Source organism: Aegilops tauschii, chromosome 6, assembly GCF_002575655.3.
Source record: "Aegilops tauschii subsp. strangulata cultivar AL8/78 chromosome 6, Aet v6.0, whole genome shotgun sequence".
In the NCBI taxonomy this organism is placed as follows: Eukaryota; Viridiplantae; Streptophyta; class Magnoliopsida; order Poales; family Poaceae; genus Aegilops; species Aegilops tauschii.
This window is the reverse complement of record NC_053040.3, coordinates 149,413,832-149,485,920: the sequence shown is the minus strand read 5'-3', so window position 1 is coordinate 149,485,920 and position 72,089 is coordinate 149,413,832. Positions and strand designations below refer to the sequence as shown.

General features: G+C 46.0%; 2 protein-coding genes and 1 non-coding gene across 3 annotated transcripts; all 3 read right to left on the bottom strand.

Moving 5' to 3' along the window:
- Nucleotides 1-4,715: 4,715 nt before the first annotated feature.
- LOC120967629 (small nucleolar RNA Z247) lies at nucleotides 4,716-4,854 on the bottom strand. The gene has a single exon (XR_005761355.1). It is a non-coding gene; the product is annotated as a small nucleolar RNA Z247 (small nucleolar RNA).
- A 50,687-nt stretch (nucleotides 4,855-55,541) lies between these two features.
- LOC109735192 (uncharacterized) lies at nucleotides 55,542-58,011 on the bottom strand. Its single transcript, XM_020294403.4, has 3 exons — nucleotides 57,279-58,011; nucleotides 57,020-57,166; nucleotides 55,542-56,476 (listed from the first exon to the last, which is right to left on the bottom strand). The coding sequence occupies exons 1-3, from the start codon at nucleotides 57,360-57,362 to the stop codon at nucleotides 55,796-55,798; spliced, it is 912 nt and encodes a 303-aa protein (XP_020149992.1). The 5' UTR covers nucleotides 57,363-58,011; the 3' UTR covers nucleotides 55,542-55,795.
- LOC109735191 (subtilisin-like protease SBT5.3) lies at nucleotides 58,003-63,413 on the bottom strand. The gene is made up of 8 exons (XM_020294402.3): nucleotides 63,022-63,413; nucleotides 62,812-62,909; nucleotides 62,523-62,687; nucleotides 61,145-61,253; nucleotides 59,734-60,274; nucleotides 59,552-59,649; nucleotides 59,201-59,446; nucleotides 58,003-59,085 (listed from the first exon to the last, which is right to left on the bottom strand). Exons 1-8 carry the CDS (start codon nucleotides 63,249-63,251, stop codon nucleotides 58,212-58,214), a joined length of 2,361 nt encoding a protein of 786 aa, XP_020149991.1. The 5' UTR covers nucleotides 63,252-63,413; the 3' UTR covers nucleotides 58,003-58,211.
- Nucleotides 63,414-72,089: the final 8,676 nt, after the last annotated feature.

The window sequence follows — 72,089 nt, the reverse complement described above, 5'->3', positions numbered from 1 at the left end:
GGGCACCCGCGCGTGGGTTTTAACCAGCGCGTTGGACGACACGCGCGATACCGCTTTTTCCCATGCACGCGCCGATTTTTTTCGCGCGCGAAATGGCCTCTTGCACGCCAAATTGACGATTTATCCAGCACGAATTCCGCATGCTTGTTGGAGATGCTATAAGGAGATATCGCATGGGAGGCGACCGGCCAGGACCGACGCCTAACAGGCCCCTTTCTCTTCTACAAAAATGCTGGTCCAAGACTGCAGAACAACAATGTATAAGAATAGATAAAGCAACAAAAAAAACATGAATGGACAAAATGAACCACGTTTGCTCATCCCTGCTATTTCTCTACTAGTAAGCTTGCACGTGCGTTAATCTTTGGATTTTGTTAAGTAAAATTTGTTTTCTGAATCCTTAACACCTAATCCTCTAAATCATGACAAGAAACTCACTAATTTCTGTGAAGATTGGCTTAAGCGTCTTGCTTCGTTGGAGGGACGCGTTGCGTGTTTATATAACAGGGGCGCACCTCCCTGGATAGCGCATACAATTGGTTGGGATTACAACTTGTGAACCAAGAAAAGAGAGGAAGAGATAAGGCTACGGTTACATGAGAATAGAGATCGATCCTAACAACCTAGCCGACCCTACATGTGCTACGTTACAATGTATGTCACGTTACAATATGTTTAACACCCTCCCTTAATCACAACTTGGTCAAGTTGAGATTACGCTTGAATTCTTCAAAATTCCTTGTTGGTAATGCCTTGGTGAATCCATCTGCAACTTGATCTCTGGAATGAACAAAACGGATCTCCAATCTTTTGTTAGCAACTCTTTCTCGAACAAAGTGGAAATCTATCTCAATATGTTTTGTTCTTGCATGAAAAACAGGATTAGCAGCCAAATACGTGGCACCAAGATTGTCACACCAAAGACAAGGAGTTTGACTCTGTCTTATACCAAGTTCCTTGAGTATGGACTGTACCCAGATTATCTCAGCTGTAGCATTTGCTAATGCTTTATATTCTGCTTCTGTGCTTGATCTTGAGACAGTGGCTGTTTCTTTGCACACCAAGATATGAGATTAGGCCCAAAAATATTGCAAAGCCACCACTTGAGCGTCTATCATCAATATCTCCTGCCCAATCAGAATCTGAGAAGGCACTAACAAGGGTAGATGAAGACTTGTTAAAGCTAAGACCAACATTCACAGTGGCTTTCACATATCTGACTATACACTTTGCAGCAGTCCAATGACTTGTAGTGGGTGCATGAAGAAACTGGCAGACTTTGTTAACAGTAAAGGAAATATCTGGCCTAGTAATTGTCGAGTACTGAAGTGCACCTACTAGACTTCTGTATTTAGTGCTATCTTCCTGATTCAGGAGTTCTCCTTCTGTAATAGACAATTTTTCTGTACTAGACAAAGGGGTTGGTGATGGCTTACATCCTTGCAGTCCAACTCTTTTTTAAAATATCATTGGCATATTTCTCCTGAGAGAGAGATGCAGTCCATCTCCAAGTTTCTTGACTTCAATACCTAGGAAGAAGTGCAGATCTCCTAGGTCTTTGAGTGCAAATTCTGCACCCAAGTCCTTTAACAATCCTGTCACTGCATCATTAGATGAGCTGGTAACAATAATGTCATCGACATAGATAAGCACAAATATAGCTGTGTTTGACTTATTGTAGATGAACAAAGATGTATCAGACTTGGATGGAATAAAACCAAGTGACAACATTTTCTGACTAAGTCGTGAATACCAGGCCCTGGGGGCTTGCTTGAGCCCATATAGTGCTTTGTCAAGTTTGCAGACATGAAAGGGAGTGTTCTTGTTTTCAAACCTAGGAGGTTGCTTCATATATACTTCCTCTTCCAGAACACCATGGAGAAACGCGTTCTGAACATCTAGCTGCCTGAGAGTCCATCCCCTGGATACAACAATAGACAGAACCAAGCATATAGTTGCAACTTTGAGAACAGGACTAAAGGTGTCCTTGTAATCTAAACCATACCGTTGCTTGAAGCCTTTTGCAACAAGTCGAGCTTTGTAGCGATCAATAGTTCCATCAGACCTTTTTTTTATCCTGAAGACCCACTTACAATCAATGAGATTTTTACCTTGCTGTGGGGGAACTAAGTGCCAGGTGTTGTTTTTCAGAAGTGCCTTGTATTCTTCATTCATAGCTTGTTTCCAACGTGTGCCACCAAGTGCCTCATGCAAAGACTGTGGTTCACCTGTGGAACATGCCAGACCATACTTGAGAATTTTCTTATAATTAACAGGTTGTGTTACCCCTCTTTGGAGACGTGTCCGAGGTGGTGTAGCAGGCGCTGTAGCAGCAGTAGTCGCAGAAGATCCTAGAGAATCAGCAGGAGATCCCCCTGGTGATCCCGAGGCAGGTGATGGAGCAGGCGCCTCTGGATCAGGATTGTCTGCGGCTGAAGAGCGTGACGAAGCAACGCGGTGCAGCACAGAAGATCCGGGCGTCGTGGCATCCCGAGGAGCAGATGGGGCGGCGCCAGATTCCGGACCAGGTGGGTGCGTCAGAGCCGCAGCGCCTGCGACGGTCGGCTCACGGGGGCCCGCGCCGGTCGGTTGGTGCAGACGCCGCGCATAGCAGCGGATGGAGTCGGGGAAGCGACTTGGAGACCGCCACGTGGCGGCCGGTGATTGGTGCGGGTCGGAGGAGGGCTCCGGGTTGGTGGAGGCGCGCCGCGTGGCCGTGCTAGAGCGGCTGGGGCGGTCGCTGTCACCCGCGGCCCGCACGCGTGCAGACGGGGTGGATCCCGAAGGAGATAGCCTGTCGTCCTGACGGGGAGCCGATCCCGATGTAGATCTGTCCCCCAAGTCCCTGCACATAAAATATCGTCCTGTTTGGGCTGTTTCTTCATCATTTTCAAATCTGTTTGCTGCATCGCCTTCGTTGTTCTGGTCTGCATCATCACACAATTCAGCCAAGGTATTAGGAGGATTAGTCATGTGATCATTACAGCTGTGTTCCCCATGATTGCCGACTAGACTTGGAGGTAGAAGAAGAATTTCTTTGCGAAGGAGTGCACTGGCATTGGGGTGTAGATCAGCGAAAGGAAATTTGGTTTCATCAAAAACAACGTCACGAGATATGTAGACGCGTCCAGTGGGAACATCTAGGCATTTTACGCCCTTGTGTTGGGGACTATAGCCTAGGAAAACACATTGTGTTGATCGAAACATAAGTTTGCGCTGATTGTATGGCCTAAGATTTGGCCAGCATGCACAACTAAAGACACGAAGCGATGTATAGTCTGGTTTGGTATGGTATGGAGGAGTCTTTCAACTGGAGTTTCATTGTTGATGACTTTACTAGGCAACATGTTAATGATGTGAACGGCGGCTAGAAAAGCTTCGTCCCAAAATTTAAGGGGCATGGATGCGCCAGCTAAAAGGGCAAGGCCAACCTCAACAATGTGTCTGTGTTTGCGTTCAGCAGACCCATTCTATTGATGGGCATGAGGGCATGACACTTGGTGAGAGACACCGAGAGTTTGGAAAAAGGAGTTTAATTTTTCGTACTCCCCTCCCCAATCAGATTGGACAACAATAATTTTGCTGTCAAACTTTCGTTCAACGAGAGCTTGGAAGTTTTGAAACACTTGAAAGACATCAGATCGTTTCTTAAGAAGATAGATCCAGGAGTACTTGCTATAGTCATCGATGAAACTAACATAGTATGTGTGTCTACCAACTGAACTGGGGGCAGGCCCCCACACATCAGAAAAAATGAGTTGTAAAGGTTTGGTAGAAATACTAGTAGAGATTGGATAGGGTACCTGATGACTTTTAGCTCTTTGACAAGAATCACAAATGGTTTCAATATCACACTCTCCAACATATGGGAGCTTATTCTTCCTAAGCAATCGTTCAACTAAGGAAAAAGATGCATGCCCTAGTCTATCGTGCCACCTCGTCGTTGAGAGTTTGGTGACACCATATGCTTGCTTATTGAATCTTCTAAACTCCGGAATCAACGGGTAAAGCCCTCGAACGCATCTACCTCGGTAGAGAACCTTCTTCGTTGCCTGATCCTTGATCAAAAAAGAAAAAGTGGTGAAACTCGAGAAACACATGATTGTCAATAGCAATACGATGGACGGAAAGAAGATTCTTAGATGCACTAGGGACATGTAGTATTTTTCTGAGGTGAATTGGACGATAAGGGGTTTTAACAACTGAATGACCAACATGTTTGATCCTCATACCTGCTCCACTGGCGGTGTGGATCTGGTCTTGACCACGGTACTTCTCCCGCATAGTTACTTTCTCCAACTCACCAGTTATGTGGTTTGTAGCACCACTATCCACGTACCAATTTGTATCTACACCGTATGAGGCTTCGGCAGCACCAGCAACTTTTTCGTCCTGGGAGGAGTCACCTTCATCTTCCTCGAACCTGTACCAGCAATCTTTGGCGGAGTGGCCCAGCTTCCCGCATATCTGACAGCGGACAACATCAGGGCGATTATTGGAGGAGGAACGGCGGCCCCTGTTGTTGTTGGAGGAGGGCCGTCCGCCGGCACCGGTGCAAGGAGCACCGCCACCATTGCTATTGCTGTAGTTGCCGCTGCCATTGCCTTTGCTCTTGCCGCGCGGCGGACCACGGTGGCGGGAGCCACCACGAACAGCGGCGTTGGCAGAGGACTTGAAACCGCTGCCATTGCTGCCTTGGAACATCGCCACACGCTGATCAAAGTTGCTCATCTGAGCAAACATATCATCGAGCGTGACAGGTTCGGTGCGGGCGTCGAGGGCCGACACCAGTGGCTGGTAATCCATACCCAGCCCGGCGATGATGTAGGAGATCTGCTTGTCCTCATCTAGAGGCTTGCTAGCAGCTGCTAGCTCGTCGGCGAGGCCACGCATATAGGAGAAGTAGGCGCCCACCGTCAGCGTGCCCTTCTCTGCGTTGGAGAGGGCGACACGGATGTTGTTCACGCGCGATCTGGACTGGGACGAAAACATGTTCGCCACCGCAGCCCAGAGCTCGTGCGCCTTGTGGATGTTGGTCACCTGGACAAGAACTTCTGTGGAAAGATTAACCAGCAAATATGCCAATACCTGCTGATCTTCCCGCACCTAGACTTGATGAAGAGGGTTCGGCGAGGCTGATTCCTTGCCGTCTTTGTCCTTGGTGACGACGAACTTCTCTGGTTCTTTGATTGTTCCTTTGGCATAGCCGAAGACACCAGCCCCGATCAGCTGTGGCGTGACCTGTGCACACCAGAGGACGTAGTTCGTCCGGGTGAGCTTCTCTGTAACCTAACCATTGAGGCCGGCCAGAGGAGCGCTGGTGGAGGAGGAGGACATGGCGAGCTCGTGGATGAAAAACGATGGATGCTAGATGTATAGGAAGAGGGAGGCTCTGATACCATGTGAAGATTGGCTTAAGCGTCTTGCCTCGTTGGAGGGACGCGCTGCGTGTTTATATAACATGGGCGCACCTCCCTGGATAGCACATACAATTGGTTGAGATTACAACTTATGAACCAAGGAAAGAGAGGGAGAGATAAGGCTACGGTTACAGGAGAATAGAGATCGATCATAACAACCTAGTCGGCGCTACATGTGCTACGTTACAATGTATGTCACGTTACAATATGTTTAGCAATTTCAATTGTTAGCATTCCCAATCACATTTCCCAAATGGATCGTCAGCTCTTTCCATCAGCATGCCACGGGGCACTCTTGGGCGGGTCTCTAAGCACGCTCGAGTCAGTTACGATCCAGATTAGTCGCGATGGTGAACGAAGTCTAAGAGCATCTCCACCCGTCTCCCAGGAAGGCCCCCAGAAGCACTTTTTCACCGCCGGCGCACAAAAAAAGTCCCACTCACGCCCCCACAAGCCCGATTAGCGCCGGATTTGGCCGAAAATAGAGCCGGCGACCCCAACGCAAACCCAGGAAGCTGGGGGGGGGGCCTGGGGGCTATTTTCGCCTTTTTGCAGGTGCTGGCCCATCTGCCAGTGTCTCTCTCCTCTCTCTTCCCTTTCCTTCCCTGGCCCACCACGCGCTCCCGTCCACACATGCCCATCCTCTCTCTCTCACAAGCCCGTCGGCCGCATCGCACGCTGCCTCGCCGCTACGCCCAGTGCGTCGGCTCCGGCGCCCCCGTCTACCTCGTCGTCGTCCTCCACATCGTACCAGGGAAGGGGCGGGCGGCGGAGCAGCCGGCGCAGGCGTCGCAGACGCGTGGAGGCGGGTCGCCGCAAGGAGAGGAGCAGCATGGGAGCTCGAAGGGGAGGAGCACCCAGCCGCGAGGGGCGACGCGACGGCGGCGGGAGCCGGTGCACGGCGCGACGTGACGACGCGCGGTAGCCGGTGCGCAGAGGCGCGAGGTAGCCGGTGCGGGCCTGGCTCCCTACGCGGCGCGAGCGCTCGCCGGTGCATGAGCATGGCCTCGACTCCAGCAGCGGCGGGCCACGCCGCTCGTCGCTGTCCCGTCCGCTGACCGGCTCACTAACCGGCTCCACCGGCCGCAGCATGGCGCGCGATGCCGCCCGTGCCCGCTGAATACGCGGCCGCCGCCGGGTTCAGCTACGCCATGCTCGGTGGCTGCCACCTGCACCTGCTCGGAGGCACCAACATGCAGCGGGTGGTGTTCTACAGCTTCGGCGTGCCAGACATGCTGCGCCGGCGCCACTGCTTCGGTGTGTACGTCGCTGGCGGAGAGAGCGACGGGGGCGGCCTCAAGTCCGTGGAGGTCACCGGATGGAGAAGCCCCAGCGCTTGCATCGACGGCCGGCTCTACGCCGTTGCCTCCCGCACGCGCCGCTTGCACGTAGGCGAGGGCAGCCATGTCCAAGCTGCTCTTGCTGCACCGCTCGCTCTCGGAGCAGGAGGGCTACCTCAACTCCGCCGACCAGGCATTCCTCCTTCCCCGTTGGCTCGAGGGATCGGGCACGGGGCGAGGGAGCGGGGCATGGGGCGGCTCGACGTCGGCCTTCGGCTGCAGGATGTCTCCTCGAGCTTCTCATCGCCTCCTTCCCCGTCGACGCTTGCACTCCTCCGCTGGGCGCGCGCCGAGGAGGTCGTCAACGCAGCCGCGGGCAAGATGCTCGACGAAATGTCACTCTGTTTGTGGGAGTCCAACACTGCTCGTGGGGAGGCAACGAGTGGAAAATTTTGGCCCCCCAGGCCAAAGTTATCGCCGGCAGCCCTCCAGGAGGCGAAAAAATGCCTCCTGGGAGGCAAACGGCTGGAGATGCTCTAAGAATTTAGGGCATCAGGAAGAGAAGAGAGGAGAGCGAAAACCAATAGGCAACGAAAGGGAGAGGGGCGGCCATCAGCAATCAGGAGGGAGCGAAAGGGAAAAGCGCATCTCTCGACGCCTGATGCATTTTCCTCATGTGGTGGCCGATGATGTAGGGGTTGTTGGTTAACGTAGCAATAATTCAAAATTTTCCTACGTGTCACCAATATCAATCTAGGAGATGCTAGCAACGAGAGAGAGGGAGTGCATCTTCATACCCTTGAAGATTGCTAAGCGGAAGCGTTACAAGAACGCGGTTGATGGAGTCGTACTCGCGGCGATTCAAATCGCGGAAGATCCGATCTAGCGCCGAACGGACAGCGCCTCCGCGTTCAACACACGTACAGCCCGGGGACGTCTCCTCCTTCTTGATCCAGCAAGGGAAGAGGAGAAGTTGAGGGAGAACTCCAGCAGCACGACGGCGTGGTGGCAATGGTGCTCGTGGTTCTCCGGCAGAGCTTCGCTAAGCACTACAGAGGAGGAGGAGGAGTTGGAGGAGGAGAGGGCTGCACCAGGCAAGGGGTGCGGCTGCCCTCTCTCTCCCTAGGGGAGGGGCGGCGGCCACAGGGGAAACCCTAGATGGGTTTGGGCGCCCCCACCCCTGGGAAACTTGCCCCCCAAGCCGGGAGGGGTGGCTGCCCTAGGGGAGGCGCCCCCACCTCTCCACGTTACGTGAGAGGGGTTGGGAGGGGCGCACAGCCCCTTAGTGGGCTGGTTTGCCCCTTCCCCTTGGCCCATAAGGCCCCCCAACGCTTGCTGGAGCCTCCGAAACCCCTTTCGGACATGCTGGCCATAGCCTGGTACCCCCGGAACAATTCCGGACTCCAATACCCTTCGTCCAATATATCGATCTTCACCTCCGGACCACTCCGGAGTTCCTCGTCACGTCCGGGATCTCATCCGGGACTCCGAACAACCTTCGGTAACCACATACTATTTCCCATAACAACTCTAGCGTCACCGAACCTGAAGTGTGTAGACCCTACGGGTTCGGGAACCATGCAGACATGACCGAGACACCTCTCCGGCCAATAACCAATAGCGGGATCTGGATACCCATATTGGCTCCCACATGTTCCACGATGATCTCATCGGATGAACCACGATGTCGGGGATTCAATCAATCCCATATACAATTCCCTTTGTCTATCGGTATGTTACTTGCCCGAGATTCGATCGTCGGTATCCCAATACCTCGTTCAATCTCGTTACCGGCAAGTCTCTTTACTCGTTCCATAACGCATGATCCCGTGGCTAACTCATTAGTCACATTGAGCTCATTATGATGATGCATTACCGAGAGGGCCCAGAGATACCTCTCCATCATACGGAGTGACAAATCCCAGTCTCGATTCGTGCCAACCCAACAGACACTTTCGGAGATACCTGTAGTGCACCTTTATAGCCACCCAGTTACGTTGTGACGTTTGGTACACCCAAAGCATTCCTACGGTATCCGGGAGTTGCACAATCTCATGGTCTAAGGAAACGATACTTGACATTAGAGAAGCTCTTAGCAAACGAACTACACGATCTTGTGCTATGCTTAGGATTGGGTCTTGTCCATCACATCATTCTCCTAATGATGTGATCCCGTTATCAATGACATCCAATGTCCATGGTCAGGAAACCATAACCATCTATTGATCAACGAGCTAGTCAACTAGAGGCTTACTAGGGACATGTTGTGGTCTATGTATTCACACATGTATTACGGTTTCCAGTTAATACAATTATAGCATGAACAATAGACAATTATCATGAACAAGGAAATACAATAATAACCATTTTATTATTGCCTCTAGGGCATATTTCCAACAGTCTCCCACTTGCACTAGAGTCAATAATCTAGTTCACATCACCATGTGATTAACACTCAAAGTTCACATCACCATGTGACTAATACCCAAGAGTTTACTAGAGTCAATAATCTAGTTCACATCACCATGTGATTAACACTCAGTGAGTTCTAGGGTTTGATCATGTTATGCTTACGAGAGAGGTTTTAGTCAACGGGTCTGCAACATTCAGATCCGTGTGTGCTTTACAAATCTCTATGTCATCTTGTAGATGCAGCTACCACGCGCTACTTGGAGCTATTCGAAATAACTGCTCTACTATACGAATCCAGTTCACTATGCAGAGTCATCCGGATTAGTGTCAAAGTTTGCATCGACGTAACCCCTTACGACGAACTCTTTTACCACCTCCATAATCGAGAAAATTCCTTAGTCCATTAGTTACTAAGGATAAGTTCGACCGCTGTCATGTGATCCATTCCTGGATCACTATTGTACCCCTTGACTAACTCATGGCAAGGCACACTTCAGGTGCGGTACACAGCATAGCATACTGTAGAGCCTACGTCTAAAGCATAGGGGACGACCTTCGTCCTTTCTCTCTCTTCTGCCGTGGTCAGGTCTTGAGTCTTACTCAATACTCACACCTTGTAACACAGCCAAGAACTCCTTCTTTGCTGATCTATTTTGAACTCCTTCAAAATCTTGTCATGGTATGTATTCATTTGAAAGTACTATTAAGCGTTTTTGATCTATCCTTATAGATCTTGATGCTCAATGTTCAAGTAGCTTAATCCAAGTTTTCCATTGAAAAACACTTTTCAAATAACCCTGTATGCTTTCCAGAAATTCTACGTCATTTCTAATCAACAATATGTTAACAACATATACTCATCAAAAATTCTATAGTGTTCCCACTCACTTCTTTGGAAAATACAAGTTTCTCATAAACTTTGTATAAACCCAAAATCTTTGATCATCTCATCAAAGCGTACATTCCAACTCCGAGATGCTTACTCCAGTCCTTAGAAGGATTGCTGGAGCTTTGCATACTTGTTAGCATCTTTCAGGATTGACAAAACCTTCTGGTTGTATCACATACAACCTTTCCTCAAGAAAATCGTTGAGGAAACAATGTTTTTTGACATCCTATCTGCAAGATTTCATAAATAATGCAGTAACTGCTAATATAATTCCAACAGACTCTTAGCATCGCTACGAGTGAGAAAATCTCATCGTAGTCAACTCCTTGAACTTGTCGGAAAACATCTTAAAGACAGGTCGAGCTTTCTTAATGGTGACACTTACCATCATTGTCCGTCTTCCTTTTAAAATCCATCTGCACCCAACAGCCTTACGACCATCAAGTAGCTCTTCCAAAGTCTATACTTTGTTTTTATACATGGATCCTCTCTCGGATTTTATGGCCTCGAGCCATTCGTCGGAATCTGGGCCCACCATCGTTTCTCCATAGCTCGTAGGTTCATTGTTGTCTAGCAACATGACTTCCAAGACAGGATTACGTACCACTCTGAAGTAGTACGCATCCTTGTCGTCCTACGAGGTTTGGTAGTGACTTGATCCGAAGTTTCATGATCACTATCATAAGCTTCCACTTCAATTGGTGTAGGTGCCACAGGAACAACTTCTTGTGCCCTGCTACACACTAGTTGAAGTGACGGTTCAATAACCTCATCAAGTCTCCACCATCCTCCCACTCAATTCTTTCAAGAGAAACTTTTCCTCGAGAAAGGACCCGTTTCTAGAAACAATCACTTTTGCTTCCAGATCTGAAATAGGAGGTATACCCAACTGTTTTGGGTATTCTATGAAGATGCATTTATCCGCTTTGGGTTCAAGCTTATCAGCCTGAAACTTTTCCACATAAGCGTCGCGGCCCCAAACTTTTAAGAAACGACAGCTTAGGTTTCTCTAAACCATAGTTCATACGGTGTCGTCTCAACGGAATTGCGTGGTGCCCTATTTAAAGTGAATGCGGTTGTCTCTAATGCCTAACCCATAAACGATAGTGGTAATTCGATAAGAGACATCATGGTATGCACCATATCCAATAGGGTGCAGTTATGATGTTCGGACACACCATCACACTATGGTGTTCCAGGCGGTATTAGTTGTGACACAATTTCCACAATGTCTTAATTGTGTGCCAAACTCGTAACTCAGATATCTCTATGATCATATCATAGACATTTTATCCTCTTGTCACGACGATCTTCAACTTCACTCTGAAATTACTTGAACCTTTCAATAATTCAGACTTGTGTTTCATCAAGTAAATATTCTTAGCATCTACTCAAATCATCTGTGAAGTAAGAACATAACGATATCCACTGCGTGCCTCAGCACTCATTGGACTACACACATCAAATGTATTACTTCCAACAAGTTGCTCTCTTGTTCCATCTTACTGAAAACGAGGCCTTTCAGTCATCTTGCCCATGTGTTATGATTTGCATGTCTCAAGTGATTCAAAATCGAGTGAGTCCAAACGATCCATCTGTATGGAGTTTCTTCATGCATATCTACCAATAGACATGGTTCGCATGTCTCAATCTTTTCAAAAACGAGTGAGTCCAAAGATCCATCAACATGGAGCTTCTTCATGCGTTTTATACCAATATGACTCAAATGGCAGTGCCACAAGTATATGGTACTATCATTACTATTTTATATCTTTTGGCATGAACATGTGTATCACTACGATCGAGATTCAATGAACCATTCATTTTAGGTGCAAGACCATTGAAGGTATTACTCAAATAAATAGAGTAACCATTATTCTCCTTAAATGAATTACCGTATTGCGATAAACATAATCCAATCATGTCTATGCTCAACGCAAACACCAAATAACGATTATTTAGGTTTAACACCAATCTCGATGGTAGAGGGAGCGTGCGATGTTTGATCACATCAACCTTGGAAACACTTCCAACACATATTGTCATCTCACCTTTAGCTAGTCTCCGTTTATTCCGTAGCCTTTTATTTCGAGTTACCAACACTTAGCAACCGAACCGGTATCTAATACCCTGGTGCTACTAGGAGTACTAGTAAAGTACAGATTAATATAACGTATATCCAATATACTTTTGTCGACCTTGCCTGCCTTCTCATCTACCAAGTATCTAGGGTAGTTCTGCTTCAGTGACCGTTCCCCTCATTACAGAAGCACTTAGTCTCGGGTTTGGGTTCAACCTTGGGTTTCTTCACTAGAGCAGCAACTGATTTGCCGTTTCATGAAGTATCCCTTCTTTCCCTTGCCCTTCTTGAAACTAGTGGTTTTACTGACCATCAACAATTGATGCTCCTACTTGATTTCTACTTTTGCGGTGTCAAACATCGCGAGTTTCTCAAGGATCATCATGTCTGTCCCTGATATGTTATAGTTCATCACGAAGCTCTAATAGCTTGGTGACAGTGACTATGGAGAACCATCACTATCTCATCTGGAAGATTAACTCCCACTCGATTCAAGCAATTGTAGTACTCAGACAATCTGAGCACATGCTCAACGATTGAGCTTTTCTCCCTTAGTTTGCAGGCTTAAGAAACTTGTCGGAGGTTTCACACCTCTTGACGTGGGCACGGGCTTGAAATCCCAATTTCAGCTCTTGGAACATCTCATATGTTCCGCGACGTTTCAAAATGTCTTCGGTGCCTCAATTCTAAACCGTTTAACATTACGCACTGAACTATCACGTAGTCATCAAAACGTGTATGTCAGATGTTCCCAACATCCACAGACGACGCTCGAGGTTCAGCACACCGAGCGGTGCATTAAGGACATAAGCCTTCTGTGCAGCAATGAGGACAATCCTCAGTATACGGACCCAGTCCGCATAATTGCTACTGTCAACTTTCAACTAAATTTTCTCTAGGAACATATCTTAAACAGTAGAACTAAAGCGTAAGCTATGCCATAATTTGCAAAGACCTTTTGACTATGTTCATGACAATTAAGTTCATCTGATTATTTAATGAACTACCACTTAGATAGACATCCCTCTAGTCATCTAAGTGATACATGATCCGAATCGACTAGGTCGTGTCCGATCATCACGTGAGACGGACTAGTCATCAACGATGAACATCTCCATGTTGATCGTATCTACTATACGACTCATGTTCGACCTTTCGGTCTCTTGTGTTCCGAGGCCATGTCTGTACATGCTAGGCTCGTCAAGTCAACCTAAGTGTTTCGCATGTGTAAATCTGGCTTACACCCGTTGTATGCGAACGTTAGAATCTATCACACCCGATCATCACGTGGTGCTTCGAAACAACGAACCTTCGCAACGGTGCACAGTTAGGGGGAACACATCTCTTGAAATTTTAGCGAGGGATCATCTTATTTATGCTACCGTCGTTCTAAGCAAATAAGATGTAAACATGACAGACATCACATGCAAATCATAAAGTGACATGATATGGCCAATATCATCTTGCGCCTTTTGATCTCCATCTTCGAGGCGCGGCATGATCACCTTCGTCACCGGCATGACACCATGATCTCCATCATCGTGTCTTCATGAAGTTGTCTCGCCAACTATTACTTCTACTACTATGGCTAACGGTTAGCAATAAAGTAAAGTAATTACATGGCGTTTTCATTGACACGCAGGTCATACAATAAATTAAGACAACTCCTATGGCTCCTGCCGGTTGTCATACTCATCGACATGCAAGTCGTGATTCCTATTACAAGAACATGATCAATCTCATGCATCAAATATATCATTCATCACATCCTTTTGGCCATATCACATCACATAGCATACCCTGCAAAAACAAGTTAGACGTCCTCTAATTGTTGTTGCATGTTTTACGTGGCTGCTATGAGTTTCTAGCAAGAACGTTTCTTACCTATGCAAAAGCCACAACGGTGATATGCCAATTGCTATTTACCCTTCATAAGGACCCTCTTCATCGAATCTGATCCGAGTAAAGTGGGAGAGACAGACACCCGCTAGCCACCTTATGCATCAAGTGCATGTCAGTCGGTGGAACCTGTCTCACGTAAGAGTACGTGTAAGATCGGTCCGGGCCGCTTCATCCCACAATGCCGCCGAATCAAGATAAGACTAGTAACGTCAAGCAAATTGAACAAATCATCGCCCACAACTACTTTGTGTTCTACTCGTGCATAGAATCTACGCATAGACCTAGCTCATGATGCCACTGTTGGGTAACGTAGCAATAATTCAAAATTTTCCTACGTGTCACCAAGATCAATCTAGGAGATGCTAGCAACGAGAGAGAGGGAGTGCATCTTCATACCCTTGAAGATCGCTAAGCGGAAGCGTTACAAGAACGCGGTTGATGGAGTCGTACTCGCGGCGATTCAAATCGCGGAAGATCCGATCTAGCGCCGAACGGACGGCGCCTCCGCGTTCAACACACGTACAGCCCGGGGACGTCTCCTTCTTGATCCAGCAAGGGGAGAGGAGAAGTTGAGGGAGAACTCCAGCAGCACGACGGCGTGGTGGCAATGGAGCTCGTGGTTCTCCGGCAGAGCTTCGCTAAGCACTACGGAGGAGGAGGAGGAGTTGGAGGAGGAGAGGGCTGCGCCAGGCAAGGGGTGCAACTGCCCTCTCTCTCCCTCACTATATATAGGGGGAAGGGGGGTGGAGGAGCCGCCCTAGGGTTCACTAGGGGAGGGGCGGCGGCCACAGGGGAAACCCTAGATGGGTTTGGGCGCCCCCACCCCTGGGAAACTTGCCCCCCAAGCCGGGAGGGGTGGCTGCCCTAGGGGAGGCGCCCCCACCTCTCCACGTTACATGAGAGGGGTTGGGAGGGGCGCACAGCCCCTTAGTGGGCTGGTTTGCCCCTTCCCCTTGGCCCATAAGGCCCCCCAACGCTTGCCGGAGCCTCCGAAACCCCTTTCAGACATGCTGGCCATAGCCTGGTACCCCCGGAACAATTCCGGACTCCAATACCCTTTGTCCAATATATCGATCTTCACCTCCGGACCACTCCGGAGTTCCTCGTCACGTCCGGGATCTCATCCGGGACTCCGAACAACCTTCGGTAACCACATACTATTTTCCATAACAACTATAACGTCACCGAACCTTAAGTGTGTAGACCCTACGGGTTCGGGAACCATGCAGACATGACCGAGACACCTCTCCGGCCAATAACCAATAGCGGGATCTAGATACCCATATTGGCTCCCACATGTTCCACGATGATCTCATCGGATGAACCACGATGTCGGGGATACAATCAATCCCGTATACAATTCCCTTTGTCTATCGGTATGTTACTTGCCCGAGATTCGATCGTCGGTATCCCAATACCTCGTTCAATCTCGTTACCGGCAAGTCTCTTTACTCGTTCCGTAACGCATGATCCCGTGGCTAACTCATTAGTCACATTGAGCTCATTATGATGATGCATTACCAAGAGGGCCCAGAGATACCTCTCCGTCATACGGAGTGACAAATCACAGTCTCGATTCGTGCCAACCCAACAGACACTTTCGGAGATACCTGTAGTGCACCTTTATAGCCACCCAGTTACGTTGTGACGTTTGGTACACCCAAAGCATTCCTACGGTATCCGGGAGTTGCACAATCTCATGGTCTAAGGAAACGATACTTGACATTAGAAAAGCTCTTAGCAAACGAACTACACGATCTTGTGCTATGCTTAGGATTGGGTCTAGTCCATCACATCATTCTCCTAATGATGTGATCCCGTTATCAATGACATCCAATGTCCATGGTCAGGAAACCATAACCATCTATTGATCAACGAGCTAGTCAACTAGAGGCTTAGGGACATGTTGTGGTCTATGTATTCACACATGTATTACGGTTTCCAATTAATACAATTATAGCATGAACAATAGACAATTATCATAAACAAGAAAATACAATAATAACCATTTTATTATTGACTCTAGAGCATATTTTCAAAAGGGGTTGCAAGAGTGGCATTAGTAGATACACATCATCACACAAAGGTACTACCAGCAATGTATTGGAAGTTGAGAAGTTGGATAATTCCACCTAAATTGCAAAAACTACTAATCTAACTTGCTCAAAAAAATAGATCACAAGTACCCTTCCTCTACATTTACTTGGCAAATACACAAAACAATTCCTAAGATTAATAGGACGGCATTAAACATTATATTACAAGTAAAAAACTCTTGATAAAAATAAATCACAAACACCAAAAAGGTTCCTTTTGCCAACATATTTATTCCTAATAATAAAGCAGCTATTGCTTTTGATCGTCCGTCATTGCGGCTGTTTTGCAGGAAAAAAAACTCCTATTTTCTAAAAATTGTACCCGCAGTCCCTCTTTAAGTGATATCTATAAAATGATTTGGTTTTACAAATTAACCCCTAAATTTATTAGAATTCAACCCGAGCTCCTTTCCTCTATCGTAGTCAGACGCTCCCTCTCCAGCCGCGGCGGCACAGGACTCACTCATGCCCTCACCGCCGTTTCTCCCGCCGCCTGGCCCTCGTCGGTCGTCCGCCCTGCAGTGGTGCGCCCGAGCTTGGGCGCGCCGCCGCTGCGTCCACGTTGGTCCTAGATCCTAGACGGAGGGCCTCCTCGACCTTTGATCCCCTCGCTTCAATGGCGGCGGCACCCGTCCTTCCATTGACTGCCCGATTCCGGCCAACCCCAGCACCTTCCCCGGGCTGCCGCTCACGGGAACGGATCCCCTCAGCGCCCCCTACCGATTCGCCCTGCAGCCGGCCTTCCCTGCCACCCCGGCGAGCCCTTTGGCCACTGAGGAGACGAGTTGCGCCACCTGCGAGCACCTCTCTTGATTCCTCTCTTCCCTCGCCCACATCGGCCGCGCCAGTAGGAGCATGCCGCCCTGCCACGCGCCGTCGGCCATGGATGCGGCCTAGAACTGCTGCCGCCCCTGCCCTGCCATGCGCCGACGATCGTGGACCAGCTACGTGAGTAGGAGCACGCCACGGCGGCCGTGCATGGATGCGGCCGAGAACTGTTGCCGCCCCTGAACTGCAGCCGCGCTGTGCTGCACCTGCTGTGTGCCCCTATCCTGGGTGTGATACTACTGCCGCCCGGTGCTGCCGCTAGGGCGTGCTGCTGCTCGCCTCTCCGGTCCGCCGGTGCCTCCCGCTCGGGCGGCATCCCGGGTTGACAGGGAGGCACTGCGTGCGTTCGAGCTGCTACTCGCGTCGCCTCGCGACCGCTGCTGGACCCGAGGGAGCCGGCGGCTGCGCGCGTCCGGGGGAGGCCAGTACGGGAGATGCTCTTGCTCGACTGTCCACCAACACCAAGCGAAGACCAAGTCTGGGGAGGCCGCAAGGGGGAGCACTGGAAGGACACGACGCTGCCGCCGCAAGGGTGAGCCGCTGCTTCCATGTTCCATGAGGACGGCGCCATTGTTGTGGTGGAGCTGTTGCGTCCTGTTCGAGAGAGAAAAGAGAGGGTGATGAGAGAGAGGAGAGCGAGGGTAGAAGGAGAGGGAGAACTGCAGAGGAGCTTGCTCACCGGCGAGGTCCTGCTGTTCTACTGCTGCTTCCGATCCCCGGTGCAGGCTGGGCGCGTGGTATCTGGGAGACTGCTTTGTGCAAGGTAAACTGAAAACGAGTCAGATTGTACAAAGTCCGGGGAAGGCGCTGGAGTTGGCCGGAATCAGGCGGTCAATGGAAGGACGGGGTGCCGCCGCCATTGAAGCGAGGGGATCAAAGGTCGAGGAGGCCTGCCGTCTAGGATCTAGGACCAACGCGGACGTAGCGGCGGCACGCCCAAGCTCGGGCGCACCACTGTGGGGCGGACGGCCGGCGAGGGCCAGGCGGCGGGAGGAATGGCGAGGAGGGCATGAGTGAGTCCTGCGCCGCCGCGGCTGGAGAGGGAGCGTTTGACTAAGATAGAGGAAAGGAGCTCGGGTTGAATTCTAATAAATTCAGGTGTTAATTTGTAAAACCAAATCGTTTTGTAGATATCACTTAAAAAGGGACTACGGGTACAATTTCCAGAAAACAAGAGTTTTTTTTTCCAAAACAGCCGCAATGACGGACAACCAGAAGCAATGGCCGCTTTATTATTATTATTAGGAATAGATTATACTAGAACCATGCCCGGACTGGTACGACACTAAGACACATGTATGACGCTATTGAGCTTTTTTCTCACAACAGCAGGTAGGAAGGTAGCAATGGGTGGTATGCCTCTTTCTATACATTGAACTAACATTATCAATTTGACATTTGGATCATGTGTTCTTGGGTTAGTTCACAATTTTCAGTTTAGTGGTAACAATATTCTGGCTTTACATGAACCTCGAGTAGAGCAAGTCTTATGGCGCTGCAAATTGTACTGAAATTGATAACTGTATGTAGTGACTATTGAGAAAGTAATCTCTTGTTTTCATGAAGCTACAACAAGCTGACACCATGGATGTATAATCTCTCATATGGCGTGAGAAAAAAAATCAATGTGGAAAGTCTGACTTGACCGAATCGAGGAAATCAAACCAAAACCACAGCGTTGGAGAACTGATTTGATCCTGCAAGGGGGTCTGTTTAGCATATCGACCCAAAATAATCCAGTTTCCACAAGAATTGGTCAACCTAGAAAACTTTCACTAGCCAAATCACTTGACCGTGTACGCAGATGGTGCAGGGGAGAAGAAATCTTGTACCTTGAGGGTCGAGCAGCAAATCGACAATGTCGGCGGCAGGCTTGGAGAATCCAGCAACATGACGGTCGGGGCAGTCGAGAAGAGCCAGAGTGGTCTCGGGCTCTGGGCGGCAACAACACTGTAGCACGGTGAGTCGGTGAAAACAAACGTTGGTCGCCACTGCGAGGAACATGGGCGGTGGGGGCGAGCAGTTGGCGGCGTGGGGTGGAGGGTTCCGAGAAGGGGGCGTGCGGGTGGCGAGAAGTTGGAGAGAGACGAAGCGGTAGCGGGGTGCTACTTCTTGAGTTTGCGTTGTTTTTCCTTGAAGAGGAAAGGGTGATGCAGCAAAGTAGAGATAAGTATTTCCCTCAGTTTGAGAACCAAGGTATCAATCGTAAGAGGAACACATAAGTCTCCAATGATAGCACCTATATAAAACAAACAAATACTTGCACCCAACGCGATAAAGGGGTTGTCAATCCCTTCACGGTTGCTTGCAAGGATGAGAACTGATAGAGATAGGTATAAAAGGTAAATAAAAGTGCAAAACTAAATACAAGTAAATAAATTGTAGCAAGGTATTTTGGGTTTTTGGTTTTATAGATCTGAAAATAATATGATAAAAATAGACCTGGGGGCATAGTTTTCACTAGAGTCTTCTCTCTTGAAAGAACGCATACGGTGGGTAAACAAATTACTATTGAGCAATTGATAAAAAAATGCATAGTTATGACGATATCTAAGGCAATGATCATGAATATAGGAATCACGTCAGTGACAAGTAGACCGACTCCTGCCTGCATCTACTACTATTACTCCACACATCGACCGCTATCCAGCATGCATCTAGTGTATTAAGTTAGCAAGAACGGAGTAACGCCTTAAGCAATATGACATGATGTAGAGGGATAGATCCAATCAATATGGTAAAACCCCAATCTTTTTATCCTTAATGGCAACAATACAAATACGTGCCTCGCTACCCCTTCTGTCAGTGGGTGAGGACACCGCAAGATTGAACCCAAAACAAGGCACCTCTCCCATTGCAAGATAGATCAATCTTGTTGGCCAAACCAAATCAATATATCGGAGAGAAATACAAAGCTATCTTAATCATGCATAAAAAGAGTTCACAGAAGACTCAAACTGTATTCATACATAATCTGATCATAAATCCACAATTCATCGGATCTCAACATATGCACCGCAAAAGAAGATTACATCGAATAGAACTCCAAGAACATCGAGGGGAACATTGTATTGAAGATCAAAGAGAGATAAGAAGCCATCTAGCTACTAGTTATGGACCCATAGGTCTATGGTAAACTACTCACACATCATCGGAAGGGCAGCAAGCTTGATTTAGAGGCCCTCCGTGATCTAATCCCCCTCTGACAGAGTACCGGAACAGGTCTCCAGATGGGATCTCATGAGGACAGAAACTTGTGGCAGCGGAAAAGTATTTTTGGGGTGCCCTCTAATATACAGGGAATATTTGGGTATTTATGGAGCAAGGATTAGGGTTAGGAGAGCCTCGAGGGGCCCACAAGCTTGGGGGTGCCCCCCTAGACCGTGCCTCCCGAGCTTGTGGCTCCCTCGTGGCCCTTCTGGCCTCCTCCCGAAGCTTCCTAGGTGTCTTCTGGTCCAAGAAAAATCGTCAAAAAGTTTCGTTCTGTTTGGTATTGATTTCTGTAAAAGACAAAAACAAGGAAAAAACAGCAACCGACACTGGGCACTAGGTTAATAGGTTAGTCCCCAAAAATGATATAAAATAGCATAATAATGCATGTAAAACATCCAAGATGGATAATATAATAGCATGGAACAATAAAAATTTGTAGGTATGTTGGAGACGTATCAAGCATCCCCAAGCTTAATTCATGCTCGTCCTCGAGTAGGTAAATGACAAAAACATAATTTTTGATGTGGAATGCTACCTAACACGTTTATAATGTAATCTTTCTTTTATGTGGCTTGAATATTCAGATCCATAAGATTCAAAACAAAAGTTTAATACTGACATAAAAATAATAATACTTCAAGCATACTAAATAAAGCAACCATGTCTTCTTAAAATATCATGGCTAAAGAAAGTTATCCCTACAAAATCATATAATCTTGTCATGCTCTATCTTCATAACACAAAGTATTTATCATGCACAACTCCGATGACAAGCCAAGCAATTGGTTCATACTTTTAATGTTCTCAAGATTTTTCAACTCTCACACAATACATGAGCGTGAGCCATGGATATAGCACTATAAGTGGAATAGAATATGATGGTGGAGGTTGTATGGAGAAGACAAAGAGGAGCAAGTCTCACATTGACGAGGCTAATCAATAGGCTATGGAGATGCCCATCAATTGATGTCAATGCAAGGAGTAGGGATTCCATGCAACGGATGCACTAGAGCTATAAGTGTATGAAAGCTCAAAAGAAAACTAAGTGGGTGTTCATCCAACTCGCTTGCTCATGACGACCTAGGGCAATTTGAAGAAGCCCATCATTGGAATATAGAAGCCAAGTTCTATAATGAAAGTTTTCCACTAGTAATCTACGAAAGTACAAAGTAGGAGACTATATCATGAAGAACATGGTGCTAATTTGAAGCACAAGTGTGGAAAAGGATAGTAACATTGTCCGTTCTCTCTTTTTCTCTCATTTTTTTCCTTTTCCTTTTTTCTTTTGGGCTCTTTGGCCTCTTTTTTTTTAATATTTTGGGCTCTTTGGCCTCTTTTTATTTTAAGTCCGGAGTCTCATCCCGACTTGTGGGGGAATCATAGTCTCCATCATCCTTTCCTCACATGGGACAATGCTCTAATAATGATGATCATCACACTTTTATTTACTTACAACTCAAGAACTACAACTCGATACTAGAACAAAGATATAACTCCATATGAATGCCTCTGACGGTGTACCGGGATGTGCAATGATCTAGCGTGACATGTATAAAAAAATATGAACGGCCAAGCGACAATACTATGCCAACTATACGATCATGCAAAGCAATATGACAATGATGGTGTATGTCATAATAAAATGGAACGGTGGAAGTTGCATGGCAATATATCTCAGAATGGCTATGGAAATGCCATAATAGGTAGGTATGGTGGCTTTTTTAGGAAGATATAAGGTGGCTTATGTGTGAAAGAGCGTATCATATCATGGGGTTTGGATGTACCGGCGAAGTTTGCACCAACTCTCAAGGGGAGAAAGGGCAATGCACGGTACCGAAGAGGCTAGCAATTGTGGAAAGGTGAGAGTGTGTATAATCCATGGACTCAACATTAGTCATAAAGAACTCACATACTTATTGCAAAAGTTTATTAGCCATCAAAGGAAAGTACTAATACACATGCTCCTAGGGGGATAGATTTGTAGGAAAAGACCATCGCTCGTCCCCGACCGCCACTCATAAGGAAGACAATAAAAAATAAATCATGCTCCAACGTTATCGCATAACGAGAGACCATTCATGCATGCTTCGGGAATCACAAACCTTAACACAAATATTCTTACTAATCCACAGTTACTCACTAGCATGACTCTAATATCACCATCTTTATATCTCAAAACAAATGCAAGGAATCAAACTTCTCATATATTCAATGATCTTCATGAAAGTTTTTATTATATCCCTCTTGAATACCTATCATATTAGGACTGAATTCATAACCTAAGCAAATTGCCATACTATTTTTAAGGCTCTCAAAGTAATATAAGTGAAGCATGAGAGTTCATCAATTTCTTCAAAATAAAACTAGCGCCGTGCTATAAAAAGATATAAGTGAAGCACATAGAGTATTCTAATAAATTCATAGTTAATGTATGTCCCCCTCAAAAGGTGTGTACAACAAAGATGATTGCGGCAAACTAAAAAGCAAAGACTCATATAATACAGGACGCTCCAAGCAAAACACATATCATGTGGTGAATAAAAATATAGCCTCAAGTAATTTACCGATGAATTGAAGACAAAAGAGGGGATGCCATCCGGGGCATCCCCAAGCTTAGATGCTTGGTTGTCCTTGAATATTGCCTTGGGGTGACTTGGGCATCCCCAAACTTAGGCTCTTTCCACTCCTTATTCCATAGTCCATCGAAACTTCACCCAAAACTTGAAAACTTCACAACACAAAACTCAACAGAAAACTCGTGAGATCCGTTAGTGAAAAAAGCAAATAACCACTTTTAGGTACTGTTGTAAACTCATTCCAATTTTATATTTGTATCATATCTACTGTATTCTAACTTATCCATGGTTCATACCCCTTGATACTAGCAAACAACACAAGGAAAACATAATCTGTCAAAAACAAAACAGTCTGCAGTAATCTGCACTTTAGCCAAACTTCTGTAACTTCTGAACAATTAGGACGACGTAGTAAATTTGTATATCAATCTTGTGTAAAAATTTCAGAATGTTATCACGCTCCAGTGAATTTTAACAATTCTGCTACTGGATGCAAAAGTTTCTGTTTTCAGCAAAATCAAATCAACTATCACCCAAATCATCCCAAAGGTCTTACTTGGCACAAACACTAACTAAAACACTTAAACACAATCATAACAGAAGTATAGGTGCATATTTGTTAAAAAACAGAAGCAAAAACATAAAAACATAAAAATAAAATTGGGTTGCCTCCCAACAAGCGGTATTGTTTTACGCCCCTAGCTAGACATATTGCATAGATCTAGGTATTGTCATCTTTGGTATTCAATCCATAAGTGGCCCTCATAATACATTCATATGGCAACTTATTTTCGTTCTTGGAAATTGTTCCATACTGTTAAGGCATGTCTCTCTCTAAGTAGTTTTGGTGATTGATGACAATGCTTTTGCGGACCAATCGTGTGTGTTGAGTATTTCAGAGATTCATTCTTTGGCACAAGACAATTCCTTCCCCTCGGAGTTTTAAGTGAAGACGGTGTAGCTCTTTCGTTTCAGTTGTGGTGGACATGTTTCGTAGGAGTCACCGTACTATCAAGAGGGGGTCCACATTGGAAAGCCTAGGGTGGAATCAACATGTACACATCTCCTTTGCACCCACTGAGCCTTCCCGCTTCAATAGAGGATCTTTCGTCGCTTCTTTTGTGAGCCTGTTCTGGTCCCAGCGGTAGTACCGCATACCCAAGCGGAAGTACTGCCCAAGAGAGACATGCGGCAGTACCGCTGCCTAGCGGTAGTACCGCCTGGGGGCTCTCAGTCGTAGTGCTGCTGAGGTGCCGCGCTACTACCGCCTCGACTTGATAGGTTCGCCTCTCGTGTCGGGTTTTGTGGCACTGGCAGAGGCAGTAGTACCGCTTGTAAGCGGTAGTACCGCCCCTACCACCGCTACTAGTACCGCCCTGGGACTAGATCTTGCTCCGCCTCAGGTCTCCCTCTGTCTTCACGGTAGTACTGCGTGGGGGAGCGATAGTACCGCTACCCCTAGCGGTAGTACCGCTCCGTGCGAGCTGTATGGGGGGGGGGGGTAACGGCTGGATTGTTTCCCCCTTATAAAGGAGGTCTTCTTCTCCAAGTTGACTCACCTCTTTTCCCCCAAGCTCCATTGTTGCTCCAAATCTCATTTTCGCCCGATCTCTCTCCCTAGCCAATCAAACTTGTTGATTCTTTAGGGATTGGTTGAGAAGGCCCAGATCTACACTTCTACCAAGAGAAATTTGATTCCCCCCACTAATCCCTTGCGGATCTTGTTACTCTTGGGTGTTTGAGCACCCTAGACGGTTGAGGTCACCTCGGAGCCATATTCCATTGTGGTGAAGCTCCGTGGTATCGTTGGGAGCCTCCAATTGAGTTGTGGAGATAGCCCCAACCTTGTTTGTAAAGGTTCGGTCGCCGCCTTTAAGGGCACCAATAGTGGAAACACGGCATCTCGCATTGTGTGAGGGCGTGAGGAGAATACGGTGGCCCTAGTGCCTTCTTGGGGAGCATTGTGCCTCCACACCGCTCCAACGAAGACATACTTCCCCTCAAAGGGAAGGAACTTCGGTAACACATCCTCGTCTCCACCGGCTCCGCTATTGGTTATCTCTCACCTTTACTTGTGCAAGCTCATATTGTGTTGTATTCCTTGCTTGCTTGTGTGCTTGTTGTTGTTGCATCATATAGGTTGCTCACCTAGTTACATATCTAGACAACCTACTTTGATGCAAAGTTTATTTTGGTAAAGAAAAGCTACAAATTGTTAGTTGCCTATTCACCCCCCTCTAGTCAGCTATATCGATCCTTTCAATTGGTATCAGAGCCTCGTCTCTTTATTAAGGACTTTGCCGTCCGAAGAGTATGGTTGACACCGTAGACGGTGGGGAGGAGCACTCCGGTGTGAATCCGTTCTCGTCTACGACCGATGGGGGTACCTCGGTCTCTCGCGAGGAATTCAATGCGGCTTTGGACACATTGAAAACCTCCATGACGACCGAGGTTGAAGGCATGTTCAACAAGTTCTTAGAAGGCCTTAAATTATCCACCGCACCTATGAAAGTGGGTGATCCCACTAACAAGGTGGCGGATGCTAACTCCGACAAGGGGGGAGCTACTAGTGACAAAGTTCCCTTATCTAGTGGTAGAAATGGAAGTGGCATCTTTGCCCATGTTGAACCTCCACTTACTTATGGAGGACCGGTTCCCTCCACTCATTTGAATCTTGTTGGTCCTCCTCCTAAGATTGTGAAAAATGAGGATTTTGACTCTTGGGTTTATCGCTTTAAACGTCATTTAAATCATGTTAATACTAATCTTTGGAGAATCATTGAGCAAGGTTTCTATCCGCATGACCCAAGCAACTTCACCCCTAGAGAAGTCGCGGATCATCAATTCAACGAGAATGCTCTCTTCATCATCCAAGATGCAATTCCATCCGAAGATATTGCGCATCTCCGACCTTTCACCATGGCCAAGGAAGCATGGCAACACGTTGTGTCCATTTACAAGGGAAGTGCAAGCATTCAACGCTCCAACTATGAAGTGGTGCAAGATGAAGCCGATGAGTTTGCAATGAATGAAGATGAAGAACCTCGTGAGCTTTACCGAAGATTAACCACTCTCGCGGTCTCACTCCGAGATCATGGGAGCAAGGATACGAAGGACAATTGGATCAAGAGCAAGTTTCTCAAGGCCATGATGCCTTACCATAAGGCCATGTCTTCCGTCATCCGTCAAAGGCCGGACTTCCACACCTTGTCCTCAAGTGAAGTGTTGGATGAGTTTGTGGTGATGAGGATCTTGGACAAGACCGCCGACAATGCGGTGTTGCATTCTCAAAGAGCAAAGAAGCCCAACCTTGCCTTGAAGGCCAAGGCTAGTGTGGAAAAAGAGGATGAAGAGGAAGAAGAGGAGAGTAACCCCGAAGATACAAAATATGCTTATCATGAGCACATGGCTCTCGCGTCAAGGCAATTTTGGAGCAAGAAGAACTCAAGGCCCAACTTCAACAAGAACAACTCAAGTGGCGCCAAGGGCAAGAAACGTGTGAGGACATGCTATAATTGTGGAAATGTGAGCCACTTTGTTGCGGAGTGGCCTTATGAGAAAAGGGAAGACAATGGTTGCAAGCTCATCCGAAAAGACAAGGCCAAGTCTTTCCCCAACAAGAACAACTTCACCAAGAAGACTCCTCCCAAGGGGTTGGTGGCACAAGAAGAGTACAATGAGGATGATGACGATGATGAAGACGGTGAGACGGTTGCCATGGCCTCCGTTGCCATTGCAACAACTCCACGGGTGTCCCTCTTCGACTCACCCAACGAGAACATCACCGCCAAGTGCCTCATGGCTAAAGCCACCAACAAGGTAACCCCCAACGTCAAAACTACCATCACTACTAATCCCTCTTTGACGGATTGCGTTGATGAAAGTGAGGGGTCTAATTAGGAAGATAATGAATTTGAGTATTTTATGAGTAAGCTCAAGGGTAAATCCAAGAAGCACTTTGTTGCTCTCTTGGAACAACTTGGTGAAGCCAATGACATGATCGAGACTCACAAAGAAACCAGCTCTAAGATGGAGGGGCATAGTCGTGACTATGCCGATGAGATATCGGATCTATCTAATGCGCTTGAGGAGGAGCTTGGTCGTCGTTTGGCTCTTGAGGAGTCACACAACGATGATCATGCTAAAATTAAGAAAGATCTTGATCATGCTCTTGTTGTATCTCGTGTGCTAAATTCCGCGAAGGCCAAACTTGGCGTTGATCTTGCTAGACTCAAGGAGGAGTTTGATATACTTGACAAGGCTCAAAAGGCCTTGAAGGGTACTCATGCTAACCTCAAAGAGTCTCATGACCAACTCCAAGTGAAGCTAACCAACGAAAAAGCCACTTTTCCTCATATGGCTTTAATTGATAATGCAAATGCTACTAACCGTGTTCTGAGCATGTGCATCTTGTGGAGGAAAATGCAAAGTTGAAGGAGCAACTTGAGAAAGGACTTGGGTCTTGCATACAAGGTGAGAAGAACCTCAAGGACCTTTTGAGAAATCAAAAGGAAGTTGTGGGCAAGGAGGGAATTGGGTTTGCACCCAAGTCTAAGAACAAGAAGAATGACAAGGCCAAACGACCTCCTCCTCTCAAGCGAACTTTTGTGAAGGAGGGAGAGGGTGCTTCTAAGGAGAAGAAGAACAATGAGAAGGGTGGTGGTGTCAAGAAGGGCAATGCCACCCCTTCCAACAAAGCCAACAACTTTAACCCTTCTTATGTGTTATGCCGTGCTACTGATGGGCATGTTTATGCTAAATTTGTTGGTTCTCCTTATGAGTACATTGAATGGTCTATTTAGGTTCCTCAGACCCTTGTTACTAACATCAAAGGACCCATTACAAAATGGGTACCTAAAACCAAGCATTGATATATTGTAGGTATTTTCTTCCGGTGGGGGATCATGGTTGCTCGATAGTGGAGCCACTAATCATATGACCGAAAGCAAGGACTTGGTGGTGGACGTGCACAAGATTTCGTCTATGCCCACCAATGTCGAGTGGGGTGATGCCTCGTCTTCTAAGGTATTGGGTCTTGGCAAGGTTATCATTTCTCATGATCTCACGATCGAGAAAGTCATGCTTGTTGAGTCCCTTGCATACAATTTACTTTCCGTTCGTCAACTTGCACTCATGGGCTTTGCCACTTTCTTTGATATTTATACCGTGGCCCTCTTGTGGAGCAAGACTCTTAAAGTAGCCTTTGTTGGGCATGTCGAGAACGGTGTGTACGTGATTAACTTTTCGGAGCGACCCACTAAGACCGCGACATGCCTAATGGCTAAAGTTGACGTGGGATGGCTTTGGCATCGCCGTTTAGCCCATGTCAATATGAGATCTTTGCAAAGTATTCTCAAGGGGGACCATGTCCGTGGACTAACAAATGTCAGTTTTGCCAAAGATCGTGCTGGCAGTGCTTGTATCAAAGGAAAACTACATGAGAAGGCACACTCTCCCACGACTATCATCTACTCGAAGAGGCCCTTGGAGCTCCTTCACTTGGATCTCTTTGGACCTCCATCCTTTGATAGTCTTGGGGGTAGAAAGTATTGCTTGGTGATTGGGGATGATTATTCAAGATACACTTGGGTATATTTCTTCAAGAGGAAGAGTGAGACCCAACAAACCGTCATCGACTTTGCAAATGAAGCTCAACGCCAACACAATGCAAAGATCTTGACGATAAGAAGTGACAATGGCACCGTGTTCAAGAACTACACCTTGGATGAGTTTCTTAGTGATGAGGGGATCAAGCATCAATATTCCGCACCATACACCCCTCAACAAAATGGTGTATCAGAGAGGAAGAACCGGACGTTGATGGATGCGGCAAGGACCGTGATGGCGGAGTTCAAGTCTCCATACAACTTTTGGGACGAAGCCATCAACACCGCTTGTCATGCATCCAATCGGCTCTATCTCCGCAAAGGCTTGAACAAGACTCCATATGAAATACTCACCGGTAACAAGCCCAACCTCAAGTACTCCGGCTGTTCGGGTGTAAGTGTTTCATTCTCAAGAAAGGTGTTCGTTTGTCTAAATTTGAGGCTAGAGCTCATGAAGGCATATTTGTTGGTTATGCTACAAACTCTCATGCTTACCGTGTCCTCAATAAGTCCACGGGACTTATTGAGGAGACGTGTAACATGGAGTTTGATGAGAATAATGGCTCCCAAGTGGAGCAAAGTGGTACTTGTGATGTACGTGATGAAATTCCTCCCCAAGCCATAAGAAGAATGGGTGTTGGTCATATCCTACCCATTGAGGAACCCCTTGTGGCCGAAGGAGAAGGACAATGTTCCACTCAAGTGGAACAATCACCAACCCAAGACCCACACGCTTCCGATGAACAAAGTGAAGGCCCTCAACCAAATGAACAAGATCAAGGGCAAGATCAACCTCAAGATGGTGGTGAACAGCCGAGTGATGCCCAAGGTCAAGTTCTCACCTCCGATCAAGTTCAAGATCAAGAGCAAGCTCAAGATCAAGAACAAGCTCAAGACGACGCTCAAGATGATCAAGTTACCGCTCCTCAACTCACTCCCGAGGAGGAATTGGAGCGTCGTGCCGCCAAGATTGCATCCAAGCTCACTATCAAGGGTCATCTCATGACGAATGTGCTTGGAAGCTTAAGAAAGGGGGTAAGCACTCGTAGACAATTAGCAAACTATTGTGAACATCACGCGTTTGTTTCTTGTGTTGAACCCCAAAAGGTCTATGAGGCGCTCGAGGATCCGGATTGGCTTAATGCCATGCATGAAGAACTCAACAACTTCAAGCACAACAAGGTGTGGAGATTGGTGCCAAGGCCAACGGGGAACCATAATGTCATTGGAACCAAGTGGATATTCAAGAACAAGCAAGATGCTCATGGAATTATTGTTCGCAACAAGGCTCGGTTGGTAGCACAAGGCTACTCCCAAGTCGAGGGTATCGACTACGGTGAAACCTTTGCTCCCGTTGCTCGCCTTGAATCTATTCGTTTGTTGATTGCATATGCCTCTCATCATAACTTCAAGTTGCAACAAATGGATGTGAAGAGTGCTTTTCTTAATGGTCCTATTAATGAAATGGTGTATGTCAAACAACCCCCGGGGTTCGAGGATCCCTATTTCCCTGATCATGTACCAACTCGATAGGGCACTATATGGCCTTAAACAAGCCCCACGTGCATGGTATGAGCACCTTACCGAGTTGTTGCAAGATCATGGGTTTGAAATTGGGAAAATCGACCCCACTCTTTTTACTAAGAAGGTCAAAGGGGAGTTGTTTGTATGCCAACTATATGTTGATGATATTATCTTTGGTTCCCCTAACAAAGCTTTCAATGAGGAATTGCCGCTCTCATGACCTCAAAGTTCAAGATGTCCATGATGGGAGAGTTGAAGTTCTTTCTCGGGTTCGAAATCAAGCAAAGAAGAGAAGGAACCTTCATCAACCAAGCCAAATATACTCAAGACATGCTCAAGAGATTCAAGCTAAGTGATGTCAAGCCGGCTTCCACTCCCATGCCCGTCAAATTCCAACTTGACATAGATCCCAATGGTAAAGCGGTGGATCTAAAGGTATATCGCTCCATGATTGGCTCCTTGCTTTTACCTTTGTGCATCTAGACCGGATATTATGTTGAGTGTGAGAATTTGGGCACGGTTTCAAGCTGCACCTAAGGAAAGCCACTTTGTGGCGGTCAAGTGAATCTTTTGATATTTGGCTCATACCCCAAACTTTGGCTTATGGTACCCAAGAGGAGCAAACTTCAACCTTGTGGGCTTTTCGGACTCGGATTGGGCGCGAGACAAAGTGGACAGGAAGTCAACTTCCGGAGGGTGCCAATTTCTTGGTTGCTCTTTGGTGAGTTGGTCTTAAGAAGCAAAGTTGTGTGTCTCTCTCGTCCACCGAAGCAGAGTATGTGGCCGCCGGTAGTTGTTGTGCACAACTCCTATGGATGAGGCAAACTTTAAAGGATTACGGTGTCATTTGTGACAAAGTGCCTCTTTGGTGTGACAGTGAAAGTGCCATCAAAATTTCTCTCAACCCGGTGCAACACTTCAAGACGAAGCATATTGAGATTCGGTATCATTTCATCCAAGATCACATTAGGCGAGGGGAGATCGAGCTCAACTATGTTAACACTCATGATAACCTTGCAGATATCTTCACGAAGCCCTTGGATGAAGCAAGATTTTGCGAGTTAAGGCATGAGCTAAATATCATTGATTCGAGCAATGTGGCTTGAACCTTTGCACACCCTACCTTACTCATCGTGATGTCTTGTTTAGGTGTAGGCATGGACATAGGGGGAGTGTTGTTCTCTCAATGAACTCTCCCTCCCCCCATTATGCATATATTGATCACGTCTTTCACATTAGCCATTCTTGATGGTACTTGTGCTTCAAAGATGAGTTTTGGTCATGGGCCCAAGGTTAAAATCTTCGCGGTGCCATACCACTTGACTCAAACATAGGTGGCCTCGGCCATCGCCCTCTCTTTGAGAGTTGTGTGTTTCTTGTCCTCTCGTGGGTGTTGTTCTGCTTTTGTGGTTGCTCCTTCTCCGTGTCGTTTTGTTTTCTTTTTGCTCAAGCTTAGCCTTCTCTGTCTAGTCTTCGAGTCTTGGCTGGGCGGTACTACCGCTGGAGGTGCGCAGTACTATCGCTTGTGAGTAACAAGCAGTACAACCGCCCGCCCGAGCGGTACTACCGCTGCAGGGCGGGACTAGGGGGTTATGTCGGGGCAGGGGGAGTTTTCTTCCCGCCCCCCACACCCATTCGCACAACCCACTCGTCCTCCTTGTTTTGCCAGCGCCGACTCGCCGCGGGAGGTTCCGGCGGGTCGCCGTCTCCGGGCCGTCCCTCTCCATTTCCTTCGGTGGAATCGATCCCCACCCCGTCCTCTTGCCATGGATGTCGGTATTGCCCCCGTTCCCCTTCTCTTTGTTCCTAGGTTTCAGATCTAGTCTTTAGGGGCAATAGTTGTTGCATTTCTCGATTTTTGGCTAAATCAAGGCTTGAGTAGGTTGGAGAAGGCGTCTAGACTATTTGGATTGATATTTGGTAGGATTATTTTTGAATTTGGCATCCCAGTAGTGCCAAATTTGGCCAAGGCAGTAGGGAACCGCCGTTCCCCCGCTTGGAGCGGTACTACCGCTCCCCTGGAGCGGTACTACCGCTAGGGCGGTACTGCCGCTAGGGCGGTACTGCCGCTTCCTGATCATGGTACTACCACTGGATGCCCACTTCCGTCATACTCGTACCAAATTTCGATCCATGTTGTTTTATTTGGTGGCTTATGCTTGTTCTTTCGTGTTGTTTCTTGTGTCCGTGTGTTTGGTTCCAGGTGATGGCCCTTCTGAGCAACATGTCCGCCGTGTCAACCCTGGGCGTTCAACTTCAAACTATCGCACCTCTGAGACAGCGACTGCCTCCTCGAGTGTTCTCCTCCTCCTCAGCCGAAGAAGACGATTGTGACCAAGCCCAAGCCTAGGGCCAAGTCTGTGACAGAGATGTCTGCAAAGGAGTTCTGGGAAAAGCGCCATCGGAACTCATATACAGAAGATCAAGAGCCCACTTTGGTCAACCGTCCTTTCTGGAACCGCTTTCAGTGGGCCATCTACTTTGATGTGATCAACGCGAAGAAGAATCTCTATGTTGATGTTCGCACCATCGACACTGACTATATGGAGAAGGATCCTGCCTACTTTGGCGAAGCCCTAGAGATGTGTTCTCAGCTGAACATTCTCAGGATCATGCAGTTCGACAAGGACTTTGATGCTGATTTGGTGGCTCAGTTTTATGCCACGGTCCATCTTGGAACAGATGAGGAAAGAACTCTGACTTGGATGAAAAATGGCAAGCTGCTTTCTGTCAAGTGGAAGGCTTTCATGGAGTTACTTGGAGTTGAAGATCACAGACTTGAGAACCCAGTTGGCTTTCGCCCTCACCGCAATACAACTTCCACTCACAAGCAATCTCTCTGGCCCTACTGTACTTTGAAGATTCACCCTGAGACTCAGAAGGAGACCTATGAGTTGCCTGCCTATCTGGACATACTTCATCACATCTTTAGAGAGACCCTCTTTCCTCGCATTGGGGACTTGGATATGGTTCACTCTTTTCTCATGGGCATGCTTCTTTTCTGCCGGCATGAGAAGGAAGAAAACACTGGAGAATCCTTGGATATCTCTCATGTCATGTGGTCTGAATTGGTCTCCGCTCTCTCTGAGCGCAAGTGCCCTATCTATGGTCTGTTTATTATGTTGCTTATTGAGAAGGCCTGGGCGCGTGTTTATCATAATGTGGTGCTGGAGACTGGCGAGTTAAGCACTCATGAGATCAAGCGTCTGAGGAAGAAGGAGAACTGGGGCACCTCGGCTTCGAGGTCTGGAATTCCATCTCGAGTTGCTGACATGGAGATAGAGGCTAATATTGATGATGACGATGACTATGAGCCCTCTGGAGCGGAGCCCTCATGGGCAAAGAAGCTCAAGCGCAAAATGAAGAAACTCTTTTGCATGGAGTCTCATGGACAGTACATGGCTCATGTGTCTGAGAAGAAGGCCAGGAGCCGTCACAAGGAGCTCATGCGTCGGTTGGGTGCGACTATTGCCAGCGGATCTGAGGACAAGTTCACCGATGAGGAGGAGTGGGTTCAGCGGCATTGCCTGTGGACAGATAAAGTCACCGAGCAATTTCCTACCGATGACGGCGGTGCAGACGATCCCGCTGGGATGTGATGATGGAGATCCTTAGTTTGCTATCACCTGGGGCCGTAGCAGTGCTCTTTGCCTTTTTGGTGTCTCGATGCCAAAGAGGGAGAGAGTTTAGGGATTTGTCATTGTCGTGTTGCAAGCGTGTGTTTGTGTGGCTTGTTTGCCTTGCCTTTCTTTCTCTCAAACTCCTTTCTTGTCATTTGCTTTGGTTTGGTTTGTGCTTGTGAGACCTGGTACCCTATCATATGGTGTGAGACATATGCTACCTTATCCTTTTATTATCTATGTTTGTCGAGTACTTTGGTAGTATGTGAGTTGCATGCTTATCCTGTTATATACTTTGCTCACTCCTACTCTATTGCATCCGAGCTATATATGTACCATTATTTGTTGCAAATATTGTCAGACTATAAAATATAGGGGGAGTGTTGATCCTAATGTGTGTGCCTTGCATTCCAAAGGCACCTCTAATTAGGTGCACACATTCAGGGGGAGCCCGTCTATATTTTGTAGTTTTGGGATTCGTTTACTTTCATGTCATACCTTTGTGCAAATCCCGTGTTGTCATCAATCCACCAAAAAGGGGGAGATTGTTAAGGCATGTCTCTCTCTAAGTAGTTTTGGTGATTGATGACAATGCTTTTGCGGACTAATCGTGTGCGTTGAGTATTTCCGAGATTCATTCTTTGGCACGAGACGATTCCTTCCCCTTGGAGTTTTAAGTGAAGACGGTGTAGCTCTTTCGTTTCAGTTGTGGTGGACTTGTTTCGTAGGAGTCACCATACTATCAAGAGGGGGTCCGCATTGGAAAGGCTAGGGTGGAAACAACACGTACACATCTCCTTTGCACCCACTGAGCCTTCCCGCTTCAATGGAGGATCTTTCGTTGCTTCTTTTGTGAGCCAGTTCTGGTCCCAGCGGCAGTACCACATACCCAAGCGGAAGTACCGCTCAAGAGCCACAGGCGGCAGTACCGTTGCCCAGCGGTAGTACCGCCTGTGGGCTCTCAGCCATAGTGCCGCTGAGGTGCTGCGCTACTACCGCCTCGACTTGATAGGTTCGCCTCTCGTGTCGGGTTTTGCGGCACTGGCAGCGGCAGTAGAGGCGGTTGTACCGCTCGTAAGCGGTAGTACCGCCCTACCACCGCTGCTAGTACCGCCCTGGGACTAGATCTTGCTCTGCCTCAGGTCTCCCTCTGTCTTCACGGTAGTACCGCATGGGGGAGCGGTAGTACCGCTACCCCCAGCAGTAGTACCGCTCTGTGCGGCCTGTATGGGGGGGTAACGGTTGGATTGTTTCCCCCTTATAAAAGGAGGTCTTCTTCTCCAAGTTGACTCACCTCTTTTCCCCCAAGCTCCATTGTTGCTCCAAAGCTCATTTTCACCCGATCTCTCTCCCTAGCCAATCAAACTTGTTGATTCTTTAGGGATTGGTTGAGAAGGCCCGGATCTACACTTCCACCAAGAGAAATTTGATTCCCCCCACTAATCCCTTGCGGATCTTGTTACTCTTGGGTGTTTGAGCACCCTAGATGGTTGAGGTCATCTCGGAGCCATATTCCATTGTGGTGAAGCTCCGTGGTATCGTTGGGAGCCTCCAATTGAGTTGTGGAGATAGCCCCAACCTTGTTTGTAAAGGTTCAGTCGCCGCCTTCAAGGACACCAATAGTGGAATCACGACATCTCGCATTGTGTGAGGGCGTGAGGAGAATACGGTGGCCCTAGTGCCTTCTTGGGGAGCATTGTGCCTCCACACCGCTCCAACGGAGACGTACTTCCCCTCAAAGGGAAGGAACTTCGGTAACACATCCTCGTCTCCACCGGCTCCGCTATTGGTTATCTCTCACCTTTACTTGTGCAAGCTCATATTGTGTTGTATTCCTTGCTTGCTTGTGTGCTTGTTGTTGTTGCATCACATAGGTTGCTCACCTAGTTACATATCTAGACAACCTACTTTGATGCAAAGTTTAATTTGGTAAAGAAAAGCTAAAAATTGTTAGTTGCCTATTCACACCCCCTCCAATCAACTATATCAATCCTTTCACATACCCTTCCTCAATGGGAATTGAAATCTAATGTTTCCTTCTTTCATATCAATAATTGCACCAATCATTCTAAGGAAAGGTCTACCAAGAATAATAGGGCATGAGGATTGCAATTTATATCAAGCACAATAAAATCTATGAGCACATAATTCCTATTTGCAAGAATAAGAACATCATTAATTGTTCCCATAGGTTTCGTCATAGTGGAATCCACTAAGTGCGAATTTAAAGAACAACCATCAAGTTTATGGAAACCTAGCACATCACATAAAGTTTTTGGAATAGTGAAAACGCTAGCACCCAAATCACACAAAGCATTGCACTCATAATCTTTGATCTTAATTTTAATAGTAGGTTCCCATTCATCATAAAGCTTTCTAGGGATTGAAACTTCCAACTCAAGTTTTTCTTCAAAAGATTTCATCATAGCATCAACGATATGTTTAGTAAAAGCTTTATTTTGATTATAAGCATGAGGTGAATTAAGCATAGATTGCAACAAAGAAATACAATCAATCAAAGTACAATTATCATAATTAAAGTCCTTGAAATCCAAAAGAGTGGGCTCATCACTAGTTAAAGTTTTGACCTCACCAATCCCACTTTTATCAATTTTTTCATTAAGATCTTCACTCTCCAAATTATTGGGACGCCTTCTAGATAAAGTTAACTCATCTCCAGTCCCTTCTTTATCAAGTTTCATATTAGCAAACAAAGGTTCAATAGGAGTCACACCAATCACTTTAAAATCTTCATCATGATCATCACAAAAACTAGAAGAACACACTTTTTCTAGCCATTCTCTCTTAGCACGCATCCTAGCAGTTCTCTCCCTACTTTCATTAATAAAAATTTGAATAGCTTTCAGAGAATCATTAATATCAAGCTTGGGTGATATAGATCTAATCTTAAAAGAATCAATCTCATGAGAAATTCTATCGACGTTTCTAGCCAAATCATCAATCTTAAGCATTTTTTCTTCTACCATATCATTGAAGATCTTTGGGACTTAATAAAATCTTTAATATTATTCTCAAAATCAGAGGGTATCTTATTATAATTTCCATAAGAATTGTTGTAGGAATTACCATAATTGTTAGAGGAATTACCAGGAAACGGCCTAGGATTAAAATTGCCTCTATACGTGTTATTACCAAAATTGTTCCTACCAACAAATTCACACCCATAGATTCATTATTATTCTCAATCAAAGTAGACAAAGGCATATCATTAGGATCAATAGGATCACTCTTGCTAGCAATTAATCTCATAAGTTCATCCATCTTTCCACTCAAAGTATTAATTTCTTCAATCGCATGCTCTTTTTTATTAGTAGAAGATCTTTCGGTATGCTATTGAGAGTAATTTGCCATAATATTATCTAGGAGTTTAGTAGCTTCTCGTAATGTGATTTTAATAAAAGTACCACCTGCAGCGGAATCTAAAAGATTTCTAGATGCAAAATTTAATCCAACATATTTTTTTGTATGATCATCCATAAACTTAAATCATGAGTAGGACAATTTCTTATCATCAATTTCATCTTCTCCCAAGATTGTGCAACATGTTCATGATCTAGTTGCTTAAAATTCATTATATCGTTCCTAAGGGAGATGATCTTAGTGGGAGGAAAATACATGAAAATAAAAGCATCTTTACACTTATTCCATGAATTAATACTATTTTTAGGCAAAGTTGAAAACCAACTTTTAGCACGATCTCGTAGGGAGAACGAAAATAACTTCAATTTAACAATATCATTATCCACATCTTTTTTCTTTTGCATGTCACACAATTCAACGAATGTGTTTAGATGGGATGCAACATCTTCATTAGGACTACTGGGAAATTGTTCTTTCATAACAAGATTCAACAAAGCGGCATTAATTTTATAAGATTCCGCACTAGTGGCGGGAGCAATTTGAATACTAATAAAATCATTAATATTAGTGTTGGAAAAATCACACAACTTGGTATTTTCTTGAAACATCGTGACAAAGCAAGCAATCTAGCACACAAGCAACGAAAAAGCAAACGAAAAGAAGGTGAATAAAAAGGCAAATATTTTTGTGTTTTTTTGAAAACATTTTAGAATTGGGGGAGAGGAAAACGAGAGGCAAATGGTGAATAATGTAATGGAAGAGATGAGAGTTTATGATGGGTACTTGGTAGGCTTGATGTAGAACCCCCCGGCAACGGCGCCATAAATTCTTCCTGGTACTTCTTGAGCTTGCGTTGGTTTTCCCTTGAAGAGGAAAGGGTGATGCAGCAAAGTAGAGATAAATATTTCCCTCAGTTTGAGAACCAAGGTATCAATCTAGTACGAGGAACACACAAGTCTCCAATGATATCACCTACACAAACAAACAAATACTTGCACCCAATGCGATAAAGGGGTTGTCAATGCCTTCACGGTTACTTGCAAAGGATGAGATTTGATAGAGATAGGTATAAAAGATAAATAAAAGTGCAAAACTAAATAAAAATAAATAAATTACAGTAAGGTATTTTTGGGTTTTTGGTTTTATAGATCTGAAAATAATATGATAAAAATAGACCCGGGGCCCATAGTTTTCACTAGAGGCTTCTCTCTTGAAAGAACACATATGGTGGGTAAACAAATTACTGTTGAGCAATTGATAGAAAAGTGCATAGTTATGACGATATCTAAGGCAATGATCATGAATATAGGCAACACGTCCGTGACAAGTAGACCGACTCCTGCCTGCATCTATGATGTCTACTACACAACCTTCTTCTTGTAGACGTTGTTGGGCCTCCAAGTGCAAAGGTTTGTAGGACAGTAGCAAATTTTCCTCAAGTGGATGACCTAAGGTTTATCAATCCGTGGGAGGCATAGGATGAAGATGGTCTCTCTCAAACAACCCTGTAACCAAATAACAAAGAGTCTCTTGTGTCCCCAACACACCCAATACAATGGTAAATTGTATAGGGGCACTAGTTCGGCGAAGAGATGGTGATACAAGTGCAACATGGATGGTAGATATAGGTTTTTGTAAACTGAAAATATAAAAACAGCAAGGAAGCAAGTGATAAAAGTGAGCACGAACGGTATTGCAATGCGTTGAAACAAGGCCTAGGGTTCATACTTTCACTAGTGCAAGTTCATTCAACAATAATAACATAATTGGATCATATAACTATCCCTCAACATGCAACAAAGAGTCACTCCAAAGTCACTAATAGTGGAGAACAAACGAAGATATTATTGTAGGGTACGAAACCACCTCAAAGTTATCCTTTCTGATCGATCTATTCAAGAGTCCGTAGTAAAATAACATGAAGCTATTCTTTCCGTTCGATCTATCATAGAGTTCGTACTAGAATAACACCTTAAGACACAAATCAACCAAAACCCTAATGTCACCTAGATACTCCAATGTCACCTCAAGTATCCGTGGGTATGATTATACGATATGCATCACACAATCTCAGATTCATCTATTCAACCAACACAAAGAACTTCAAAGAGTGCCCCAAAGTTTCTACCAGAGAGTCAAGACGAAAACGTGTGCCAACCCCTATGCATAGATTCCCAAGGTCACGGAACCCGCAAGTTGATCACCAAAACATACATCAAGAGAATCACTAGCATACTGTAACGCCCACGATGCGCTATATCTCCCACGTGTCGAGGCACGACTTAGAGGCATAACCACATTGTGGTTTTGTCGCAAGAAGGGTCATCTTCACACAATCCCATGTAATGAACAAGAATGGATAAAGAGTTGGCTTACAATCGCCACTTCACACAATACATAAATATAATTCATACATCATCCAAAATACACACATAGACCGACTACGGTCAAGATCCAAATGAAAATAAGATAACCCCAAATGCTAGATCCCCGATCGTCCCAACTGGGATCCACTACTGATCATCAAGAAAAGACACATAGTAACGACCACGTTCCTCATCGAACTCCCACTTGAGGTCGATCCCATCATCTGCACTGGCCTCGTCGGCACCTGCAACTGTTTTGGTAGAATCTGTGAGTCACGAGGACTCAGCAATCTCACACCCGCGAGATCAAGACTATTTAAGCTTATAGGAAAGGATGGTGTAATGAGGTGGAGCTGCAGCAGGCACTAAGCATATATGGTGGCTAACATACGCAAATGAGAGCGAGAAGAGAAGCAACGGAACGGTCGCCATCTAGTAATGACCAAGAAGTGATCCTGAACTTCTACTTACATCATGCATAACTCAAACCGTGTTCACTTCCCGGACTCCGCCGAGAAGAGACCATCACGGCTACACACGCAGTTGATGTATTTTAATTGGGTCAAGTGACAAGTTCTCTACAACCGGACATTAACAAATTCCCATCTGCCTCATAACCGCGGGCACGGCTTTCGAAAGATAATACCCTGCAGGGGTGTCCCAACTTAGCCCATCATAAGCTCTCACGGTGAACGAAGGATAAACCTTCTCCCGGGAAGACCCGATCAGTCTCGGAATCCCGGTCTACAAGACATTTCGACAATGGTAAAACAAGACCAGCAAAGCCGCCCGAATGTGCCGACAAATCCCGATAGGAGCTGCACATATCTCGTTCTCAGGGCACACCGAATTGTCCAACCTTCCGATAGGCGAGCCCAGAGTTGCCCCTGGTGGCCACCGGCGACTGACAGGTTTGGACCAATACTCAGAGGAGCACTGGCCCGGGGGTTTAAATAAAGATGACCCTCGGGATCGCGAAAACCCGGGGGAAAAGGCTTAGGTGGCAAATGGTAAAACCAAAGTTGGGCCTTGCTAGAGGAGTTTTATTCAAGGCGAACTGTCAAGGGGGTCCCATAAATCACCCAACCACGTAAGGAACGCAAACTCAAGGAACATAATACCGGTATGACGGAAACTAGGGCGGCAAGAGTGGAACAAAACACCAGGCACAAGGCCGAGCCTTCCACCCTTTACCAAATATATAGATGCATTAATATAATAAGAGATATTGTGATATCCCAACATATCCATGTTCCGACATGGAACAAACTTCAACTTCACCTGCAACTAGCAACGCTATAAGAAGGGCTGAGCAAAAGTGGTAACTTAGCCAAACAACGGTTTGCTAGGAAAGGATGGTTAGGGGATGATATGGCAATATGGGAGGCATGATATTGCAAGTGGTAGGTAGCGCAGCATGGCAATAGAGCAAACAACTAGCAAAGCAAAGATAGAAGTGATTTCGAGGGTATGGTCATCTTGCCTGCAAGGTTCTCAGAGTTGTCGAAAGCTTGATCCTCGTAAGCGTACTCAACAGGTTCCTCGTTCACGAACTCGTCTTCCGGATCTACCCAAGACAAGAACACAAGCAATGGAACCACAATCAATCACGGGAAATGCACAAGCAACATGATGCAAAACATGTATGATATGCGAGATATGATATGCGATGCATATGCGTGCTCCGGAAGGAAAATGATGAACAAGGCAGTAACTTGGCAAACCAAGCATGTCACTGGAAAGATGAGATGATTTCGGTCGAAATCGATATAAAGATCACCGGAAACGGATGCACGGTTTGCAAATGGCAAGCAAAACAAGAATGACACGAATCTGCGATTAACAGCATGATAGCACATAGAATGCAATAATTAACAATGCTACAACACTCCAACATAGCAACAAAGCATATAGCAGTAATCTACAGGAGATGCTTGACAAAAGATGAACACTGAGCTACGGCTAGTTCACAACATAACAAGCTCAAACAAGCATGGCAAAAGTGCAAAAGAAATCAGGTTCACAGACTTAGGTGAAATTACTGGACATGCCTGAAACAGCATCAGGTAGCAATGTTCAGAGCTCGAAATCAACATGCTACAGGAACTTAACATAGCAAAAAAATGCATGGAAGTCTTCTACTAAATGCATATGACAAAAGGCCTTTACTGACCATAAGCCAAAAAGGACAAGAAGATATGATGGCAACCATGCAAACATAGCAAGTTTCGTTAATAGGTTTCAGACTTGGCAGAAAACAGAGCATGGCAGAAACAATAATATGAGGGCATCTTGGTGAGCTTGATGCACTCACCACAAAGCAATGCATGACAAAAAAAGCATACCTACAGCAAGATGGAATGTTTATGAAGCTCTCCATGGCAAGAACAAAAGCATACCATGTATGGATCAACTACAACAAGCTTGGCAAAATTGAATATCATGTTAAGAATCTGCCAGAAATATTTTATAGCAAAAGTAGAGCAATATTGAGTCATTCTATGGCACTCCATAATTGCAAACAAGTGCAGGAATGGATCACTTACAACAATATCTACAAAACATCCTTACTGAACATCTCCAAAATATGCATGGATCTCTCTGTATCATCAAGTTTACATGGCAACAAAATAACAGCAGACAAACTTGGAGAAATCACCAAGTCCCTGAAATCAGAAACATTACGGGGCCTAGTTTGCATGCTTGTTCTAGTCACCACAGAGATCACAAAAATACATGGCATATACCACTGGAAAGATGGCATGGCATACAACAAAACACATGTAGACCTCATGCCCATGAGATGCACAGATTAAATGATACAAAAATAACAAATCCACAAGTTCTGCTAAGTAACAGCAGATAACAGCAAGTAGCACTCTTGCACCAGAGATTTGGGAATCAAGATAGACTCAAATCAACATGGTGCAATTGAACAAAATGTAGAGCATCACGAGACGAACATTCCGATATATTACACGCGCGAAACGGAGCTATATGCAGAGAGTTATGATGCTATGAACAAGGGCACATACTGTAAAATTATAAGGACTTAGAAGAAAACGGGAGAGGGGAGAGAAGAAAGTCAACGCACTGGATCGATTGGATCTTGCCGGAGGAGTTCGAGCTCGCCAGAGCGAGGGAGGAGGAGGAGGCGGCGGCCGGCCGGAGGAGAGGCGGAGGAGGCGCTGGGGACGGCGAGGAGGCGGAGCGGTGCGGGCACGGACGCCGAGGAGGCGGCGGGGAGCGCGAGCGCGGCGGCGGGGAGAGCGAGCGCGGCGGCGGCGACCGGTGGCGATGGCGGGCGGCGGCCGGAGGCGAGGGGCGGCGAGGCGACGGCGGCGGCGCGGGGCGGCGCGGAGGCGCGGGCGGGGGCGCGGGGAGGCACGGGCCCGGCGGGCTCGCGATGGGCTTCGCAGGCCGGCGCGGTATGGGCGGCGGCGGGCGCCACGTGGCGGACGCGGGGTGGCCGCGGCTTCTTCCGGCGGCGACGGGAGGAGCGGGTTAGGGTTTCATCTGCGATTGTATCTCGGGATGGATGCAAATATATAGCTAGAGGGAGCTAGGAGAGTCCAAATGAGGTGCGGTTTTCGCCCACACGATCGTGATCGAACGACCTACAGCATGGAAGAGAGTTTGGTGGGTTTTGGGCTGTTTTTGAGGGGGGGTTTTGCTGCACACACAAAACGGACTTTGCGGTTACCCGATTAACCGTTGGAGTACCAAACGACCTCCAAATGGAACGAAACTTGACTGGTGGTCTACCAGTGGTATATCAAGGCCACTTGACAAGCCTCGGTCCATTCCGAGAACGTTTGACACCCGCTCATGAAAGAAAACAAGAGGGGTGCGCCGGAGGAGATGGGAGCGCCGGATTGCAAAACGGACAACGGGGAAAATGCTCGGATGCATGAGACGAACACGTATGCAAATGCAATGCACATGATGACATGATATGAAATGCATGACATGGACAAAATGCAAAACGAAAGACAAAATCCAACCACGGAGGGAATATCATAACACATAGCCGAAAATGGCAAGAGTTGGAGTTACAGATATGGAAAGTTGCATCCGGGGTGTTACACATACCCCATTGTCACCACGGGTATACCATGCAAGACATACATCAAGTGTTCTCAAATCCTTAAAGATCAATCCGATAAGATAACTTCGAAGGGAAAACTCAATCCATTACAAGAGAGTAGAGGGGGAGAAACATCATAAGATCCAACTATAATAGCAAAGCTCGCGATACATCAAGATCCTGCTGAGTTAAGAACACGAGAGAGAGAGAGGGATCAAACACATAGCTACTAGTACATACCCTCAGCCCCGAGGGTGAACTACTCCCTCCTCGTCATGAAGAGCGCCGGGATGATGAAGATGGCCACCGGTGAGGGATCCCCCCTCCGGCAGGGTGCCGGAACAGGGTCCCGATTGGTTTTTGGTGGCTACAGAGGCTTGCGGCGGCGGAACTCCTGATCTCGGTTATTTTCTGGAGGTTTCTGTATTTATAGGAATTTTTGGCGTAGGTTTCACGTCGGGGGGGGGGGGGTCTCCGAGTCATCCACGAGATAGGGGGACGCGCCCAGGGGGGTAGGGCGCGCCCCCACCCTCGTGGACAGCCCGGGACTCTTCTGGCCCAACTCTTTTACTACGGGGGCTTATTTTGGTCCATAAAAAATCATCAAAAATTGGCACGTCAATTGGACTCCGTTTGGTATTCCTTTTCTGCAAAACTCAAAAACAAGGAAAAACAGAAACTGGCACTAGGCTCTGGGTTAATAGGTTAGTCCCAAAAATCATATAAAATAGCATATAAATGCATATAAAACATCCACGATTGATAATATAATAGCATGAAACAATCAAAAATTATAGATACATTGGAGACGTATCAATCTACTACTATTACTCCACACACCGACCGCTATCCAGCATGCATCTAGTGTATTAAGTTAATAAGACGGAGTAACGCCTTAAGCAAAATGACATGATGTAGAGGGATAGATCCAATCAATATGGTAAAAAGCTAATCTTTTTTATCATTACTAGTAAGATGCCCGTGCATTGCACGGAACACCAAGATTGGGGGTGGACGGCGCCGGCAGCGGCCATCACACCAGATTGTTTCATGGCCTTCTGGGTGTGGTGGGAAAGAGATAAGGCTGATTGTGATAGACAAGGAGTTGTTTGTAAATATGAACAAATGCGGGCATCTTATTGCAAAACTGCAACAATTTGCTTTGTATGCGTCAGATCTAGATCCGATGGCTATTGGTGAAAGATGGCAGGCACACCATCATCACCAACTCAGATTTTTATAGGAATAGAGAATAGCAATAATACAAATACGTGTCTCGCTACCCCTTCTGTCACTGGGTGAGGACACCGCAAGATTAAAACCAAAACAAAGCACCTCTCTCATTGCAAGATAGATCAATCTAGTTGGCCAAACCAAATCAATAGATCAGAGAGAAATACAAATCTATCTTAATCATGCATAAAAGAGTTCAGAGAAGACTCAAATAATATTCATAGATAATCTGATCATAAATCCATAATTCATCGGATCTCAACAAACACACTGCAAAAGAAGATTACATCGAATAGAACTCCAGGAACATCGAGGAGAACATTGTATTGAAGATCAAAGAGAGAGAAGAAGTCATCTAGCTACTAGCTATGGACCCGTAGGTCTGTGGTAAACTACTCACACATCATCAGAAGGGCAGCAAGGTTGATGTAGAGGCCCTCCGTGATTGAATCCCCCTCCGGTAGAGTACCGAAACAGGTCTCCAGATGGGATCTCACGAGGGCAGAAATTTGCGGTGGCGGAAAAGTATTTTTGGTGTTCTCTCTGGTATACGGGGAATATTTGGGTATTTGTGGAGCAAGGATTAGCGTTAGGAGAGCCTCAAGGGGCCCACAAGCTTGGGGGGGGGGCACCCCCCTAGGGTGCACCTCGCGAGCTTGTGGCTCCCTCGTGGCCCTTCTAGCCTCCTCCCAAAGCTTCCTAGGTGTCTTCTGGTCCAAGAAAAATCGTCAAAAAGTTTCGTTCCGTTTGGACTCTGTTTGGTATTGATTTTCTGTAAAAGACACAAACAAGGAAAAAATAACTACTGGCACTGGGCACTAGGTTAATAGGTTAGTCCCAAAAAATAATATAAAATAGCATAACAATGCATATAAAACATCCAAAATGGATAATATAATAGCATGAAATAATAAAAAATTATAGATACGTTGGAGACGTATCAAGCATCCCAAGCTTTTTAGCAATGAATAATTACTAATTGTACCACTGTGCATAGCAAATTAGCACTAAATTCCTGATCTTAGGGGGGCCAAGGAAACCAAGTGTTTGTTGCTACTATTCCTGAAAGTCTGCACGGGCTGATGGCTTTCGAATGTAATTATTATTTTTATTATTTGAAAAAGGAGAATATATTAATATCACGAAGATACCAATTACACCCTGTCTCTGTACCATCAAGAAGTCACAAAGACATTTAGGATGCACACAGCCTGAAAAGAAAACCAAAAAGAAATAAAAAAACATAGGTCTTGCTACAGTGATCAACTTCTCTCAGAAGCAGCACACAGACCACCACCCAAGACAACGCTGGAAAAATATAAAAGGTCTCCAAAAGCGACGCCTTTGCGAAGGAAACAGTGAACAAGCGTTGTCATTGCCCGATACAAGATCATGGATTTTCACTTTGGAGAAAGACCAAGCTCTCAAAACAATACCTTCAACAAGGCCATTGACACACACAACCAATAAAGGCCAGACCTTAGGTTTTCACCCTGAAAGTCACGACTCGGTACCCGAGGAGCACCACCAAAAATGAAATCCTCCAATGTTGTTGCCCCCACTCGACACTGTTGCTACTGAAAGTTATCAAACACCTGGCTGACTCCATCGCCTTCAAGGCCCCCTCCGCCTTACTGATCCTCCGATCTCAGCCATCAAGACTTTCTCTGCCGTTGTCTATGCCATGGAAATCGAATGCCGACATGTCCCATGGTGTCAAGAAATAACAGAGCTTCGCGCCACGCCCTTCTGGGGCCACATAGGCTGATATGGGCGCGCACGACCTGATTCTATTCGATCAAGATTTCCTTGGGCAAGATCTTCGGCGATAGTTCCGGAACACGTCGACGGCTAAATCGAGGAGGACCGATCAAGCAAAACGTTGCTGTGATGCCATAAGAGCACAAGGACCGCCACTACACCGCTGCCTCCACCAAGCCGACGCCGTCGCCGCCATGGCGGAGGACACCAGCCAGCGCTGCCCACAGCCCACGGCTCCAGGCGCCAGATCTGACAGAACCGACATCAGCTGTCACGTCGCACCGGCCCACCCCGCCACCTTCACCATGCAGTGCGACCCCCAACCTAGAGCAGCCGTTCGCTGGTAGCCGCCGAGAGGCATCGGAGACACCGACTGGACGGATCGAGCACCTTTGAAGGAGGGAGCAGGCCAGCCCTTGATTCACCCGAGCGGGCAAGGCTGGATCTGACGCCAACCTCGCAGTTCAACGACCCCTGGATCGATCCTTCCGACGTGATCAAGTCCCCTGAGGAGCTGCTCCAAGCAAGACAAGAAGCATGGCGTGCTCAAGCTCAACTCATTGCGATGGCTCATCAACGGGACTTTGCTCAAGCGATGTAAATCCACGGACGTGTGGTCAAGCGATTGAAGCAGAGGAAGAAATCATAAGCAACGCAGCCTTGTTGGTGGTAGTCTTGCTTAGCTGAGCAAAGCAGAGGAAGCAGAGTGCTCAGTGGTAGTCTTGGTTGCAAGTGTGCAGGAGTATTTCACTGGCATGCTTTTCAGTAGTGCGAGTGAGATTCTTAATTTGGCCATTAATTAGTGCGCATATGATCACAATTGATCAATTAATGCAAGGGATTGTTCTATGTAAAAGCATTGGATCTGATATATGCAAGTATAGCACCAGATCTCTTTCTATGTTTTCAATCTGTTGTGGTATGTTTTATGTAAAAGCATTAGATGTGATGATCCCACCAAGAAGATCACTTCTGTGCTTGAACTACTATTCCAGATTACTGCTATTTTCCCGGAGAAGAACAGATATTTGTGCTCCGTCTAGAAAAGTTTACACCTCAACAATGCAGAATTTATTTGTCGCGTCAGGAAGGCACCAAAAAGCATATTTCATTCAGTACAATTGGTGTATATGCTATTTTCCTGGAGAAGAACAGATATGTTGTCTGAATTTTGCAACTGCTGCAAATTTCATTCAGTACAATTGGTGTATATGCCAGACCAGTTTCATGTCACACTGCAGAGAAAATCAATACTTGATGGTAATGGTGTTTATACTACATTTAATTAACATATTCATTGGCAACATCAAGTCAATTACAATGAGAAATCCACAGGTATTGTAGTTCTTCTTCCTCCTCCTCCTCTGTACCCTCATCGTCATCCGCAGCTTCTTGGTTTCCTCCTGAAGAGAAATTAGGAGTGTACATTTTGACATGCTGGGAAATGACATGACCAAGGAGGAGAATAATCAATACTTCAAAGTAGCAAAGAGGAGAACAATCAATGCTTGAAACAAAAGAGAAAGGGCTTACCCATGGTTTTTATCAATACTTCAAAGTACTTCAAAACTTCCAAAAAGACATTCAGAATACTAGCCATCGCGGTCGGTGTGACGCTACTGACAATAGTTCCTACCCTACGAACTATTAGGAGAATGTCCTCACAATTGGTCGATTAATGCAACGGATTTTAGTAAATGTAAAAGCGTTGGATCTGATTAATGCAAACATCTGCCACTAGATCTCTTTCTATGTTTTCATCTGACGTATGCTCCATAACATTTTTTCATGAGTAATATCAGGCACACGATTACACCTAGAAGATTGCTTTCGCGCTCAAACTGTTCCAACAGACTGTTGTTTTCCAGAAGAAAAGTTTACATCTCAACAATGCAGAATTTGTTTGTCATAAGGAGGGCACCAAAAAAGCACACTTGTTCTCTGAATTTTGCAACTGCTGCAATATTCGTTCAATACAATTGGTGCCAATATCAGACCAGTTTCATGTCACATTGCAGAGACGATCGATACATACATACGAATTAGTGTAGGAACATACAAACAGGTAAGCACTCATGTCACCCTCCACGGTTTCTGTTTGTACAAAGTGGGTGTTTATTGTTTCTCTGGAGCCATTGTTCTATCATAGAAACTGAACTCTGAGTGGGCAATAAAGTTATATTGTTTGATGAAATTATCTGCCATCTGGAATGTATTATTATACGTGTATATACTGGCATACTGTATTGAACATCTGCAAATAGTATACACTGAAACCGTTTAATTGAAATAGTTTGATGGGCGATCTGTAATAATTGGTTGTATAAACCATCACGCTTGATAAATCATCGCCGTAATCATCACACCGCAGACCGCACGGATAAAAATGCAGTGATGGTTGGAATCTACTGCACACTGAAGCCAACGCGATCGATTGGGGGCAGGAAACTACAGCGACAGCATGGGAATGGGGGAACGCACTGATAAGTTTTAACAAAGCAACCGAGCAAGGTTTCTCACAAACAAAAAACAGAGCAAGATATTGCACAAGAATTCGAGGGTAATGCTGTGATTTCCTTGTATCATAGTACTCCAAACACTGAACACTGAACAACAACAGCGAGATTGAACACTGAACAACCATAGCTAGCTATGGTACGAATCTTGCGGCGCGAGGTGGATTCGACTGGACCGGCGCGGCCTAGCCGCCGAAGCCGTAGAGGGTGCGGCCCTGGCGCTTCAGCGCGTAGACGACGTCCATGGCGGTGACGGTCTTGCGGCGAGCGTGGTCGGTGTAGGTGACGGTCCATGGCGTGATATTTGTCGTATCAGGAGGGCACCAAAAAGCTCATGTGCACTTGCTCTAGGTGTCGTCGAGTTTGCTATAGGTGTGTGCATGGGCGTCAGGGCGTGCACCCAGCCTGATATCCGTGTTCAAGCCATATGCTCTACAGTGGGTGTTGACTCAGGTAATAGAGAATATGTCATTTTTTTATAGCAAAAGAGCCCCCTCCGATTTCATTAACGAAACCATCGCACGAATTCAGATTCATAACAAGACTACCCTAGATCTAGAACCAAGCTACCAGTCTAAGTGGTTAAAAGTAGAATATAGAATCTTCAACAGCATCAGGGCCACAAGCGGCAATAGATCAAGAGGGCGCAGCCTCATCGGAGAAAAGCAGAAAGATCAAAAACAAGCTTCAGGGAAGGAGGTCGATCCGCTTCAGCCTGTCAGTCGTAGCACCCCAGTCCTCCATCCCTGCGATGCTTTGTAGACCTCACTTGCTACTCGTTCGATTAACTTGCCCCCAGCGTGAGTAGGCTTTGTTCTGTTTTTTTTCCTGCAAAACAGACCAATCCACAATCCAGTTGCATGTCAGTTTAAAAGAATATGTCATATACCGACCCAGTACAACAGTTGCTTAATTATAGCTCCACCTCCTCGACCTATTCACGTGTATATCATAGATCAAACATGAATCAATAATCTATCCAAATTCGTGTGCATCAATAAGAAAAAAGAGGATTAACTAACTCCTAATTTTGGCAAGTACAGCTCAAAGAGGTTCTTGCTTGAGCCTATGCCAAGAGACAAAGTTTGCAACATTGTTCATCCATAGTTGAGTCTTGAGAACAACAAGATTTATTAACCATAAGTAGGTCTAGCACTCAAGTTTAGACATTCAGTATCGACAGTATGACATCCATAGTTGAGTCTTGAGAACAACTAGATTTATTAACCATAAGTAGGTCTAGCACTCAAGTTTAGACATTTACTATCGACAGGTCGACACAAATTTGGTATAAAACTGGTACCCAATCTTACACTTCCCACAACTAATGAAAATACTTTCAATAGTAGAGAACAAACTACCGGGCACCCTATAGATACAAGTGAAGGGAGGAGCATGCTGTAGTAGTGCTGACCAAAGAACATCGTCAAGCGTACCAGCAAAAAAGTAAAAAAAACACCCGTACTAAAGGAGTATGACCTGACCTTGTGCAAACAAAACATGGGCATATAGATGACTATCAGGAAATTCCAGGTTAGCTTCATACATACCTCAAGTGGAGAACGGGCAGACAGAGTTCCAGCAAAGTGTGGAGCATGGGCAGACGTCGGATGGTGTTCGCGGACAGAGAATCTAAGAGTAAAAATCTAGATTCAGACAACAAATGTCAGCCCAATTACAAAATCCTACAGGACTCTAAGAGTAAAAAAAAAACTAAGTAGCTATCACACATAATTACTTGCCCTCCTAATTAAATTCTATTGCAATTAGCTGGAAAATAATTTATTTAGTACCCAATGGAATGTATGTAACAGGAGGGAGCACTCTTTACCATACAAATTCAGCAAGGGCTTTCACGGACAGAGATGTGGATGCAAAATTTCATCGGTGGAAGTTAGGCCTGATGAGTGGCCCCTCTTTGGCTTGACAATCACACAGAAATAGGTGCTCAACCATCCTTCGGCACAGAGATAATTACACGATAGTACCACATTTGGGGCGGTGGTGGCGAATTGGTACCACTTTTGGAAATTTTTACGTGTTAGTACCATGTTTGGGTCTAACCGTTGCAAATCAAGCTAATCTTCGTATTTCTATGTATTGACGCTGGAACTGACCGCCCGGGCCCGCGCGTCAGCTGCCACGCTGGCGAATCGGCACCCGCCCGCTCGCTCGATACGTGCGGTCCGGCTCGAACCGGACCGGCCCGTGCTCTGTCTCTCCCTCTCCTTTCTTCTCTTCCTCTGTTCGTCGACGAACCCTAGCTCCCTCACGCGTCTCTACGGCGATGGCGGCGGCGACCCCGGGCGGTGGTGGCGGCAGCAGCGGTGCCGGCAACGGCGATGGCGGCGACGCAAACATTCCCCTCTTCGGCAGCGGCGCGGCAGGAGGAATCGAGGGGAGATCTCCAATCGAGGGCGGCGACGGCTACTCGAGCTCTGAGTATTCTAGCGACGACGACGAGTTCATGGAGCCCGCACTGTCCATGGAGCAGCGGGTACGGCTGGCACAACAGTGGGTGGCGAACCCTAGCAATAGCCACGAGCTGACCCACGGGCTCGGCGGCGTCATGTAAGTTTTTGTTTCTGTCTTTTTTTCTTCTCATTTATTTGCTAATTAGGGTTATAGTGTACTAATTAGGCAAATTGCATGTGAATTGTAGTTTATATGAAGACATATGGAATGTTAGGATCCATTTTGACAATAATGATCTGTTAGAGAGGAAGTTAAGTTGTTCAGATGTGACATATCTGAATATGGTTGCATTGATGGAAACACAAGGCTTTAGTATTGATAATTCACTGCTGTTTTACATGGAGACCCCAGGAGAGCAGGGTTTGGAATTGGTTGATAGTAGTGTTAAACTACAGTTGATCAAGAGGCAGAATTGGGAGAGTTTGGTGCTTAATTTGCTATTTAGGGCTTGTCCACCAGCTGTCAGTTTAGCACAAAAGGGTTTTGTAGAGAAGCAAAAATTAGATGCAATTGTCTATTCTGAGCCTGTGGTTTATGATCTGGCTAATCCTCCTGTGTATGCTGTTGATCAGCAAGGTGTAGCTTATGAAGGTCAGAGTAGCTGCTCTATTGCAGCTGTAGGCCCTGCTGTTTTAACACAAGAGAGCAGGAGTGTTCTAAATCCAAAGTTAAAAGAAGTTGTGGAAGAAGAACAAGATGGCTATGATGGCAGTTATGCATCTTCATCTGAAGGGCAATATGACAGTGACACTAACCCTTATTATATTGGGGATTTAAGGCCTAACTATAATGAGGAAATGAATGATGCTGAAGACATGGAGATGCAAGAGGGAAACAGACAGATAGAGGAAGAAGTAGAAGAACAACATGAAGAAGAAACAGAGGATGAAGAATCAGAAGAAGAAACAGAGGAGGAAGAACAAGTGCATTATGAGGGTGACACAGAGGTAGAGGAATTATTTTATTTGGAGGATGATGACCCTATTGTTCCAGAAGAGGAAGAAAAAATATCTGTGCCAGCAAAGAAGAAGCAGAAGCTGCAAGTAAGGAGGGGACCAACAACAAGGTCACATTCCAGTGTTTTAGAAGAAGTGCAACCTGATTGGAAACCATCATCAGATGAAGAAGATAATAGTTTACTGAAGGACAGTGAAGATGATGGGTTTCAGCCACTAGCATTTGTGCTACCTAAAGGAAGGAAGAGCAGGGCAAAGAAGAGGCCACCTAGAGTATGGTACAATGAGGATTTGGAGCAACCACACCAACAACTGCAAATGTGTTTCATAGATCAACATCAATTCAGAGATGCTTTGTTGAGCTTGCACATCACTCAGTGCAGAGACTTCAAGTATCACAGGAACTCAGATAAGAGGATCATTGTGCATTGCAAGAATTCACAATGCAAGTTCTGCATTGTGGCAGCTATTATAAAAGGACTTTTGCAATTAAGAAGATGAGATTACAACACACTTGCCCTAGTTCTACTAAAACAACCAGGGAAGTGCCAAGTGGCTTGCAAAGCAATATGAGCCACTATTCAGATTTGATGTCACTACTAGCATACATACACTTATTGATGCATGCATGGAAAAGTATGGTGTGGATGTGCCCAAGGCTATGGCATATAGGGCAAAAAACCTAGCTGTTGAGGCTGTGTTGGAAGATCATAAGAAGCAATACCCAAGGCTGAGAGACTATGCTCAGACTGTCATGGATACAAACCCTGGGAGTAGAGTTGTAGTCAGCACTGTAACTCCAAGAGCCACTGAAAAAATCCCACATCCAGGACCCAGATTCCATGCCATGTTTTATTGCATCAATGGAGCAAGGGAGGGATTTCTACAGGGGTGTAGACCATTCATTGGTTAGTTTATTTTAGCTTGTACACTACTTTGATGTTGTTAATTTCAATAGCTTGCACATATAAATGCATTTAACATGTTATGTTTACTTCCTGTTTTAGGTATTGATGGATGTTTTATCAAGCTAACCACTGGTGCACAAATCCTTGCTGCCACTGGTAGAGATGGCAATAACAACATATACCCACTGGCATTTGGCATTGTTGGACAAGAGGACAAAGAAAACTGGTGCTGGTTTCTACACCAACTGAAAATTTGTCTTGGAGGAGAAGTTGGACAGTATGGTCCATATACTATAATGTCTGACACACAGAAGGTATGTCTATCCACCTTGCATTGCCTGCTAAATATGTGTTTACATGTGCATTAGACAGTAGCTTAGCTGTTTAAATTATGTGCACCAGGGGCTACTGTTTGCAGTTGATAGAGTTTTTCCTAACAGTAATCAAAGATTCTGCTTAAGACACATATATGCAAACTTCCAAAATGCTGGCTTTAGGGGGTAAGACCTTAAGAAGTGCATGGATAATGCCAGTTATGCATATAATGAACACAAATTTAATATAGCAATGGATGATCTCAAAGCTGAGAGTGAGGAAGCTTGGCAGTGGCTTAGTGCAATACCCAAGAAAACCTGGGCTAGGCATGCATTTGACACAAATTGCAAGACTGACTTGGTTGTCAACAATTTGTCTGAGGTGTTTAACAAGTACATCCTAGATCATAGAAAAAAAACAGTAAGAACTATGTGTGATGGCATAAAGGATAAGCAGATGGTTAGGTGGCACAGGAATAGAGAGAGTGGAAAGGAAGCTAGATGGGAGATCACACCACATTACAGTGAGAAGTTGGAGATTGAGAAGGAAAGGGCCAGGTACTGCAAACCCATTCAAGCAGGTGTTAACTTGTGGCAAGTAACTAGTGGGGAGCAAACACATGCTGTCTACTTGAAACCTGTGGTTGCAGAAAGTGGGACCTCAGTGGAGTCCCATGTAACCATGCCATCTCAGCAATTAACAAGGCAAAAAGGTTTCTAGTGCTCAATCTACTGCTGCGAGAGGTGCTCATTCTTCAAGGCCTTTCTCTGCCCCAAGGCAGTATGGTGCCTCAACTTCTAGTGCTCCTCCTCCACCAACTGATGGCACACACACTGGATGGATGACCTAGTTCAATGCTAGTAGAGGTGGCAGAAGGTGATGCAGACTTCTGCTGATGCTACAATGTGCACCTACTACAATGTGGAATGTTATCTTTTGGTTTGATGTCACTCCAGTAACTACTGCTGATGCTTTATTTTGGTTTGATGCCACTACAGCAACTTGTGCTGATGATACATTGTGCTTTATTTTGCTTTGATGATACATCAGCAACTTGTATTCATGGTACAATGTGTATTATTTAGAGTTTGATGCCACTACAATGTGTTTTCTTTTATGTTTGATGCCACTAAAGCAACTTGTGCCGATGCCAATGGATATCTTGATGGTTCTGTTGGGGATAACTTGATGGTTCATGGATTGATGCCACTTGGGTGGATAACTTGATGGTCTATGTTCATACTTTAATGGCATTGTTTTGCTATTTGGTCATATGGATGAACCAACCTAAACCTAACCATTAGGGTTTACAGTGTCTCGGGGTCGACGGAGCCACCCAAACCTAACCTTTAGGGTTTACGATGCCTAGGGGTCGACGGAGCCACCTAAACCTAACCATTAGGGTTTATGGTGCCTAGGGGTCGACGGAGCCACCTAAACCTAACCTTTAGGGTTTACGGTGTCTCGGGGTTGACGGAGCCACCTAAACCTAACCTCTAGGGTTTACGGTGCCTAGGGGTCGACGGAGCCACCTAAACCTAACCTTTAGGGTTTACGGTGCCTCGGAGTCGACGGAGCCACCTAAACCTAACCATTAGGGTTTACGGTGCCTAGGGGTCGACGGAGCCACCCAAACCTAACCTTTAGGGTTTACGGTGCCTGGGGGTCGACGGAGCCACCTAAACCTAACCATTAGGGTTTACGGTGCCTAGGGGTCGACGGAGCCACCTAAACCTAACCTTTAGGGTTTACAGTGTGTCGGGGTAGACGGAGCCACCCAAACCTAACCTTTAGGGTTTACGGTGCCTAGGGGTCGACGGAGCCACCTAAACCTAACCATTAGGGTTTACGGTGCCTAGGGGTCGATGGAGCCACCTAAACCTAACCTTTAGGGTTTACGGTGCCTCGGAGTCGACGGAGCCACCTAAACCTAACCATTAGGATTTACGGTGCTAACATAACCATCAAATAGTCTTCCAATGCTAACATAATCATCTAATATAAAACCTAGTGCATGAGAAATCATAATCTGAAGTCTAGCAAACATAACACAGAATATCTGATCCATCTTCCAATGCATGATATAACATCATTTCAAGTCTAGCAAACATAACACACAATAGTTACTGGAGTTCAACATATTATAGGGTACACAACCATTGTTCATAATACATAGTGGAGTTTAGATGCATAGTTCATCCTTTTCTCACAAAAGGATGAAAAGCATATTTACTACATACATACACAGCCATAGTTCATCTTAGAGAAGTTCACATTTAGTAGAGCCATACACTACACAACCATCATGCCCAAAAGGTCAGCATTGCCCACTAGTCTCATATTCATTTTCTTCACTTCTCTAAGATGGCCTGGATCCCCTTGATCTTCTCCTTCAGCTTCTCCTCTGCCTTCATCAGCTCAGCAAACTGAAGCTCTAGCTGCACCATCTCTTCACCATGCTTTTCCTTTCCCTTAAGCAAATCTAAAACCTGAAACTTCAACTCTAGCTTATCTTGGGTGAGCTTCTCCTCAGACTTTGTGAGCTCTGCATTCTTCAACTCCAAGTTCATCTTAGCTTCACTAAGCAACTGCTTGTCTGTAATATGCTTCAACTTCAGGTTCTGGATGACTGTAGCTTGAGATCTTGTCAGGTTCAGTAGCACTTCATAATTCTGCTTAAGCTTCTTAGACTCTGCATCTCTCTTTGCCATCTGTGCCTTCATATCAGCCACCAGTTCACTTCTGCATTCATGCTGATATGTAATGGCAGACTGCAGATGTCCGAAATCCACCACCCTCTCCTTCTGGAAGCTCATAAGCTCATGCACATCTTGGACTAGCTTATCATAGTTGGCCTCCAACTTGTTCTTCTCTTCTGTCAGATGGTGGATAGTGAAAGAACTTTCAAGATTATCATTCACCCTAGCACTCCTGCTATCTTCAACCATTGCCCACAGCTTCAACAATGCATTTTGCATTGTTGGGGGCCACTGGTGATCAACCCATTCAACAAACCCACAATTCTGCCCTTCCTGCAAAAAGAGCAGAAAGATAAATAATAAACAAGTTAGTTCATACCACAGGTAAATAACTACTGCACTAAGCTACATTAGTTCCTACCACTGTTTTTCCTTTCTAAATTGGTAATAATAGCAGCACTAAGCTACACTGGTAATTGAGATGTACCTACCCACTAAATAACAGCATGACAAATTACAACACCACTCAGCTACAGATTTGAACAGATTTGCACTCAATATTTAGTTCCAAACAGGAGTAAAAGTGTAAGAACAACATAATTAACAGTGCACTGTCATTAAGTACATAAAAATGCCACAACAGCAATATAAAACTTGTAGAAGTCCCAAACTGAATATTTCACATGATACCAAGAACAATGCCACTGCTAAATAACAGTACCACTGTCATGAAACTACTGCCACTGCTGTTGCAAAAGTGAATATGCCCTAATAATCAGGCCTTGTAGTCATGTTCAATATGCCACTGTCAAACCAACAATAAAATGACACTATCAACCAAAATATAATATCCAACTATCACCCTACAATTCATACCGGCTCTGCACATGCTAAGAACCTTCTCCCTGTGTCTGTTCCTTCAAATGCGACAAGCCTCTCATATGCCTTCCCGTGCTTCTCACATGGCGACATCGTTTCCAACTCAAGCCCCTGGTAATCTGGATCTTCAACGCTGAAAGGGACCTGCCGAACCTCATACAAACAAAATGCCCAAATCAAAACCCAGCAAAATCAACCAAATCAAAAAGCCCCAAATCTGAAACCCTAACCCTAAACCTAGCTCAAGGGAAATCACCTGGTTAAGCCTGTCCGTGGATGAGGTCGAGTGCATGTACGTCAGGCTGGACGTCTCCTCACTCCTTTCGTCTTCGAAAACCATGGCGGGCGGCGGCGGTCCGGTCCGGCAACGCTGCGGGCGGCGACGAGGGCGGCGAGAGAGGAGCGAGGAGGAAGGCACGAGCGAGGAGGGAGAGACAGAGCACGAGCCGGTCCGGTTCGAGCCGGACCGCACGTATCGGGCGAGCGGGCGGGTGCTGATTTGCCAGCGTGGCAGCTGACGCGCGGCCCGGGCGGTCAGTTCCAGCGTCAATACATAGAAATACGAAGATTAGCTCGATTTGCAACGGTTAGACCCAAACGTGGTACTGACACGTAAAAATTTCCAAAAGTGATACCAATTCGCCACCACCGCCCCAAATGTGGTACTATCGTGTAATTATCTCTTCGGCACATTACATATTTCATTAGATTCAGATCGGATAAGTAACAATGACAGTCAACCAAATAACACTTCTAATTAAATTATGCGGACTAACCTTAAACTGTTTTTAGATGAGCTAACCTGAAACTTTTAAGCGGACCTGAAACTAACCTGGAAGGAAAGAGATATGGGGGTGGAGCTGGTGGCGTGGAGGTTGGGCCTGATCTTGCCTTGGAGGGAGAAGACGACCAGACGAGCTCTCTTCACTGCGCGGCAGCCGGCGTCGTGCTTTCAAAATAAAAAACACCATGCAAACCCCTGCGAAGAACTACTAACCACTTTATTATTCCCCTTCACTTGATTATTGTTCCACAGGCCTAATAAAGACCTAAATAACATATGCGTGTCTGTTTCTCTCTACAGTGGCTTAATTCCTAAGCTAATGGAAACCCTAACGCTCGATATGATTGATTCCTAAGCTAATCAAACGCCAACACCCGATCGATATAATTTTACCCGGTTGCCCTTTCATGCCGCCGTCTTGACAACGATGGGGCTCTTCACGAACTGGACACCGTTGCTCCATATGAGCGCGCCAAACGCGTAGTTCTTGGCCAGCTTGGCGTTCTTGGTCTCGAACTTGACCTCGAACGTCTTCTCCTCCCCCTTCTTCCCAAACTCCATCACGTCGGGGCTCACCGTCACATGCACGCCAGCCGGCTGGCGCACCATCGCCTTGTACTTGCACGGGGAGCCAACGTTCTTCACCGTGCGCTTCACCATTGCGCCGGAGGCCGTGAGGTTGACGACGGTGATGGACGGGTAGTTGAGGTCCTCGATCTTGGGGGCCTTCTCGGGGCACTTGTACGGCTCGCCGTTGAACATGGACAGGACCGTGGCGTTGTACTTGAGCGCGCAGAGGAAGTCGAGGTAGTGGTCGGGGCCGAGGTCGTAGACGAGGCCGGGGTTCATGGAGCGGCTCGGCCACACGTGGCCGGCGCCGTAGGCGAAGGGCCCAGCCGGCGCCAAGGATGCGTTGAGGATGGACTCGCCCTTGTTGTCCACGTCGATCGCCGTCGTCATCATTGCCGACTTGATCGCGGAGGGGCTCCAGTCTGGGTGGAGGGCCTTGAGGAGCCCCACGAGGCCAGAGACGTGCGGGCACGACATGGACGTCCCAGACATGGACGTGAAGGCGACGCGGCGTTCGTCGAAGGCGAGCTCCGTGGGGGCCATGGCGCGGGTAAACGCGGCGATCACGCTCACCCCGGGCGCCGTGATGTCGGGCTTGAGAATCTCCGGGTTGACGGGGTTGGGTCCCTGCGAGGAGAAAGCGGCCATGTACGGCGCTGGCTTCGTCTCCAGGATCGTCTCCGGCTTCTCAAGGTACCCCTCTGGTGACCTTTCCAAAAAACGGAGAAACAACGTCATGCATCCATCTAAATGTGCCAATTATTTAGAAGCAGTAATTAATATAGATTACGCCGTAGGCTTTATTCATGGTTTGGTTTACTTACTTGGCGGATTTGAGGTAGTTGTATAGGGTGAGGCCGTCGCTGTGCCTGATGTGCGTGGCCGGGAGCAGGTGCGCGTCCGCGATAATCTCGTTGCCCGAGGCGGCGTCATTGGCGAGCACCATGGCGGCGCCGCCGGCTTGGAGCACCGTCAGGCCCTTGGCCACACGCGCGCTCGTCCCACGCAGGCACACCACGATCTTCCCTTTCACCTTCTCCGGGTCCAGCGACCCCTGCAGGCAAATCTTGCTGCACTCGCACACACATTCATCGTCATCATCATGTAAAGGCCGCACATTACTAGTACTTGGTCGTATAGAAGATTAACAATATAAGAGACATTGATACACGTACGCGTCATCTACCGCTCTGCCGGGCGCTGCGGCTTCAGCGGAATCGATCATGGGGTAAGACTCCTTGCCCTTGAGCGATGTCTCCGACATGCTCTGCCCCTGCATGCATCAAAACAGTTTGATTAATTATCTTCCAGAAATGATAGTAACAATAACTGTGAGATAGCTAGGGAAGAAGCGGGCCTTGATCTTTGTGCCGTTGAACACGACGTAAGACGGGAACTCGCGGTCCATGGTGCTGGCACCGACAGTGAAGACCCACGGCGCAAGGTTGGAGATGGAGCTGGGCTTGGGGCCCGAGTTTCCGGCCGAGCAGACAACGCTGATGCCGCGGCGGACGGCGTGGAAGGACCCGATGGAGATGGCGTCGTCGAAGTAGTCGTAGGGCTCACCATCGTTGCCGAGGGAGACAGACAGGACGTGCACGCCGTCGTGGATGGCGGCGTCGAAGGCGGCCAGGATGTCCGCCTCGAAGCACGAGCTGCCGTTCACGGGCTTGTAGCACACGCGGTACGCGGCCACGTGCGCCCGTGGAGAGCCGCCGGAGGCCGTGCCGTTGCCGAAGCCGAACACGCTGGCGCCGGGCACCGCCGAGCCACCGGCCGTGGACAGCGTGTGCGTGCCGTGCCCCTCGTTGTCCCGCGGGGTGTTGAACTCGGGAGCCTTGGTGTCGAGCCCTTCCGACCCGTACCCCTTGTTGAAGTAGCGCGCCCCGATCAGCTTCCTGCATGCATGCGCTCCAAAAATTCAGAGAGAACTATAAAAAATCGCTCTATACAGCTCGATGAATAAACTGAAACTCTCATGGACAATGTCCATTATCCTTACGATCAATGCATCATTGAGCACACTCAATTTTTTTTCTTCTAAAATTCTTCGTTTGTGCAGGGAGAAAAGACAAGAGTATACAGTGAAATCTGATGTTTTTTCTTTTCTGTTAAAGGCATGCAACTTTTCCTGTCCTTTCTTCTCTCGCTGACTATCTCTTTACAGGTGGGGCCGGGAGACACTATATACCACTCAGACTCAGTGCAGTGTCACTGTCGTCCGGGATTAAAGGAATTCTCAAGGATAGACATGATGCATGCAGTCAAAGCATGCACATCTATCCATCATTGCCACTTACCACTAGTAGATACCTTAGAGGCATCGGCTGGTGGTGGTCGTACTCTCCCACAGCTCATATGTGCATGGTGGTGGTCTCAACTATAGTGCTACACTAGATAAAAGTATATCAACTTTTTGGATCAAACGTACGTGCACAGTATAGACTTCAAGTGTGGATCTGAAAAGGAAACAAACATTGCTCTAAACGAACATAGTTATGTGACTAATTAGCACAAGAATGCATGCACGCATTAATTAAATGTGTGATAGCTCTCAGTTGACTTAGAATTAACCAAGTCTCAATCAAATAACATAACATATAAAAAAGGAAAAGAGAAAAAAAACTAAAACAAAAAATATGCACAAATCTCAACGTAGGATCTCACGAAGATATCATTGATAGAGACATAACGAAGTCTCAGTCAATTGAAATTTGACAAGTAATGAAATATAACGGCGTTTAGATCACAAGAGCACGTTAGCTTACGCATTGCAGTGGAAGTTGTCGTCTTGGCCTTTCTCGCATGTTCCTTTCCAGTGCTTGGGGACTGGTCCCAGCCCATGATCCCGAAAGCTCTCCGATTCTGGCCACACACCTTCACATCCATAGAGCACAAGAGCACGTATATATCAGCAACACCATTGAAATACAAATCAATTTGAACGGCAGATTCCAATCCAAAGTAGAGACAACTATTTCAGTACAACGGTTAAATAAAAGGTCCTCAATTGGAGGCCTGTTTGGACCGCAGAAATTCCATGAAAAATCTGCTGGCTCCTTTTAACGTGGACCAGGAAATTTTTCCAGATGGACACTGATTGGTTTGGGGTATGTATGTTGGATTATGGCCCATCCTTTGGCTGCATCAGAATTGTAAGCATGTCGAGAAAGTAAGTACTCTAGAGGAATGTAGGGTAGGATAGCATCTAGCATGGTTGCATGTACTACAGATGGGAAGCCACTATGGAATCATTGGATGGTCCTATATACTCGATCTGTCAAAGACCAGCTATAAAGATGCATCCATTAGTGAATGGGAAAAAGTCAACAACACTCTGGCTACTCTGCTGACCTTACTATATACTCCCTCCATTTCTTTAGATAAGGTGTATTTGTTTTTTGATAAAATTCTACAATGTAAGATGCATTTTTTATAAATCCACGTAATTCCCTTTTTATCCCTCCAGAAAGAGGAAAGTATCTCTTCCTGATTTTCTGTATCTCTCCTTATATTAAAAAAAGGAAAATATTTCTCTCTCGATTGCATGTATCTATTAGTTTCCTCAACTCACCGATCTACTTGCCACTAACCAATACATTTGCCAAAGGTAATTTTGTCCTAACGCGTCTATAATTATGCGCCTTGGTCACCATCATAATACACGCGTGCAACCCTAACAAAAGAGTAATTCCAACTAGTACTTCTAATTGTCTCAACGTGCATGCTTTCAAATCATCAAAACTATCGTACGTCAGGTCTATGCATGTGAACCCTTATCATGCAACAACATGCATTAGTGCATTCTAAGTGAGTTTTAAATCTCTTTACATTTAATTGTGGCATGCACACAAACTTTTCATGATGAAATTTCTTTTTAGCATATGCTCAAATTTTGTACATAATTCAAATCGCCAGGACTGTATTAGTATTTTGCACAATATTTAGAAATTATATATCTAATTCTGGGGTAACATGCGGGGTAATCTAATCTAAGACAATTTTAGTACTGGTATATCTACTCAAAATATATATTTTTGGCACTTTACGGATCTTCTGGCTTCCTGCTATATATACTGTCCAAAATATTTGTAGTCAGATTAAGTCAACCCGATTGATTGTATATAAATCGGATCATGCAAGTACCGGTGTCGATGTTGCCAATGACGACGCCCTCGCCGAACTTAGCCTTGCGCCAGGACGCTCCGCGCGGGACGCCTCCGGGCCCGGCGATGCCAAGAAACTGCCACGACCGCGTCGTGTGCAGCTGGTACCCCCTGTTCCGGAACACCGACACCACCTCCGGCAGCCCTGCAGATTAGATCACGACCGGAAAGCAGTCAGTCAGTTAATCGATCGACGACACCATATTTCAGGAGCAAACGCCGTCGATCCACCACGGCGGTCATGCAGGCGGTAGAGAGAGACTACTCACGGGCGATCTGGGCGGCTTCGTCGGCGTCGAGGTTGGCGGCGAAGCCGTTGATGTGCTTGGTGTACGAGTAGAAGATGGCCTCCCGCGCCTTCGCCTTGCTGCATTGCGATGAGCGCAACAGAGAGAAAATCCACGTCAGCCAACCTCCATGCACACGCATCTACACCTGATCATCGGTTCAAGAAACAACGGCGGCCGTGGCCTGCTTACTCTCCGAGGACGGTGGCGAGGAGGTCGTAGTGCGAGTCGGCGGCCTTCCCCTCGACCGCCGCCAGGTCGACGGCTGGGAGGTCGTGCAGCCGCGACGCGTGCGCATGCTCGCCGAGGTACACGACGTAGGACCGCTTCTCGCCGGCGGCAGCGGCGGGGGCGGGCTGGACGAGGAGCAGCGCGCAGAGGAGGAAGCAGGCGGCAGCGCCGAAGGAAGCCATGGGTCTCATGCTGTTGGCCCTCGCGCCCTCCCGTCTCTCGCGATCGATCGATCTCTTCGGGGGTTCTGGTAGAGGGAGGGGGTGTATTTATATACCCGAGCTAGGTGGTTGCGGGCGGCGGGTTTAGTCCACGAGGGGGAGGACTCGATCTGTGGCTGTGCTGCTGCATGCGACAGCGTAAACGCCGCGGGACAGTTTAAATCCTTGGATCTCATCTGGGTTAGTTATCGGCCAGCGAGGTTCGAATGTATCAACGCCTCCAGGGTATATATCTCGTGGAAGGTCCATTTTGAACGTATATTCCGTAAATTTGGCATCTGTTTGACCAAAACGAATTTTGGTTGCACATAATGTTGCAATATATATAGGAGTATTCCGTGTGTTTAAAATTCAAAAATCATTTAAGTGAAAAGGAATACTACTCCCTCTGTACTAACTTTAGAATAAATCAGAGATACTTGTTTTAGGCGTGCACCCATAGTGGATCACTGGTGTGTACAGCCCGCAGGAGGACCATGATAAGATCCTGTTCCTCGAGGACCTGCAGGACACTCGCGCATCTTGCGCTGGCCCCTGGCTCCTTGGGGCGACTTCAACCTTGTCTCCTCTTCCGGAGATAAGAGTAACGGGCGTATTAACCGGCGCACTTCCAGCCGATTCCGCCGCTTCATCGCCGACATGGAGCTGCGCGACGTGTACATGTATGGCCGTTGATACACCTGGTCCAATGAGAGGGAATCGCCCACGCTCGTGCGCAATGACGGATTCCTTTGCACCTCTGATTGGGAGCTCTCACAGCCTCACTCCATCCTCCAGTGCCTTGCCTCGACGGCGTGCGATCATTGCCCTCTGTTTCTGGATTGCACTCCGCGCCACGCTGGCCCTCAACGCTTCCACTTTGAGCGATACTGGATCAAGCTCGAAGGCTTTCAGGAAACGGTGGCGGACGCTTGGGGCTCCGTTCACGACCCGGACTTGTTCCGGTGTGTTTGCCTCCGCCTCAAACACACGGCCCGCCGCTTCCAGAGCTGGGGGGTGCGTATCCATGGCTACGTATCTCTGCAGCTGATGATTGCGCGGGAACTGACTGCCCGCCTTGACGCTACCCAAGACTTCCAGGCTCTCTCCCCCTCCGAAGTTTGGCTCCGAGGCAATCTCAAGCGCGCTTACCTTGGATTGGCCTCGTTGGAGAGATCCATCGCTCACGACCGTGCGAGTTTCGGCTAGCTTAAGGAGGGCGAGACCAACACCGCCTTTTTCAAAATCCACGCTGCCCACAGATTGCAGAAGAACCGTATATTGTCCCTCCAGCATGAGAACTCCACGGTGTTCGACGAGCAGGGCATGGCTGAAGTTGTGTTCCACCACTTCTCCTCGCTCCTCGGCACCCCCAAAACTCACGATTTCTCCATCGACCTGAGCTAGATCAACGACCGCACCTTCGATCTTGTCGGCCTTGAGCTCCCATTCTCGGAGGATGAGATTTGGCGTGCGGTCAAGGCGCTCCCCCGCGGCAAGGCCCCGGGCCCCGATGGGTTCATGGCGGAATTCCTTGTGGCTTGCTGGGACACGATCAAAGTTGACATGTGCGCCGTGTTCGAAAAGTTCTACTCCATGAATGGGCATAGTCTGCAGCGCCTTAATGAGGCCCTCATCACTCCCATCCCGAAGAAGCCGGACGCCTCCTCCCTCTCAGACTACCGCCCCATCAGACTGATACATCTTGTGGCAAAGCTCATCGCCAAGGTTCTTTCGCTTCGCTGCCCCGGACCTCGGCCAGCTTGTCTCCACCAATCAAAGCACATTCATCGCGGGCCGGTGCGTGCACGACAACTTGATGCTAGTCCAGTAGACCGCCCGCTAGTTGCACAACTTCCGCATGCCTCATGTCCTTCTCAAGCTCGACATCGCGCGCGTGTTTGACACGGTCTCTTGGCCCTTCCTCATCGACGTCCTTCGCCACCTGGGCTTCGGAGGACGTTGCATCGAGTGGATAGTCATCCTACTCTCCACGTCCAGTACGCGCATTCTCATAAATGGCTCTCCTAGACCTCTGATTGACCACGCCTGTGGGTTGCGGCAGGGAGAGCCCATCTCCCCGATGCTCTTTACTATTGTCATTGATGCCCTGAACTCGCTTCTTCTTCATGCCCACAGGCGCGGCTTGCTCCAGCGCCTCACCACTCGACATGCCTCGTCGAGCATTTCCCTCTACGCTGACGAGATTGTTATCTTCTGCTACCCCTCGACCCGCGATCTCCGGGTCATCCGGGAGCTGCTTCGTGTCTTCGGCGAGGCATCCGGGCTGTTGATACGTCTCCATCGTATCTACTTTTCCTAACACTTTTGCCCTTGTTTTGGACTCTAATTCTCATGATTTGGATGAAACTAACCCGGATTGACGCTGTTTTCAGCAGAACTACCATGGTGTTGTTTTTGTGCAGAAATAAAAGTTCTCGGAATTGGATGAAACTTTTGGAGTATTATTTCAGAATAAATAAAAAATACTGGAACCAAGACCCACCGGAGGGGTGCCCTGGCTGCCCACAAGACACCAGGGCGCGCCACCCCCCTCTGGCGCGCCCTGGTGGGCGGTGGGGCCCTCGGGGCTCCGCTGACCCTAATCCCGACACTATAAAATCCTATTTTTTCCAGAAAAATAGGAGAGGAAGTTTCATCGCATTTTACGATATGGAGCCACCGCCACCTCTTGTTCTTCACCGGGAGGCCCGATCTGGAGCCCGTTCGGGGCTCTAGAGAGGGGAATCTTCGGTCTTCGCCATCACCAACCCTCCTTCATCACCAATTCCATGATGCTCCCCACCGGGAGTGAGTAATTCCTTCGTAGGCTGACTGGTCGGTGAGGAGTTGTATGAGATTCATCATGTAATCGAGTTAGTTTTGTTAGGGCTTGATCCCTAGTATCCACTATGTGCTAAGATTGATATTGCTATGACTTTGCTATGCTTAATGCTTGTCACAAGGGCCCAAGTGCCATGATTCCAGATCTGAGCCGTTTATGTTTTCACCATTATTTCTATGTACTAGATTCGATCTTGCAAGTTATATGCGCCTGTTACATGTTATGATCCGTAACCCCAGGGTGATAGTAATTGGGATACTTTCCAGTGATGACCGTAGTTTGAGGAGTTCATGTATTCACTATGTGTTAATGCTTTGTTCCGGTTCTCTATTAAAAGGAGGCCTAATATCCCTTAGTGTCCTTATGGACCCCACTGCCACGGGAGGATAGGACAAAACATGTCATGCAAGTTCTTTTTCATAAGCACTTATGGCTGTTTACGGAATACATGCCTACATTATATTTATGAACTGGAGATAGTTCTGTGTCGCCCTAGGTTACGACTGATATATGATGAATAACATCCAACCAATTCACCGATCCAATGCCCACATATTGTTCTTGTTAAGTTACTATTGCTATTGGTACTGTCACAACTACTATTAAAGTTTGATGAAGGTGACATCCCTTACAATAAACATCCTAGCCAATGCCTATATGAATTTGATAACTACATTAGGAAACAAGATCACTTCAATGAACAAAATTCTGATATGATTGCTCGCTTGAGTGACTTGTTATTTAGAATCACTAATGATGCTAGAGGTGTAGGTAAACATGCTTCTATTGTTCATACTTAGCTAGAACAAGTTGCTAAATCCCAAAGAGAATTGCTTAATGAAATGAACAATAATATAAATGATTATGCTGTTAGAGTAGCAACTAGAGGAGGTAAAATGACTCAGGAACCACTTTATCCCTAGGGACACCCTAAAAGAATTAAACAAGACTCTCATAGAACTAATATTGATGCACCTAGTCCTTCTAAAAAGAAGAAGAAAAAATAAAAATGATAGGACTTTGCATACCTCTAGTGAACCTAAAATTGAAAAACCTTCTGAACATAACAATGATGCCTCTACCTCAGATGCTGAAACTCAATCTGGTAATGAACATTCACCTAGTGAAAATGAAAATGATAATGATGATGTTCATGAAGATACTCAACCACACAATAATAAAGGACAAGATAATGATGTTGAGATAGAACCTGTTGTTGATCTTGATAACCCACAACCCAAAAATAAACGATATGATAAGAGAGACATTGTTGCTAGAAAACATGGTAAAGAAATAGAACCATTGGTTCAGAAACCCATGCCCTTTCCACCTAAACCATCTAAGAAAAAAGAGGATGAAGAATTGAACGTTTTGCTGAAATGCTTAGGCCAGTCTTTTTGCACACTCGCTTGACTGATATTTTAAAGATGGCCCCTTATGCTAAATACATGAAAGAAATTGTCACTAATAAAAGAAAGATACATGAAGTTGAAATCTCCACCATGCTTGCTAATTATTATTTTAAGGATGGAGTACCTAAGAAACTTGGAGATCCGGGAATGCCAACTATACCATGCTCTATTAGAAGAAATTATGTCAAAACTGCTTTGTGTGATTTAGGAGCTGGTGTTAGTGTTATGCCTTTTTCTTTATATAAAAGACTTGATTTGAATAAACTGACACCTACTGAGATATCATTGCAAATGGCTGACAAATCAACTACCATACCTATCGGTACTTGTGAGGATGTGCCCGTTGTTGTTGCAAATGTTACTATCTTAACAGACTTTGTTATACTTGAGATGCCCGAGGACGACAATATGTCAATGATCCTTGGTAGACCATTTTTGAATACTGCAGGGGATGTTATTGATTGCAATAAAAGAAAAGTTACTTTTCATATCAATGGTAATGAGCATACGGTGTACTTTCCGAAGAAACAATTTCAAGTTAATGGCAATAATGTTATTGAAAATTCTCCGACAATTACTATTGGAAGTTTTCAACTCCCTTTACCTACTACCAAAAATAAATATGACATACTTGTTGTTGGGGATATGCATATCCCCGTTGAGGTAACTTACCGTTTTTACGGAAGTTCTTTGGGTTCATGTTAATCAAAAATGGTTGTTAATAAGACTTGATCAACCTTATTAATGGACTGTTTTCGAGAGGCATGTGGTTGATGAATTTACTAAGCACAACCTTCTGTCCCCACTTTTTTTTTTTCTGTTTTTCTTAGTTAAATAAAATAAAATGCCATGTTTACCCTATTTTCTGATTTTTCTATGCAAAAAAATGACCCAAAAATAAAAGTGCTCAAAATGACCTGAAATTTTAACATGATTTTTTCTGAATATTTCTGAATTTCTGGTACAAATAACATTAGAGGGGGGGTCCCCTAGTGCCCACAAGACACCAGGGCGTGCCAGCCACCCCAGGCACGCCCTAGTGGGTGGTGGGTCCCATGTGGGTCCCCTCACTTATCTCTTTAGCACATGTCTTCTCCTACCCCGAGAAAAAAAATCACCATAGCTCTCTCTCTCTCTCGTGTTCTTGCTCTCAAACCCGTGGATTTCGATCTCTTTGCTCGAAGCTCCATTACCTAAACTATTTTGGAGGATTGCTAATTGGTATGTGACTCCTTCATTGCTCCAATCAGGTTTTGCTCTAGTGGTTTATATTTTGAATAATTAGCTACTCTTGGTGCTGCTGTAAATGGGCTTGCATGTTGAATTCTTAAGTTCTAAGTAGTTTGAATGTTTAATATGGCCTCTAGGCACCTGTATGAGTAGTTGCTATCAATCTTGTGAAATTTTGTTGACAAAAATTTTGTGGACCAAAATTTTCAGAATTTTATTCATAGGAATAAGATGAGTATCTTTAGGAAGTTTTCCTCCAAAAAGAATGCTAAGGGAGTCATTGGGGAATCATCGGACAATGACCTCAACACTCCGAGAATGGCGGAGGTGCGGCCTGATACGTCTCCAATGTATCTATAATTTTTGATTGTTCCATGCTATTATATTATCTATCTTGGATGTTTTATATGCATTAATATGCTATTTTATATCATTTTTGGGACTAACCTATTAACCTAGTGCCTAGTGCCAGTTGTTGTTTTCCCTTGTTTTTATCTTATAAAAAATCAATATCAAATGGAACAAAACTTTTTGAGGATTTTTCTTGGACCAAAAGACAACCATGAAGCTTCGGGAAGAGGCCAGAAGACCCACGAGGGGGCCATAAGCCCTAGGGGCGCGCCCCTAGGCTTGTGGCCCCCCCGTGGCTCTTCTAACCCTAATCTCTGCTCTATAAATACCCAAATATTCCCCTTACATCAGAGGTCACACCAAAAATACTTTTCCGCCGCCACAAGCTTTTCTTCTCGTGAGATCCCATCTTGGGGCCTTTTCCGGCACTCCGTCGGAGGGGAGTTTGAGCATGGCGAGCATCTACACCAACCTTGCTGCCCTTTCGATGATGTGTGAGTAGTTTACCATAGACCTACGGGTCCATAGCTAGTAGCTAGATGGCTTCTTCTCTCTCTTTGATATTCAATACAATGTTCTCCTCGATGTTCTTGGAGATCTATACGATGTAATCTTCTTTTGCGTTGCATTTGTTGAGATCCGATGAATTGGATTTATGATCAGATTATCTATTAATATTATTTGAGTCTTCTCTGAAATATTTTATGCATGATTAAGATATCTTTGTATTTCTCTCCGATCTATCGATTTGGTTTGGCCAACTAGATTGGTTTTTCTTGCAATGGGAGAGGTGCTTTGTGATGGGTTCAATCTTGCAGTGTCCTCACCCAGTGACAGTAGGAGTAGCAAGGCATGTATTTGTATTGTTACCATTAAGGATAAAAAGATGGATTTTTTACCATATTGATTGGATCTATCCCTCTACATCATGTCATCTTGCTTAAGGCGTTACTCCGTTCTTGTTAACTTAATACACTAGATGCATGCTGGATAGCGGTCGATGTATGGAGTAATAGTAGTAGATGCAGGAAGGAGGCGGTCTACTTGTCACAGACGTGATGCCTATATTCATGATCATTGCCTTAGATATCGTCATAAGTATGCGCTTTTCTATCAATTTCTCAAAAGTAATTTGTTTACCCACCGTATGCTTTCTTCAAGAGAGAAGCCTCTAGTGAAACCTATGCCACCCGGGTCTATTTCTCATCATATATTTTTAGATCTATAAAACCAAAAACCCAAAAATACCTTGCTGCAATTTATTTATATTTACTTTATTTTGCCTTTTACTTATCTTTTATACCTATCTCTATTAGATCTCACTCTTGCAAGTGACCTTGAAGGGATTGACAACCCCTTTTTCGTGTTGTGTGCAAGTGTTTGTTAGTTTGTGTAGGTGCATCTATTGGGGACTTGCTTGTACCTTCTATTGGATTGATACCTTGGTTCTTAACTGAGGGAAATACTTATATCTACTTTTCTGCATCACCCTTTCCTCTTCAAGGGAAAAATCAACGTAAGCTCAAGAAGTAGCATGGCCGTGCGAATGGCCACATAATTCCTTCATGGATGAGGCCGGGTTCCATCAAGAGTTTGCCCAATTCGTTGCAAATGTTGAGCTGGCCGACTTCCTCGCAGATGAGTGTGACCAACATAACCTCCTCACAAATTCCTTTGTGCAAAATTTCTACTTCTTAAATAGGAACAATCCTCCTGAGGTGCAGTTAATTTATATTCCGAACCCCATCAGATACCACTACCGCGGGATGGTCTGAACACGACACTATGATCAGAGACCCTTTGACGAAACTGTGTGCAATGCCATAATCGCAAACGGTGGTGTAAAAAAACCGTCAAAAAAGGTGCAAAACGTTTGCGATGACGGATGCATCAAACACAGTTCAGATTTTAGTTGCGTGTGTGCTGCAGGGCATATGGTTCGGTTCAATTAACTGTTTGGGATTAGGAGGAACAAAAGAAGCGGGCAGCCATATGAAGGTGTGTGCGATATACAACATATGGTTCACTAGGATGAACTATGTGTGATTAGGCAACACAATGGAAACGGTTCAACTGAACAAGATTTGTGTGATACACGGCAAATAGGTCCGTAATCAGAAATGTGTGCGACGACCAATAATAACACACACGATTGCTGCTAATAAGCCGTGTGATTTGCTCTGTCTACAGAAGAATAACATGTATATATATATGTATAGAGAGAGAGAGAAGGAAATATGCCCTAGAGGAAATAATAAAGTTGTTATTTATGTTTCCTTATATCATGGTAAATGTTTATTATTCATGCTAGAATTGTATTAACCGAAAATTTGATACATGTGTGAATACATAGAGAAAAGAGAGTGTCCCTAGTATGCCTGTACTTGACTAGCTCGTTAATCAAAGATGGTTAAGTTTCCTAACCATAGACATGTGTTGTCATTTGATGAATGGGATCACATCATTAGAGAATGATGTGATGGACAAGAACCATCTGTTAGCTTAGCACTATGATCGTTTAGTTTATATCTATGGCTTTCTTCATGACTTATACATGTTCCTCTCACTATGAGATTATGCAACTCCCGAATACCAGAGGAACACTTAGTGTGCTATCAAACATCACAACGTAACTGGGTGATTATAAATATGCTCTACAGGTGTCTCCGATGGTGTTTGTTGAGTTGGCATGGATCGAGATTAGGATTTGTCACTCTGATTGTCGGAGAGGTATCTCTGGGCCCTCTCGGTAATGCACATCACTATAAGCCTTGCGAGAAATGTGACTAATGAGTTAGTTGCATGATGATGCATTACGGAACGAGTAAAGAGACTTGCCGGTAACGATATTGAACTAGGTATGATGATACCGATGATCGAATCTCGGGCAAGTAACATACCGATGACAAAGGGAACAACATATGTTGTTATGCGGTTTGACCGATAAAGATCTTCGTAGAATATGTAGGAGCCAATATGAGCATCTAGGTT

Excerpts from the sequence above, each read along its gene's own strand:
- LOC109735192 (XM_020294403.4), bottom strand. The coding sequence starts at position 57,362 with ATGGTTTTCGAAGACGAAAGGAGTGAGGAGACGTCCAGCCTGACGTAC. Across the intron at positions 57,167-57,278 it reads CCACGGACAGGCTTAACCAG|GTCCCTTTCAGCGTTGAAGA; the intron begins GTGATTTCCCTT and ends GAGGTTCGGCAG. Across the intron at positions 56,477-57,019 it reads TCTTAGCATGTGCAGAGCCG|GAAGGGCAGAATTGTGGGTT; the intron begins GTATGAATTGTA and ends CTCTTTTTGCAG.
- LOC109735191 (XM_020294402.3), bottom strand. The coding sequence starts at position 63,251 with ATGAGACCCATGGCTTCCTTCGGCGCTGCCGCCTGCTTCCTCCTCTGC. Across the intron at positions 62,688-62,811 it reads CGAAGCCGCCCAGATCGCCC|GGCTGCCGGAGGTGGTGTCG; the intron begins GTGAGTAGTCTC and ends TCTAATCTGCAG. Across the intron at positions 61,254-62,522 it reads CATTGGCAACATCGACACCG|GTGTGTGGCCAGAATCGGAG; the intron begins GTACTTGCATGA and ends ATGGATGTGAAG.